Here is a 72,089-nt window from a genome sequence, read left to right as displayed (position 1 = left end):
CTTCAGCACCTAGCCTGGTATTGGGCACATAATAACCAATTATAATATTTATTTATTTACAGTTTTAAAATGTGAGATATCACAGTTAATTCAGAATATGGCCATTTGTGCAACAAAAATTTCTGAAGCAAAAAATATCTTTGAGAGAATCTTCTCATGTTTCTTGTGTATGGAAAATAATTTGGGATAAATTTTAGTGTTGTTTATGTTTAGAAATACAGTTCTTTCCAATCACAATTTTTTAATCTAATAACCAGACCAACCACAAGTTCAAACTATAGCATTGATAGTAATTATATTAAGCAGTCTCTGATGACTTCATCTAAATATCCTGCTTTTAAAAATTACTAATATTTTTGCCTCTTCTTCACACATGACTTCTTTCTATCTCCAAAACTTCAACTATGACACACATTAGACAGCTCCAGATGGATCCAGCTCAGGTTTTTCTGCTGAATTTCAGATTTCACATAAATCAGTATTTTGGCATTATAGCTCACCTTTTCTCCCTCCTCCACACGCATCCCTAATCTGTACTTTCTTTATTCTCTATACTAGGACTTCAATAAATAGAAGCTAATTTTGCACACCCTTCCCACTTTCAGAATTTGAAAGATTTAATCACTTCAGTTAGAAATGTCAAATTCATGTTTGTCTACCCTTATGTAGAATTATTCCATTAGTCTTCAAGTCTTATAAATTCTACCCTTTAAACGTCCCTCTGATATATTCCCTACTCTCTACATCTTCTACCTCTGCTTTAATTTTGTTCCATACTGCTTTATATTGTTCCATATTTCCTTATTTCTCATATTCTATCTATTAAAATGACAAAAATTTCATAAAAATAAAGAAAATGCATTAAAACAAACAAACAGAAAGAACATTTTTAGGGACATGTTGGAAACTGTCAAAATGTCTAATTAATATGTAATCAAAGAACAAGAAGGAGAGGTAAAGAGAGGTAAAAGAGATTTGAGTAGAATGAATATTTGAAGAAATAATGGATGAAAAGTTTTCAGATTTTTCAAAGTGACATACATTTATAGATTAAAAATTCAATAAATGATGAATAGGATAAGTTAAAAGGTAACCAAGTTTATTCACATAAAATCAACTGACTGGAAAATCAAGGTAAAGAAATGATTCAAAGAAAGTAGAGAAAATTGACATATTAAATAAAGGGGAACAATAATTAAAATGACAGTAGATTTTAAGTCAGAAATCATGGTGTCTGTAAGATGATGGGAAAAATCAATAAAGTGTTGGAAAAAGTTAAAAAAAATTTTCTACCCTAAAATCTATATTCAGTAAAAAAATGTTTTCAAGAATAAAGGAGAAATACATTATCATATGAAGAATAAACAGAAAAATTTGATGCCAGAAGATGCTTTTTTACAAGAAATGAAAAATGAAACAAATGCAAAAGTACATAAACAAGGCCAAAAAGGGAAGTATATTAGAGAGAAATTTTGATATTTGAGAGTAAAAAATAACATCAGAAATGGTAAAATTCTCAGTAAATATAAAAGTCTGTGTTCTCTTATTTAGTTTTTAAAAAATCAATGTGGCTAAGTCTGTTGTTTTAAGCAAAAAAAAAAAAAAAAAAAACCCACCAAGTTATTGTTCTTATATGTAGATCTGATCATGCCACTCACAAGCTTAATAAAACTAAAATAGTTTCTAATTTTCTATTAAATGAAACTCTTTAGAATATCATTCATTCCCTTCACAGATAAATGTCAATGTAAGCCTACTGAAATGTAAATTCTATGAGGGTGAACATTTTTCCAGTATTGTTCACTGCCATATTTCCAGTGCTTAGAAAGTGTGTCTTGTACATAACATAGTCCTTGTTATCAATAAGTATTTGCTAAATGAATGAATACTTCCAGCATCCTTCCCTCCTGGGTCTCTAATGTTGATTGTGTTTCACATGCTCTGCTCTTAGCTACCACCTTTTATTTCCCAAGATTCTCCAGCTCACCTTGAAATTCCAAGTTTATATATTAATCATTTATGTGGAATTCTCTCCACCTTTTCCAGTAAACATATATAGAATTTTTCTGCTCCCCAAGCATTCTGTGTATACATCTATTATCCTACTTAAACATTTTATTTTAAATATTTCTGTATATCATCAGGGACTGTCTTGTACACCCATCCACCCTCAAATGTTAATCAGAATCTAGATACATAATAGTAATTCAATAAATATTTAGTGAATGTAAGAATAAATGTGCCTGGTTTCAGAGGTCTATAAGAAATAAGAATTTTTTATATATTTGAACCAAAATATAAAAGGTAGATATGGTTTTTATTTAAGGGAAAGCACAAATATATATTTAAAAGAAATTTATAATAAATATGTAAATTTTGTCCCCCAAATTTTTACTTATTTTAACTATTGAATGCCCTATGACAAATCTGGACAGAGGTAGAATGCAGTGTTGACATTTAAGAAAATGATAGGGAAATAAATAACAAATAATTCTAAATAGGCTATATTCCAAAAGTTATTTTGTAAATGAATCATGTAGTGTTTGAAAGATGTTTCTTAAAGGAAAAAAAAAAAAGGGAAGAGAGGACAGGAGAGTAGAAGAAAAAATAATGGTTATATTCTCAGATCATTCCATTGAATAAAGTTTAATCTAAAATATACCAGAGATGGCACATGTGGTACTGCTGAAAAAAAAAAAAATTAGGAACCTGCATTCCTCCTACCACCTGTATGCTGCCTTCTATCTTGAGAAATGTTCTCTGGCAGAAGTTGTACATTTTTGTAAATGGCACTATAGATTTGGCTTTGCTCTGAGATGCAGGATAAATGGGAGAAAGAAAACCAACAATCCATAATTATCAAAAAGAAAACCCAAAAACCAAAAACAGGAGGAAAGAATAGAGACAAAAATTACCATCCACTTGTGCACACATTTACCCACCTTGGGTTCAGAATGCATTGGCTACTCTACCACCATTGATAAGATAAAAGGGTTTTATCAGGCAATGCAGGCCATTGATAGGATAAAAGGGTTTAGAATTCCTCCTCCTAATTCTTGATAGAGGAATAAAAAATATCCAGAAAAACATGTTCTAGCCCATTTCTTATACCTTCTCTTTTGTAATAAATTTTGCTGGATGCATTATACAGGTACAGTGGGTTTTCTGTTTGATTACTTGGATTGTTGGTCAATTGTGAACTGGGAGTTGATTATACTTGGGTTCTGCTATGATAATAAGAATCACTTACTGAAAAAGACTGTGTCTGTTTTCTCTACATGTACCTACCTGGGTTAGCCAAGTATATAGGGAATTTTTAAGTAGCCCCCAAAAAAGGATATCAAATCAAGAGATACTTGATATCAAATTTACATTATTTCTTTACTCTGTATGCTCTTTTCACTTCTTTCTTGTTCTCTTTTCTTCTTCTATCTGCATATCATTCTTTTGACTGTACTTACTTCATTTAATAAGACAACAATTATAGTATTTTCACTCTCCTCTGTCTTTTAAAGAATATTGGCAATGAATCAGTGTACTTTTCCCAATTTTATTTATCTGATGTTCCCTGATGGATCACAGAAACTTCCCCAAACACTGGCAGTCCTAAAGGTATCAGTGAACTCCAGGGAAGAAACCTATATCCTCTTTGTCTTTATAATTCTGCAATCTTGGGCACATGACTTGCTAGACATCCCTCCTAAACTGAGCATTAGCAAATCTAAAATCAGATCACTTTACCTAATTATGATAAACAGGGGGAATGGGGAGCAATGTGATCTGTTTAGACTCTGGAAAAAAAGAATAATCTCAAATTACTTGATGAGTACCATGCTTCCCCTTTCTTCTATATCAGGCTTAAATCCTTGCTACCTTTTCTAAATGGTGCCTGAATGCTTTTTCTCTGTATGTTCTTCCTCCTTTGGAATAACCCCCGCAGATAGTGTGATAAGCTAGCAGCCAATTTAAATTAATTTTGGTAAACTGGGAAGAAATGTGTCCCTTTCTGAGATGACAGAGTTTCTCCCCGAGATCCCCAGAAATAATCTGAGAGAATGATTAGCTCTGTAATAGATGTGTGTGTCACTCTTAGATTGTCACAGATGTTTGTTGCTAATAGGATTTTGTGTTCCATGCCAAACATTCTAATTTCATTGTAACTTTTTTTTCTAACCATAAAATTATGACTAACATATTTAGCTTGTATTTTCAAGAAACTAATGTTCCCCAAAGGAGAACCTTGGGAAAATATTCTGGTGACTAAAATAACACAATTCTTTTTTGAAATCACAGAGTACTAACCACTGGACTGCCAGGGAATTTCCAATAACTCATTTCTCAAAAGTCTCATTGTAAATAAAAAAATAATGCCACTATATTAAACCTTAAAATAAAATAACTCATAATTGACAAAAAGGGAACTGTTTAATTTAAATTAGGAAGGGGCTAAATTATCTAAGGGAATAATATCAGTTCCATTATCAAAAGTCTTCTAATGACCACCATAAGTAGCTGTTCTGAAGTTAATTAGCTCACATGGAGGGTAAAGAATAGAGAGTTGAGGCAGTCACCAACAAAGCAAAAGCCTGTATTTGAAGGTATTTTCTAAAATACAGGGTATTTTCTAAAATAACCCATATTATTCTGTGGAATTACTTATAATTCCACATATCCATTTAAGGAATGGATATCCATTTAAATGGATATCCATTTAAGCCATATCCATTTAAGGAATATATGTAATATACACTTCAGGAAAATTCCTGTTATTCATCTAATTCCTTAAAACTTATAATAATTAGATCATCTTCACTTGCTTAGTAAAAATACAATAGAATTTTATTTTCTCCAGTTTAATACTATTATAAAAAATTAAGGGGAATGAATACCATTAAAAAAGTATCTATTTCTACTTCTTTCTGTTTGAATTTGTGATCACAGACTGAACTAAAACTTACCTTTGCCCTGTAATAATAACATCTTTCATTTTCTAGCACTTTATAGTTCACAAAGAACTTTCATGTAGATTACCTCCCTTATTTCTTAGTTTTAGAAAGTTGGTGGTAATTTACACCACTTTACAAAATGAAAAATAAAAGACTACATGAGCAGATACAGCTGATATTATTAGACTCAGTATCTAGGCAATTTAAAAAAATACATGCACTTTCATGACAAAAATTTACTCACACAGCTAAAGGTTGCTTTAACCTACTCAAGAAAGTATTCTTTTTCCTTTTTCTTTTTGTATCTATGTGAGATTATGGATGTTTAATTTACTGTAGTAATCATTTCACAATATATGTAAGCAAATATTATGCTGTACACCTTAAACTTACACAGAACTGTATGTCATTTATATCTCAAACTTGAAAAAAGAAAGTTTTATGAAGTAATATAATAATATTATATGAAAATACATGGTATTGACCTCAAGTATTGGCCAAAATGGAATAGATACTAGATCTGTCTTACTACTGAAAACAACTATAACACTGAACAAAATATATGAAAACACACTATTTATCCACCTTGAACAACAGGTAGCACAGGAATATGGCCCTTGAAAGAAGAAAAACAAGTGAAGTGAGCTTATCAATCATATCAAGATTTCCTTAGCTTTCTGCTTTGAGGAGGAAAGTGGACCAGAAGTGGAATAGCAGTTTGATGAGCTAAGGAGGTAGAATCAAGAGTTCCTGATACAGAAGCAGAGCAGGTAGAATTTGTGACAGAATACCAGTAAAGTTGGAGTGTACACAAAAAGAGGACCCCACAAATCTGTATGGGTATTCATTGTGAATGAGATTACACAAGGCTCAGCAGAGAACTGACAGTTGAATAGTGCTATCAGTGACTTGGCAGTGATGGAATTTATTAGAGTTCCAGTTCAGCCAAAGTGTGGAGACCTCATTGAACACATCAGGCACTCAGTTAAGCCAGCATAATGTCCACTACTAAGGAATTAGAACCATAAAGTGAAATCATGTGTAAGCTTCTAAGTTTACAACTGAGTTCACAACTTAAAGATACCTACATAAATAAGGAATTGAACCAGTTTTAACAGAACCAAAGTAATGTCAGTAATTTACTAACAACATAATCTACACTCTATATATCCTATATTTACAATATCCAGCAAATAACCACACATAATTAGACATTTAAAGAGAAAAATGTGATCCATAGTAAAGAGAAAAATAGTCATAATCCAGATAGTAGAACTTGCACACAGGTCTTTAATGCAGAGATATTTTAAATGTATCCAAGAATTTGAAAACAAGCAAACAAACAAAACACGATCATAATGAAATAATATACGGGAAATCAATAGTAAAATAAAAATTTAATTAAATGGAAATTCTGGTTTTTAAAAGTACCATATCTGATGTAAAAATCCAATTACAGTGAATAAGAAATAGTAGAGAAAAATGATAATCTTGAATATATGAATATAAATTATATAATCTGAAGAATAAACAGAAAACAATAAATTTAAAAGGTAAACATAGCAGAGCTTCAGTAACTGTAAATCTATAAAATTTGTATTTGAACTCCTAGAAGACAAAGGAGTGGGGCATAAAACTATTTAAAGAAATAATCATATAAAATTTAACAAATTTGTTTTAAAAATGAACATAGTCCTAACAATCTCTGTAAACTTCAAGAAAAATAGTGTAGAAACAACAACCAAAACTACCTAGGTAAATCATAGTCAAACTTCTGAAAACAAAAGATAAATGGAAAACCTTGAGGAGACAGTCAAGATGGAGAAGGAGTAAGATGTGGAGATCACCTTCTTCCCCACAAATATATCAAAAATGCATCTATATGTGGAACTACTCCTACAGAAAACCTACTGAATGCTGGCAGAAGACCTCAGACTTCCAAAAAGGCAAGAAAATTCCCACATACCTGGGTAAGGCAAAAGAAAAAAGAGAAAAAAAGAAGAGGCAAAGGAATAGGGATGGGTCCTACACTTCTGGGAGGGAGCTGTGAAGGAGGAAAAGTTTCCACACACTAGGAAGCCCCCTCACTGGTGGGGATGGGGGGTGGGGTGCTTCGGAGTCACTGAAGAGAGCAGAGCAACAGGGGTGCAGAGGGCAAAGTGGAGAGATTCCCACACAGAGGATCAGTGCTAAGCAGCACTCACAAGCCTGAGATGCTTATCTGCTCACCCACTGTGGCAGGTGGAGACTGGGAGCTGAAGCTCAGGCTTCAGTCAGACCACAGGGAGAGGACTGGGGTTGGTTGTGTGAAGACAGCCTGAAGGGGCAAGTATGCCACAGCTAGCTGGGAGGGAGGTTGGGAAAAAGTCTGGACTTGGGGAGAGGCAAGAGACCATTGTTTTGGGGTGCTGGAGGAAAAGGGCTTCCTGCTTCCTGTGCCCACAGATAGCAGAGCACTGCCTACGCAAGCTCCAGAGATGGGGGTGAGCCACGGCTATCATTTCGGACCGCAGAGGTGGGCACAGACTGCTACCACTGCTTCCACTGACACAAAGAGTCATGTGTGCAAACACAGGTTACTATCCACACCCTCCCAGGAGCCTGTGTAGCAGGCCACTACCAAGGACCCGTGACCCAGGGCCAATTTCCCCTGGAGAACCCACAGCACACCTCAGGCTGTTGCAACTACATGTTGGCCTCTGCTGCCACAGGCACTCTCAGCATCCCAATTATGACTACCGAACCCCTCCCTCTCCCTAGCCAGAGTGAACAAGAGAGCCCTAAACAGCAGCTGCTTTTACCCCCTAAGGTCAGGGCAGGGAAGAGATGCCTGAGGGCAGCCTACACTCAGAGGTTGGGCCAAAACCAAAGCTGAACCCCAGGAGCTGTGTGAACAAACAAGACAAAGGGAAACCTCTCTATGCAGCCTCAGAAGCAGTGGATTAAATACCTGCAACCAGCTTGATAAACCTTACATCTATGGAATACCTGAATAGACAACGAGTGTTCCCAAAATTGAGGCAGTGGAATTTGAAGGCCACGGTAGACTTGGGGTTTGCTTTTTGCATTTGATTTGTTTTTGGTTTTATGTTTATCTTAGTTTAGTGTTTTGTTTTGTTTTGTTTTGTTGTTAGTTTCTGCTTTATAACAAAGTGAACCAGCTATACATAAACATATATCCCTATATCTCCTCCCTCTTGTGTCTTCCTCCCACCCTCCCTATCCCACTCCTCTAGGTGGTCACAAAGCACTGAGCTGATCTCCCTGTGCTGTGTGGCTGCTTCCACTAGCTTTCTATTTTACATTTGGTAGTGTATATCAGTCCATGCCACTCTCTCACTTCATCCCAGCTTACCCTTCCCCCTCCCCATGTCCTCAAGTCCATTCTCTATATCTGCATCTTTATTCCTGTCCTGTCCCTAGGTTCTTCAGAACCTTTTTTTTTTTTTTTTTTTTTTTTAGATTCCATATATATGTGTGAGCATATGGTATTTGGTTTTCTCTTTCTGACTTACTTCACTCTGTATGACAGACTCCAAGTCCATCCACCTCACTGCCAATAACTCATTTTCATTTCTTTTTATGGCTGGGTAATATTCCATTGTATATATGGGCCACATCTTCTTTATCCATTCATCTGTTGATGGACACTTAAGTTGCTTCCATGTCCTGGCTACTGTAAATAGAGCTGCAATAAACATTGTGGTACATGACTCTTTTTAAATTATGGTTTTCTCAGGGTATATGCCCAGCAGTGGGACTGCTGGGTCATATGGTAGGTCTATTTTTAATTTTTTAAGGAACCTCCATACTGTTCTCCATGGTGGCTGTATCAGTTTACACTCCCACCAGCAGTGCAAGAGGGTTCCTTTTTCTCCACACCCTCCCCAACATTAATTGTTTGTAGACTTTTGATCATGTCCATTCTGACTGGGGTGAGATGATACCTCATTGTAGATTTGATTTGCATTTCTCTAATGATCAGTGATGTTGAGCATTCTTTCATGTGTTTGTTGACAAACACATGAAATGCTGTGAATGTCTTCTGAATGCTGGTAGAAGACCTTAGTTTAGTTTTTAGTGTTTGTTTTCATTTGTGAGTTTGTTTATTGGATTGGTTGCTCTCTTACTTTCTTTTTCCTCTTCTTTGTGAGTGTGTGTATATGTTTCTTTGTGTGCTTTTGTCTGTTTAGTTTTGCTTTTACCATTTGTTTTGGGGTTCTGTCCGGGTTTTTTTGTCATTTGTTTTTATTCTTCTTCTTTCTTTTTTTTTTCTCCCTTTTTGCTCATGCCATGTGTCTGTCAGGGTCTTGGTGCTCTGGATGGGTGCTGGGTCTGAGCATCTGAGGTGGGAAAGCTGAGTCCAGGATATTGGACCACCAGAGACTTCCCATCCTCATGTAATATTAATCAGTGAGAGCTCTCCCAGAGATCTCCATCTCAACACTAAGACCCAGCTACACCCAATGGCCAACAAGCTCCACTGGTGTACGTCCCATGCCAAACAACTAGCAAGACAGGAACACAACCACACCCATTAACAGACAAGTTGCCTAAGTCATAGTAAGTACATGGACACACCAAAACCCACCAACGGACATCATCATACCCACCAGAGGGACAATATCCAGCTGCCCCCAGAACACAGGCATTGGTCCCACCCTCCAGGAAGCCTACATAAGACACTGAACAAACCTCAACCACTGGGAGCAGACACAAGAAACAAGAGGAAATATGAACGTGCAGGCTGCAAAAAGGAGACCCCTAACACTGTAAGTTCAATAAAATGAGAAGACAGAGAAATATACAACAGATAAAGGAGCAAGGTAAAAACTCACCAGAACAAACAAATGAAGAAGAAATAGGCAGTCTATCTGAGAAAGAATTCAGAGTAATAATAGTAAACATGATCCAAATTCTCACAAATAGAATGGAGAAAATACAAGAAACATTTAACAAGGACCTAGAAGAACTAAAGAGCAAAATGATGAACAACACAATAAATGAAATTAAAAATACTCTAGAAGGAATCAATAGCAGAATAACTTAGGCAGGAGAATGGATGAGTGACCTGGAAGATAAAACAGTGGAAATAGTTGCTTCAGAGCAGAATACAGAAAAAAAGAATGAAAACAATTGAGGATAGTCTCAGAGACCTCTGGGACAACACTAAATGCATCAACATTCAATTATAAGGGTTCAAGAAGAAGAAGAGAAAAAGAAAGGGTGTGAGAAAATATTTGAAGAGATGATACTTGAAAACTTCCATAATGTGGGAAAGGAAATAGTCAATCAAGTTCAAGAAGAAAAGACTACCACACAGGATAAACACAAGAAGAAACATGCCAAGACAAATATTGATCAAACTATCAAAAATTAAATACAAAGAAAAAATATTAAAGGCAGCAAGGGGAAAGCAACCAATAATATACAGGGCAATCCTCATAAGGTTACCAGTTGATCTTTCAGCTGAAACTCTGCAAGTTAGAAGGGAGTGGCAGGACATATTTAAAGTGATGAAAGGGAAAAAAAACTGCAACCAAGATTTCTCTACCCAGCAAATATTTCATTCATATTTGATAGAGCAATTAAAGCCTTTACACACAAGTAAAAATTAAGATAATTCAGCACAACAAAACCAGCTTTACAACAAATGCTAAGGGAAGCTCTCTAGGTGGGAAACAGAAGAGAAAAAAAAAGACTTACAAAAACAGACCCAAAACAATTAAGAAAATGGTAATAGGAAATACATATTGATAATTACCTTAAATACAAATGTATTAAATACTCCCACCAAAAGATATAGACTGGCTGAATGGATCCAGAAACAAGACCTATATATATATATGCTGTCTACAAGAGACCCACTTCAGACCCAAGGACACATAGACTGAAAGTGAGGGGATGGAAAAAAGACATTCCGTACAAATGGAAATCAAAATAAAGCTGGAGTAGCAATATGCATATCAGTCAAAATAGACTTTAAAATAAAGACTATTACAAGAGACAAAAAAGGACACTACATAATGATCAAGGGATCAATTCAAGAAGACTTAACAATCGTAAATATTTATGCATCCAACATGGGAGCACCTTAATTCATAAGGCAAATGCTAACAGCCCTAAAAGGGGAAATTGACAGTAACACAATAATAGTAGGAGACTTTAATACCCTACTTACACCAATGGAGAGATCATCCAAACAGAAAATAAAAAAGGAAACACAAGCTTTAAGTGGCATATTAGACCAGATGGACTTAATTGATACTTACAGGATATTACATCAAAACACAACAGAATATATTGTCTTTTCAAGTGCACACAGAACATTCTCCAGGAGAGATCATATCTTGTGTCACAGATCAAACCTTGGTAAATTTAAGCAAATTGAAATCATATCAAATATCTTTTCTGACCAGAGTGTTATGAGACTAGATATCAATTACAGGGAAAAAAAAACTGTAAAAAATACCAACACATGGAGGCTAAACAATACACTACTAAATAACCAAGAGATCACTGAAGAAATCAAAAAATACCTAGAAAAAAAATTACAATGAAAACACGATGACCTAAAACCTATGGGATACAGCAAAAGCAGTTTGAAGAGGGAAGTTTATAGCAATACAATCCTACCTCAAGAATCAAGAAAAATATCAAATAAATGACCTAACTTTATACCTAAAGCAATTAGAGACAGAAGAAAAAAAACAACCCAAAGTTAGCAGAAGAGGAGAAATCATAAAAATCAGATCAGAAATAAATGAAGGAAACAATAGCAAAGATCAATAAAACTAAAAGCATCCTCTTTGAGAAGATTAAAAAAAAACTGATAAACCATTATCCAGACTCATCAGGAGAAAATGGAGAAGACTCAAATCAAAAGAATTAGAAATGAAAAAGGAGAAGTAACAACTGACACTGCAGACATACAAAGGATTATGAGAGACTACTACAAAAAAACTATATGCCAAGAAAATGGACAGTCTGGTATAAATGGACAAATTCTTAGAATAGTCCAACCTTCCAAGACTGAACCAGGAAGAAACAGGAAATGTGAATAGACCAGTCACAAGCACTGAAATTGACACTGTGATTAAAAATATTCCAAAAAACAAAGCCCAGGACCAGATGGCTTCACAGGTGAATTCTATCAAACATTTAGAGAAGAGCTAACACGTATCCTTCTCAAACTCTTCCAAAATATAACAGGGGGAGGAACACTCCAAAAATCTTTCTACAAGGCCACCATCACCTGGATACCAAAACCAGACAAAGGTTTCACAAAAAAACAAAACTACAGGCCAATATCACTGGGGAACATAGATACAAGAATTCTCAACAAAATACTAGCAAACAGAATCCAACAGCACATTAAAAGGATCATATACAATGATCAAGTGGGGTTTATCCCAGGAATGCAAGGATTCTTCAATATATGCAAATCAATCAATGCAATACACCATATTAATAAACTGAAAGATAAAAGACATATGATAATCTCAATACATGTAGAAAATTTTTTGGCAAAATTCAACACCCTTTTATAATAAAAACTCTCCAAAAGTGGGCATAGAGGGAACCTAGCTCAACATAATAAAGGCCATATATGACAAACCCACAGACAATATAATTCTCAATGGTGAAATTCTAATAAGCATTTCCTCTAAGATCAGGATCAAGACAAGGATGTACACTCCCGCCACTTTTATTCAACACAGTTTTGAAAGTTTTAGCTGCAGCAATCAGAAAGGAAAATGAAATTAAAGGAATACAAATTGGAAAAGAAGTGAAACTGTTACTGTTTGCAGATGACATGATACTATACATAGGGAATCCTAAAGATACTACCAGAAAATTACTAGAGCTAATCAATGAATTTAGTAAAGTTCAGGATACAAAATTAATGCTCAGAAATGTCTTGCATTCCTATACACTAACAACAAAAGGTCAGAAAGAGAAATCAATGAAACAATCACATTCACCACTGCAAAAAAAGAATAAAATACTTAGGAATAAACCTACCTAGGGATGTAAAAGACCTGTACTCAGAAAACTATAAGACACTGATGAAAAAAATCTAAGAAGACACAAACAGATGGAGAGATATACCATGTTCTTGGATTGGAAGAATCAACATTGTGAAAATGACTCTACTACCTAAAGCAATCTATAGATTCAATGCAATCCCTATCAAACTACCATTGGCATTTTTCACAGAACTAGAACAAAAAATTTCACAATTTGTATGGAAACACAAAAGACCCCGAATAGCCAAAGCAATCTTGAGAACGAAAAAAGGAACTGGAGGAATCAGGCTCCCTGACTTCAGACTATACTACAAAGCTACAGTTATCAAGATGGTATGGTACTGGCACAAAAACAGAAAGATAGATCAATGGAACAGGATAGAAAGCCCAGAGATAAACCCATGCACATATGGACACCTTATCTTTGATAAAGGTGACAGAAATGTACAGTGGAGAAAGGACAGCCTCTTCAATAAGTGGTGCTGGGAAAACTGGACAGGTACATGTAAAAGTATGAGATTAGATCACTCCCTAACACCATACACAAAAATAAGCTCAAAATGGATTAAAGACCTAAATATAAGGCCAGAAACTATCAAACTCTTAGAGGAAAACATAGGCAGAACACTCTATGACATAAATCACAGCAAGATCCTTTCTGACCCACCTCCTAGAGTAATGGAAATAAAAACAAAAATAAACAAATGGGACCTAATGAAACTTCAAAGCTTTTGCACAGCAAAGGAAACCATAAACAATACCAAAAGACAACCCTCAGAATGGGAGAAAATATTTGCAAATGAAGCAACCAACAAAGGATTAATCTCCAAAATTTACAAGCAGCTCATGCAGCTCAATAACAAAAAAAAAAACAACCCAATCCCAAAATGGGCAGAAGACCTAAATAGACATTTCTCCAAAGAAGATATACAGACTGCCAACAAACACATGAAAGAATGCTCAACATCATTAATCATTAGAGAAATGCAAATCAAAACTACAATGAGATATCATCTCACACCAGTCAGAATGGCCATCATCAAAAAATCTAGAAACAATAAATGCTGGAGAGGGTGTGGAGAAAAGGGAACACTCTTGCACTGCTGGTGGGAATGTGAATTCGTTCAGCCACTATGGAGAACAGTATGGAGGTTCCTTAAAAAACTACAAATAGAACTACCATATGACCCAGCAATCCCACTACTGGGCATATACCCTGAGAAAACCAAAATTCAAAAAGAGTCATGTACCAAAATGTTCATTGCAGCTCTATTTACAATAGCCCGGAGATGGAAACAACCTAAGTGCCCATCATCGGATGAATGGATAAAGAAGATGTGGCACATATATACAATGGAATATTACTCAGCCATAAAAGGAAACGAAATTGAGCTATTTGTAATGAGGTGGATAGACCTAGAGTCTGTCATACACAGTGAAGTAAGTCAGAAAGAAAAAGACAAATACCGTATGCTAACACATATATATGGAATTTAAGAAAAAAAAAATGTCATGAAGAACATAGGGGTAAGGCAGGAATAAAGACGCAGACCTCCTAGAGAACGGACTTGAGGTTATGGGGAGGGGGAAGGGTGAGCTGTGACAGGGCGAGAGAGAGTCATGGACATATACACACTAACAAACGTAGTAAGGTAGATAGCTAGTGGGAAGCAGCCGCATGGCACAGGGATATTGGCTCGGTGCTTTGTGACAGCCTGGAGGGGTGGGATAGGGAGGGTGGGAAGGAGGGAGACGCAAGAGGGAAGAGATATGGGAACATATGTATATGTACAACTGATTCACTTTGTTATAAAGCAGAAACTAACACACCATTGTAAAGCAATTATACCCCAATAAAGATGTTAAAAAAAAAAAAAAAGAAAATGTTGGAACACCTTGTGGCAAGAGAAGTTAAGGAAGACTCAAAGAATGAAAGTCATATTGTAAGATCATAGCAGTCAGCTTAAAAGAGTCCCCAGTGGGCCAACTCTAGGAAAATTTCAGCTTCAAAATAAATGAGGATAGTAACAAGTTGTAACTGATTCAATAAAATAAGAACATAAATTCATACTGATATAAATGAACAAATCAATAAATAATTGGAGAAAAGATATTTATCTTTACAGCATACTGCCAAGAATATTACTGGGACAACTGAAAAAATTCAATATGGAATATAGATTAAATAGTATTGTATCCACATAAAATTTCCATGTTTTATTAACAGTACTTTGGTTATATAGGAAATTCTTGCTAATGTATTTTGGAATAAAGGGGCACTGTATCTCCAATCTACTCTCAAAATGCTCATAATAAATATCATACACATATTTATAAAAATAATTATAAAGCAAATGGGGAAAAGTTTAAACAAATAGTGAAGCTGGGTAAAGACTATATATGAAAGTTCCTTGTATACTATTTCTGATATTTTGTCATGAGGTTGAAATAATATCATAATACAAATTGCCAACAAAATATATATACTGTTAATTACAGATAATTATCACTATATTTTAAAGGGCAAGATTTTCTACCAATAGTTACGTTAACAAATGACATTACTGGAGGTACATATACCAATAAGTGAAAAATATGCTTTATTTTTTTGAGAAATATGCTTTATAATATATAAGCATTAAACTCACTGAGATGGATAGATATCTTAATTGGTATATGTAAAGTACCAATTTATATGAATAAATTATAAATTATATGAATTAATTTCTTTGGTATCCACTATTATTATTTATAAGTAGGATAATGTGTGCATAGTTTTTCTTTCCAAATTATGTTGCACAATTTTTTATTAAGAAGCTAAAGATTCAAGGAATTTAAGAGATTGGCATCCAATTAAGCATCCTAATTTTTTTTTTAAAAAGTGTTTTCCAACTTCCTAAGTTTATTTAAGATTTTTACAGAGGTATGAATGTGAGAATGAAAATCCCTCACTGTATATTGAAATGACATATTTTAGAATGCACATTTTACACTGTGGAAATAAATCCTAACAAGTTCTCTTGGGAGTATTATGTTTAAAAAAAGAAATGATATAGCTCTGACATAATCCACTTCACTAAACATAACTTTAAAACACTCTTTTTGAAATGTGACAGTTAACTGGAATTTTAATGTAGTAACAGAATCTGCCATATCAATGATAGAATGACGTAAATGAAATAAACTCATACACTTAATTCCAAACCCAGACTTTATTGAATGTGCAACTGATTGTTCAAGCTCAAGTCAGGATTCCAACCACTTTTTCTACATAGAAAAACAATTGGTAAATTTGAATTGCATTTTCCTTTAGGTTCCTCCTGGCATAGTTGTTTACATAAGAATTTCTGCCTCTTTTTGGATGCCCTTCTATATCAGCTAGGTGATCATGGTCAGCATTAACACATAAAATTAGGGATATCACAATGAAAGCAAGCAAGCAAAAATATAGGTAAACAAAAAAACAAAAATATAGGTAAACACAGCAGACTTTCCTTCTCTTCTTGAATTTCTAACTTATGTTTGAAATTTGAAGAAAACGTTGAATGTCTGATGTGTATCTAAATATATGGAAAAAAATGTTTAATTCATTAATGTTACAAATAAGAGAAGATAAATAATGAAAGAGAGATAAAATTTCTAAACTACACTCAAACATATAAAATGATAAGATCACTAGGCTGTGGTAGGTTATACATAGATTATATAATACCTAGAACAATGACCAAAACTGTATACAAAAAGCAAAATAAACCCAAATGAAGCAGAAGGAGGGGGACAATAAAGATAAGAACATAAATCAATAAAATTGAAAAGGCAAAACTGTAGAAAAAAAGCTAATGAAACAAAGAGATGTTTCTTTGAAAACTGACACACACAAAAAAAATTGATAAAGAAAAATAGAAAGAAAACACAATTTACCAATATCAGGGATGAAATAGGGGATATCACTATAGGTCCCATAGACATTAAAAAAAAAAGATAATTAGGGAACAGTAGAAACAAATCTATACACATAGATATAACCACTCAAGTTGCCAATTTTTACAATTCATTAAAAAGCACACTCTACTATAATTCACCCAATATCGATCAAAGTGATCCACCATATTAACAGGCTAAAGAGAAAAAACACATGATCACATCAATCCATACACAAGACATTTGACAAAACTCAGCATCCATTCATGATAAAAATTCTCAGAAATACAGTAACAAAGGAAACTTCCTCAATTTGATATAGAGCATCTACAAAGCAACAAAAATAACAAACAAAACACCTACAAATGTTATTATTCTTAATAATCTAAGACTGAATGCTTACCCAATGAGACTCATAAATAATGTAAATTTGTCTACTCTAAATTTTTATTACTCAATATAGTGCTAGTATTTGTAAACAGTGTTGTAAGTTAAGAAAAGGAAATGAGGATCATACAGGTCAGATACAAAGGGGAAAATTCTCAATTTTTGCAGATGACATGATTGTCTACATAGAAAATTCCAAGCTATTTAAAAAAAAATCTTAAAACTAAAAAGTTATTTTAGCAAGTTGACAGGATACAAGATAAACATACAGAAATCATTCTTATTTCTATGTAGAATCAGTGAAGATATGGATAACAAAATTAAAAATGCAATGTATTTACAATTGCCTGAAAAAAATAAAGAAAACTTAGATATGAATCAAACAAAATATGTGTAGTATTTGGATTCTGAAACTGCCTAACCTTGATAAAGGTAAACAAAGATGATCTAAACAAATTGAGATATATTTCATGCTTATGAATTGGAAAACTGCATATGGTAAAGATTGATATGCAGGTTTAATGCAATTAATATTAAAATTGCAACATGATTTGTTGTAGATACTCTAACACTTATATGGAACAGGGAATGAAATAGAATAGCTAAAATAAATTTTGAGAAAAAATAATAATGTGAGAAGAATTAGTCTATGCTATTCGAAGCTTTATTGTATAGCTATAAAAATCAAAACTGTTTCATTGGAGGAAGGATAGGCATATAAATCAATGGAACTGAAGACAGAACTAAGAAATAGATACACACAAATATGCTTGATTTTTGACAAAGGTGGAAAATTAATTGGATATCTGTAGAGGGAAAAAAAAACTTGTCTTAGTCCCATGTTTTATAATATTAAATAAATATGGATTGCAACTTAAATTTATAACTTAAAACTATGAATCCTTTGAAAAAAACATAGACAATATTTGCGTTCTAGGCTAGGCAAGTATTTCTTAGATTTGACACCAAATTTGCAATATATATAAGAAAATTTAATAAATTGTACTTCAACAAATTACAAACTTTTAATCTGCAAAATATCCCACTAAGTATATGAAAAGCCAAACTATTTTCAGGGAAAAAAGTATTTCAAAGCTGCATCTACCTAGCATCTAGGATATTAAAAACTAAACAAAATAGAACAAAACTACAATGTCAACAAAAAAGACAAAAGCAAATTCAAATTAGAAAATGGGAAGAACACATGAAGATATTTTATGTAAGAGGATATCCACATGGCAAATAATCATGTGAAAAAATGTTCAATATCAACATCATTAGTAATGTGAAATTACCATTTCCCCAAAGAAGACATACAATGATCAAATAGTACATGAAGATGTTTATCACTAATCATCAGGAAAATGTAAATCAAAATCACACTGAGCTATCACCCCACATCTGGTAGAATGACTGTTATCAAAAAGACAAGAGATATCAAATACTGATGAGAATATGAGAAAAGGAGAACCTTGGTGGGAACATATATTGGTAAAGACACTATGGAAAATAGTATAGACATCATACAAAAAATTAAACATATAAATACTATATGATACAGCAATCCCATTTCTAGGTATTTATCCAAAGGAAATGAAATTAGGATCTCATAGATATATCTGCACTCCCATGTTCATTGCAGCATTATTCACAAACGCTAAGAGATGGAAACAACTTAAATGTCTATCAACTGATGAATGGATAAAAAAGAATGTGGAGAACATGGACATACACAGACACACACAGAAGAATATTTTTCAGCCATAGAAAAAGATGGAAATTTTGTCATTTACAACAACATGGATGCCACTTGAGGACCTTATGCTCAGTGAAATAAGTCGGACAGAGAAAAACAAAAACTGTATGATCTCACTTACATGTAGAATCAAAAAAAGCTGAACTCATAGAATCAAAGGGTAAAATCGTTGTTGCCAGGGTCTGGGCTGGAGCCGGGGAGATAATGGAGCTGTGGGTCAGAGGCTATAAACTTCCAATTATAAAAGAAATAATTCTGGGTATCTTATGTATAATATGGTGACTATAGTTAATAATGTTGTATTGTATACTTAAAAGTTGCAGAAAAGTAGATTTTAAATGTTTTCATCATAATGACAACAGCAACAACAATTAATGGTAAATATACGAGGTGAAGAATGTAACTACCCTTACTGTGATAATCACTTCTCAATGTATACCTGTATTAAATCATCATGCTGTACATCATAGACTTACACAATGTTGTCTATCAATTATATCTCAATAAACCTGGAAAAAGCAATCTATGATGCATCCATACCATAGAACACTATTCATCAATAAAAAGATATGAACTGTGAATCTCCAGAAAACTGTGCAAAGTGAAAAATCCAGTTCCAAAATGTTACATACTGTATGATTTCATGTATATAACATACTTGAAATGACAAAACAATAAAAGTGAAGAGATTGTTACCTGCCAGGTGTTAGTGAGGGAGTGGGTGAGAGGGAAGTGATTGTAGCTATAGAAGAGCAACTTGTGGGATCCTTGTAGTGATGAAAATGTTCCCCATACTGACTGTGTCAAAGCCAGTATCCTTGTTATGATATTCTACTATAGTTTTGTATGGTGGTAAAATTTGATTACAGGTACATGAGATGTGTATTATTTCTTACAACTGTATATAAATCTAAAATTATCTCAAAATAAAAATGTTTAATTAAAAGAAGACCTCTTGAAAATCAAATATGTGTTAGAGTAAAAACACACCTAATAACTAAGGGAGAAAAATTAGGTAAAAACTGAAGTTTGATTTCTGGATTTAGTAATTAACTTTTCTTCTAGGATTTTATGTTTTGTTTGTTTTTAAGTCTATGTAAGTTCACACTTGTGAACAACCTCAAATACACACATATTGCATACATCAACTTGAAATTGAGCATGAGTAATTTCATATTTTTACTACAAATGAGGAATGGTATCTAAGGTATTTTTTTTTTTATATAATGTGTCCCTAGCACAGTGCCTGGCATGAAAATGGAAATGTTCTGTAAAGCAACAATCATACTGACTTATGAATCAATAACTGTCAACACACATTCTCCCCAACAAAAAGCTCTGACTCAAATATCCTGACATTATGGCAGGGAACATGTAATAAGGGAGAAGTGGGCTGATGTTGCTGTTGACATCCTTTTAGGAATCTGTATTGAAGAACCTTTGATATTATCAACTTTGTAGCAACAAGGGCCCTTGAAGCAAAAACTACCATATGGCAGAACTTCTCTTTGATCACCAAACCATTTCAAAGTTGTGCTTATGCCTCTAAACCTTAAATAATAAACAATATCATAGCACTTTCATATTATGAAATAATTTGAATTTAGAGGAAAATACTATATTTAAATTATAATTAGCTCTAGTGATTTTATTTTACAGAATTAATGGATTAATTTCAGTTAGTTGGTGTGACCCATGAACACCTGTTTGATTGCAAATAAGATCACTGAAGGTCATAAGTGAGAAGCCTCTAGTGCTTTTTCAATATTAACCTGGAATAATAGGATAAACAATCTGGCATTTTGTCTGCTAGAATCCACTGACTGAGTTGATTTCCCTTGGTCTAAAAGAATTTAGACTTAATGCTTCTTGGAGACAACCAGATTTTGATGTGTTCCTCACCCTCAACTCCCTTGACATAATGGACAATATGGCCTGCTAGGAGAAGTGGCTTGCCTAAGTCCAAGAACCTTTGATTATTTTGCCCATTGGGTCTGGGAATCAGTGGGAGGCAGCACTATAACTGGTATATGATTTACTCATACCTGGTGTGTCTGCTTTTTGGACATCAGAGTCCACTCAGACAAATACAAATAAATTAGGAGAAGGAGGCAAGATGGTGGAGTAGAAGGATGTGAGCTCACCCATTCTTACAGAAACACTAAAATCACAACTAACTGCTAAACAACCACCAACAGAAAAATGCAGGGACCTACCAGAAAAGATACCCTACTTCCAAAGACAAAAGAGAAGCCACAGTGAGATTGTAGGAGGAGCACAACTGTGATAAAATCAAATCCCATACATGCTGTGTCGGTGACCTGAAAATTGGAAAATGATTATACCACAGAAGTTCTCTCACAGGAGCAAAACTTCTGAGCCCCACATTGGGCTCCACAGTCTGGGGGTCTGGCAATAGGAGGAGGAGCTTCCCAGGGAGTCTGGCTTTGAAGGCCAGTAGGGTTTGACTGCAGGTATTCTACAAGACAGGGAGAATCAGAAACTCCACTTCTGGAGGGCACAAATAAGGTCTCATGCACAACAGGACATGGGGAAAAAAGCAGTGACCTCATAAGAGACTGGGTCGGACTTGCCTGCTAGTGTTGGAGGGTCCCCTGCAGAGGCAGGGGGTGGCTGTGACTCATTGTGGGGACAGGAACACTGGAAGCAGTGGCTCTGGTGAGTGCTAATTAGGGGTACCAGAAGGAGAAGAGAAAGAAAAGGACCTGAGAAAATATTTCAAGAGATGATGAAAATTTCCCTAACATGGCAAAGGAAACAGTCATCTAAGCCCAGGAAGCACAGAGAGTCCCAAGAAGGATAAACCAAGGAAGAACATGCTGAGACACATAATAATCAAATTGGCAAAAGCTAAAGACAAAGAAAATAATATTAAAAGCAACAAGGGAAAATCAACAAATAACATACAAGGGGACAAGGGAACTCCCATAAGTTCATCATCTGATTTTTCAGCAGAAACTCTGCAGGCCAGAAGGGAGTAGTATGATATATTTAAAGTAATGAAAGGGAAGAACCTACAATGAAGACTACACCACCCAGCAAGGCTTTCATTCAGATTCAATGGAGAAATCAAAAGTTTTACAGACAAACAAAAACTAAAAGAATTCAGCACCACCAGACCATCTTTGTAACAAAGGCTAAAAGAATTTCTCTAGGCAGGAAAAAAAGGGTCACAACTAGAAACAAACAAAAAAAAAATTATGAATGGAAAAGCTCACTGGTAAAGGCAAATATATAATAAAGTTAGGAAATAATCTGCACAAAAATATGATACCAAAACCAGCAATTGTGAGAAGAGGAGAGCACAAATGCAGGCTATTAGAAATGCATTTGAAATAAAAAGGCAAGGAACTTTAAAAAATCTTGCTTATACAAAGACTGTTATATCAAAACATGGTATCCACAAACCAAAAATCTACAATAGATACACACATAAAAAAGAAAAAGGAATCTAAACACAACACTAAAGTTAGTTATCAAATCACAAGACAACAGTACAAAGAGGAAGGGAAGGAAAAACAGCTGCAAAAACAAATGCAAAACAATTAACAAAATAGTAATAAGAACATATATGTTGATAACTACCTTAAATGTAAATGGATTACAAGCTCCAACCAGAAGACATACACTGGCTGAATTGATACAAAAAAAAAGACCTGTATATATGCTGTCTACAAGAGACCCAGTTCAGATCTAGAGAATCAAACAGATTGAAAGTGAAGGGATGGAAAATGGTATTCCATGCAAAAGGAAATCAAAAGAAAGCTGGAGTAGCAATACATTTATCAGACAAAATAGACTTCAATATAAAGACTATTACAAGAGACAAAGAAGGGCACTACATAATGATCAAGGGATCAATCCAAGCAGAAGACATAACAATGGTAAATATCTATGTACCCATCATAGGGGCACGTCAATATATAAGGCAAATGCTAAGAGTCATAAGAAGGTAAATTGACAGTAATACAATAATAGTGGGGGGCTTTAACACCCCACTTACACTAATGGACAGATCACCCAGACAGAAAATTAGTAAGGAAACACACACCTTAAATGATACATTACACCAGAAAGACTTAATTGATATTTATAGAACATTCCATCTGAAAGCAGCAGAACACAATTTCTTAACAAGTGCACATGGAACACTCTCCAGGATAGATCAAATGTTTGGTCATAAATCATGCCTAAATAAATTTAAGAAAATTTATATCTCATCAAGCATCTTTTCTGACCACAATGCTATGAGATTAGAAATCAAATACAGGAAAAAAACTAAAAAACACAAACACATGTAGGCTTAAAATATTTGTTACTAAATAACCAATGGATCACTGAATAAATCAAAGAAGAAATCAAAAATACCTAGAGACAAATGACAACAAAACACATCAATCCAAAACCTATAGGACACAGCAAAAGCAGTTCTAAGAAGGAGGTTTATAGCAATACAATCTTACCTCAAGAACAAGATATATCTCAAATAAACAACCTAACCTCACACCTAAAGCAACTAGAGAAAGAAAAACAAACAAAACCCAAACTTAGTCGAAATAAAGAAATCATAAATATCAGAGCAGAAATAAATGAAACAGAGATGAAGGAAACAATAGCAAAGATCAATGAAACCAAAAGCTGGTTCTTTGAGAAGATAAACAAAATTGGTAAAACTTTAGCCAGACTCATCAACAAACTCAGGGAGAGGACTCAAATCAATAAAATTAGAAAAGAAAAAAGGAAAAGTTACAATGGACACCACAGAAATACAAAGGATCATAAGAGACTACTACAAGCAACTATATGCCAATAAATGGACAACCTAGAAGAAATGGAAAAATTCTTAGAAAGGTGCAATCTCCCAAGATTGAACCATGAATAAATAGAAAATATGAACAGACCAATTACAGGTACTGAAATTGAAACTGTGATTAAAACACTTCCAATAAACAGAAGTACAAGACCAGATGGCTTCACAGGCTAATTTTATCAAACATTTACAGAACAGGTTACACCTATCCTTCTGAAACTATTCCAAAAAATCTCAGAGGAAGGAAAACTCCTATACTCATTCTATGAGGCCACCATCTCCCTGATGCCAAAACCAAAGATATCACAAAAGAAGAAAATTACAGGCCAATATCAATGATGAACATAGACACAAAAATCCTCAACAAAATTCTAGCAATCTGAATCCAACAATACATTAAAAGAATCATACACCATAATCAAGTGGGATTTATCTCAGAGATATAAGATTTTTTCAATATCCACAAATTAATCAGTGTGATACACTACATCAACAAACTGAAGAATAAAAACCATATGATCATCTCTATAGGTGAAGAAAATCCTTTTGACAGAATTCAACATCGTTTTATGATAAAAACTCTCCAGAAGGTGGGCATACAGGGAACATACCTCAACATAATAAAGGCCATATCTGACAAACCTACAGCTAACACCATACTCAAAAAAAAAAAAAAAAAAAGCTGAAAACATTTCATCTAAAATCAGGAACAAGACAAGGATGTACACTGTCACTTTTATTCAACATAGTTTTGGAAGTCCTAGCCATGACAATCAAAGAAGAAAAGGAAATAAAGGGAATCCAAATTGGAAAAGAAGAAGTAAAACTGTCACTGTTTGCAGATGACATGATATATACATAGAAAACGTTAAAGATACTACCAGAAAACTACTAGAGCTCATTAATGAATTTGGTAAAGTTGCAAGACAAAATTAACACACAGAAATCTCTTGCATTTCTACATGCTATAAATGAAAAATCAGAAAGAGAAATTAAAGAAACAATCTCATTTGCCACCTCATCAAAAATAATAAAATACCTAGGAATAAACCTATCTAAGGAGGCAAAAGATCTCTACTCTATAAACTAATATGCTGATGAAAGAAATCAAAGATGACACAAATAGGTGGAAAGATATACCATGTTCTTCGATTGGAAGAATCAATATTGTCAAAATGACTATACTACCCAAGGCAATCTACAGATTCAATTCAATCCAATCCCTATCAAATTACCAATGGCATTTTTTCACAGAATTAGAACCAAAACTCTGTATGGAGACACAAAAGATGCTGAGTACCCAAAGCAATCTTGAGAAAGAAAAATGGAGCTAGAGGAATCAGGTTCCCTGGCTTCAGACTTCATCAAAACAGTATGGTTCTGGCACAAAAACAGAAACATAGATCAATGGAACAGGATAGAAATCCCAGAAATAAACCCACAAACCTATAGTCAATTAATCTATGAGAAAGGAGGCAAGGCTATACAATGGAGATAAGACAGTGCCTTCAATAAGTGTTGCTGGGAAAACTGAAGAGCTACATGTAAAAAAAAAATGAAATTAGAATGTTCTTTAACGTTCTTAACCATACACAAAAGGAGACTCAAAATGGATTGAAGACCTAAATGTAAGAGCAGATACTATGTAACTCTTAGAGAAAATATAGGCACAGCACTCTTTGACACAAATTGCAGCAATATCTTTTTCGATCCATCGCCTAGAGTAATGGAAATAAAAACAAAAATAAACAAATGGGACCTAATCAAACTCAAAATCTTTTTTATAGCAAGTGAAACCATAAACAAAATGAAAAGACAACCCACAGAATGGGAGAAAATATTTGCAAATGATGTGCCCGACAAGGGATTAATCTCCAAAATTTACAAAAACTCATGAAGTTCAATATACAAAAAAAAGATAAAAAAAGTGGACAGAAATCCTAAATAGACATGTCTCCAAAGAAGACATACAGATGACCAAGAGGTACATGAAAAGATGCTCAACATCACTAATTATTAGAGAAATGTAAATCGAAACTACAATGAGGTATCACCTAACACTAGTCTGAATGGCCATCATCAAAAAGTCTACATACAATAAATGCTGGAGAAAAGGGAACCCTCCTACACTGTTGGTGACAATGTAAGTTGGTACAGTCACTGTGAAGAACAGTATGGAAGTTCCTTAAGAAACTAAAAATAGAGCTACTATATGATCTAGCAATCCCACTCCTCGGCATATATTCAGAGAAAAACATGGTTCAAAAGGATACATGCACCACAACGTTCATTGCAGCGCTATTTACAATAGCAAGGACATGGAATCAACCTAAGTGTCCACCGACAGATGAGTGGATAAAGAAGATGGTGTACATATTTACAACGGAATATTATTCAGCCATTAAAAATAATGAAATAATGCCATTTGAAGCAACATGGGTGGACCTGAAGATTATCATACCAAGTGCAGTAAGTCAGACAGAGAAAGACAAAATATCATTTGATATAGCTTACATGCAGAGTCTCAAATAATGATAAAAATGAACTTATTTATAAAACAGAAATACACATCACAGACTTAGAGAACAAATTTATGGTTATCAAGGGGGAAGGGTGGGGAGGAGGGACAGACTTGGAGTTTGGGATTGACATGTATACACTGCTATATTTAAAATAGGTAACCAACAAGACCTACTGTATATAGCACATGGAACTTTGCTCAATACTCTGTAATAACTTAAATGGGAAATGAATTTGAATAACAATAGATAAATGTTTATGTATAACGGAACCACTGTTGTACACATGAAACTAACAGAACATTGTTAATCACCTCTACTCCAATATAAAATAAAAATTAAAAATAAAAAACAGAGAAGTTTGCACATAAAAAATTAAAATGCCCTTAATAATTAGTCTTTTAAAGACTAATTCTGAAACAAGCCTTTGGAAGTGGGAAAATGTGTGTCAGTATATGTTCAATGATTATCCTACTCAAATAAGCTGTGTATCTTATAGCTCATAATTTGCCCATAGCACAAAAGCAAAAAAGAAAAAGTTGAGTGGCATTTTGGGGGTAGTGTTTTCAGACATTTATAAGAAAATGAAATGATAGACATAGTCTAAACTTTACCCAACTGTATACATTTAGAATTTAGAGACATCTGAGTCCTAAATGAGTGGACACATCAATTGTTTCAGCATTCCCTCTCCCCAAGGTTTTCAGCTGTGGAGGAGATGTTAAGCAGAGAGAATTAGCAGAATCTTGCACATTCTCAAGATATTATATTCAAAGTCAGTGCTGAAGTTGAATAAAATATATTTTTATATTTCCAATATAAAATATTGGAAATTATGGCCAACTTCTCCCAGTTCAAATACAACAAGAATACAAAGGCAGAAAAATATAAGAGGTTGGTGGTAGGACTTGAGACTAATAAATGATCTAATTAAATTGTCACCTAGTCATGATTCAGCTTAACAGTAAGAAATCTGACTGATCAACCCCTTATTACAACTACCAGACAAAAGATAGAGACTGAATGCATTGTTACATAAAGAAACAAAAGCAAAATATATTATACTTTTGTCTTTGCTGCTTTTTTATACTCACTGTGGCTGATTCATTTTGTTGTGCAGTGGAGGCTAACACAACATTGTAAAGTAACCAGACTCCAATAAAAATTAACTTAAAATAAAACAGGAGACATTTTGAAATTTCTGGAGATATTTTTGATAGTCACAACTGTGAAGATGATACTGACTCCTAGGGAGTAGAGGCCAGGGGTGCTGCTAAACATCCTACAATGTATAGACAACCCCACTCAACACAATGTTGACAGGACTGAGATTGAGAAATGCTGCTGTAGTGGAAAATGCTTAATTACTGGGGCAAAAATTGCACCAAATTAAATGCACTTAGAAGCAGCTATCTCTGAAGTAGATACTGCTTTGCCTTAAAAAGCCCACACCTTTTCCTTTAATATTCACACATGTTCAGTGAAAAACTGAAAAGTACTTCCATCATTTGACTGAATTAACTTGAGCTATCTTTTTGATCTTCATTTGTACCTTGTTTTCTCTGTAATATTCCTCAGATAGGGATATAAACACAAGACTAGGGCAAGGAACAGGCTACAGTGTCCGAGAAGCATGGGCAGGACAAGAAGGTACTCCTGGAAACTCCATCGAGTGTTTCACTCAATGGTCACATGCCATGGTACAAAGGAGAATCTGGTCACATCATTGTTTGTGTAGGCAACACAATCCCTTTATCAGAATTTATAACTTCCCAGATTAGCCTTCTGTGTTTTTGCTTCTTTAGAGAAGCAAAAAGTTCTCTTAGCCTTATGATTATTCTTTCCCTCAATTGCTTTCCTCAAGCCTGGGTACAGAGGTCAAATTGGTGCAGGTTTTAAATCAAATTCCACTAGCCATTTAAATTCTGAAAAAACTGCTTTAAACTCTCTTGGACTCATCTTGCTAACTTTAGATATAGCAATACCAAAATAACAAGTTTATTAAGGCTATCAAGTGAGATAATTCAGAGGATCTAATACAATAGTAGTTATAGAGTAAGTACTTTGAAATCTTAGTTTTCTATTCCCCCTAACATCTCACTAATGAAGACAGAATCTTTGGGAACATCTTCTAGCTTTTCTGACTAGTTTGAGGGCACTGGGTTTACAAAACACCTATAAAACCCTATTGACACACACACACACACACACACACACACACACCATGGAAACAGTGTGTAATTACATACAAAATCATGTATTCTCTATTCTACGGTCACATCTTCCCTGGTATATCTCCATGGAGAGAGAGAGTGTGAGATTGAAAAGAAACAGAATCAATTTGAATTGTATATCCACTTGAGCTTCCTTTGTCATTCGTACTTGTTCAACTTTAATATTTTCTGTAAATGTACTTGACTACTTCACTTTCCTTGAGTTTCGCATAAAACTTCAAAGCCAACAATATTTTCTTTAAAAAATATGCAGATGATTTCTGAAACTGCATTAAGTGCTTGGTGCAGCAACATTATATAAGCCCTCATGTAGGATTAAGAAGTGGGTAGATTTGGAGTAATATTCTGTAAATTATAATGTTAGCAGTGCTAAGAATATGATCTCTATAAATCTCCAACTATCTCCTAGGTCTCTATATATGTTATATTTGATTTTCTACATGAAGTTTTCCCAAAAATATCAAATCAAATCAATTTGGAAACTTTAAAGCTTAGCTAAGCCTCAACCATTAATAAAAGTCACAGATTGTATACTTTTATTTCGAAAATTGTTATAGTAATAGTTCAACTAAAAAAGTATTTTCCTGGAGCTGAAGGGAATATTAGAGACTATCTAATCCTTCCACATTTAGTTTAGAGATGAGAAAAATGAGGTCTAAATACACCAAGAAACTTGATGGATTACACAATTCTAAAATGGCAAAGATTAAACTGATATCCTGATGTCATGATTCTAAGTTTAGTTATTTGCACAGCCTTCCCCATATTCATAGAACTTTTGAAGTATAGCTATCAAGCTAAACTTAAGAATCACTTTGTTTTATTAATTTTTTCAGCACGTTGAGCAGACAACAATTCAGATACACCCATGAGTATGTTTTTTGACCTGGAGATAGGTCACTAACACCAAAGTAAACTCGGAAATAGGAGACATAATTGGTGAACAGAAACATCTATTTGAAGATATATTTGCGTTATTTGCCCTTAAAAAACAAACAAACCTATTTTACCACTTATAAAAATAAACCTGATCATGCACCAGTGATATAAAAATAAGATTTGGGGACAATAAGTACTTTCATCAAAATAGGTAGTAGCAAAAGCACTTACCATTTTCAGAATTTTTTTTGATGAATCTATAAGTGAGATCAATAAAGTATTAGACCTATAAGTCTCAATATTTTTTAATCTCAATTCAACTGAAGGATAAGTCACATCACATCAGTAACAAATTATTCTTAGCTCAATTTTAGTAGGGACTTGGAGGAGAAGTGCTGGGTAAGGATAGGCAAGCACTTTGCATTTTTTAAAAGCCACTTTCTGTTGACTAATTCTTATACATCACATGTGATACGTTTTTTCCCTCTAGCTTAAGAAACAGGGTTTGAGAAATTCATACATGACAAACTTAACAATTTACTAACTTCCAAATCCTGGCTGTCTTCAGGTTCTTTCACAAATTACTCCTTGGAGGTTATGGGGGAGTGGGAAATTTGAATTAGACTGATATTTATGCATTCTAGACTGATATTTTTAAAATATAAGAAAATTAAAAATCACAATAAGGATAGTAATGAAATGATAGTGAAAACAGATTAATTTATATAATCTAGGTTTACAATGATAATAGAATTCATTGTGATCACTTTATTTTATTTGCTTTCATTCCTATAAGAAGTCTTCCTGTATTAGTCAGTTGGTGGATTAAAGAAATATACCCAGAAAACAATTGAATACCCAGAAATTAATTGAAAGATAATTATATTTTTACTCAAGAATCATAAAGAAACTTAAAATTTTATAATTCTGAACACCATCAATATATCTTTTTCTCTCCAATTATTTATATCATCATATAATCTTTGGATTATTGGGAAATATTGCATAATGCTATTTTTGTATGATTTTTATTCACCTCCATCTCTTCCCAGATCAAGTACTTTTCTTTGATGTAAGCACTATACAGTTGGCACTCCCTATCCCAGGAAGCAGAATCTGTGAGTAGAGGGGGCCAACTGTACTATGCTGCTTTATATAAGGGACTTGAGCCCAATGGATTTTGGTAACCATGGTGGAGGGACTTAGAACAAATCTCCCGCAGTTGAGGGGGTGGGGAATGGAACTACTGTACATAGCTAATTTTACACATTCCTGGAGATCCCACAGAAGTGTTCTTTTTTTCTGGCTCTCACTGTTTTTCTATAATGGTCTTTTGTATTCTCTTTTTCTCCTCTTCATTACTGTTAATGAAGAGGCTATGCACCATATGTCATTTGAAGGGGCTCTCAATGCCAAAATATGGGACAATTAGGCAAAAAATAAATAATATAATATTGAATTATAATCCACAGAAGAAAACAAATATCCATGAGGCCATATTGATATAAATAATAGTAGAATAAACACATAAATGAAATAAATGGATAATTATTTCTTACATAACATTCCAATTAAATGTAGAATGAATGAATGGAATACAAAATCACCCTTTGGGGAGACGGGAGGGTCCTCGGCTAAAGCCAAAGGCGGATCAAAGGGGTGGGACTTGCGCCGCGGCCGCGGAGACATGAAGGCCCTCCGCACTCCTCCTCGGCATCCGGGTCAGTGCTCACCCTCGCTGTCCTGTCCCCGGCCCCATGGAGAAGACGGAGCTGATCCAGAAGGTCAAGCTGGCCGAGCAGGCTGAGCGCTACGATGACATGGCCGCCTGCATGAAGGTCGTGACGGAGCAGGGCTCCGAGCTGTCCAACGAGGAGCACAACCTGCTCTCGGTGGCCTACAAGAACGTGGGCGGGGGCCGCAGGTCCGCCTGGAGGGTCATCTCGAGCATCAAGCAGAAGACCGACACCTCTGACAAGGAGCTGCAGCTGATTAAGGACTATCGGGAGAAAGTGGAGTCCGAACTGCCGTCCATCTGCACCACGGTTCTGGAATTTTTGGATAAGTATTTAATAGCCAATGCAAACAATCCAGAGAGTAAGATCTTCTATCTGAAGATGAAGGGAGATTACTTCCGGTACCTTGCTGAAGTTGCTTGTGGTGATGATCGGAAACAAACGATAGATAATTCCCAAGGAGCTTACCAAGAGGCTTTTGATATAAGCAAGAAAGAGATGCAACCCACACACCCAATCCGCCTGGTGTTGGCTCTTAACTTTTCTGTATTTTACTATGAGATCCTTAATAACCCAGAACTTGCCTGCACACTGGCTAAAACAGCTTTTGATAAGGCCATTGCAGAACTTGATACACTGAATGAAGACTCATACAAAGACAGCACCCTCATCATGCAGTTGCTTAGAGACAACCTAACATTATGGACATCAGACAGTGCAGGAGAAGAATGTGATGCGGCAGAGAGGCAGAGAACTAAGTGCATACAGGGTGTCATCCTTCTTCCCCTCAAGAAACCTTTTTACTCATCTCCATTCCTTATTCCATTTGGATTTCCTATAGCAAAGAAACCCATTCATGTGTATGGGATCAACTGTTTATAGTCTTTTCACACCACAGCTTTGGGAAAACTCCATTCCTTGATTTGTGTTTGTCTTGGCCTTTCTGGTGTGCAGTTACTGCTGTAGAAAAGTATTAATAGCTTCATTTCATATAAACATAAGTAACTTCCAAACACTTATGTAGAGGACTAAAAATGTATCTGGTATTTAAGTAATCTGAACCAGTTCTGCAAGTGACTGTGTTTTGTATTACTGTGAAGATATGAAAATGTAGTTAATTACAGTTTAAAGAGTGTTCTGCATAACTTCCTGATTTCTACATTCCCTCCCTTAACTCTTCTTTGGGAGTTTTCTTTCAGTAAAGCAACTTTTCCATCCTCTTAATATATTCCTTTTTGGTAGGAAACCAGAAGTATTAGATTGAATGGAAAAGCAGTTGACATTCTGAGGCTGGAGGTCACAAATTAAAATGCCTCCTGTATCATATATGATGGAGGTCTTGCATATCTGTGACAACAGGGAGTTTCCTCATTCATTCTTCATTTGCTGTTGTTTAAGTTGACAACTTCCCTTCCCAATAAAAATTCACTTACACCTCCTGCCTTTGTAGTTCTGGTATTCACTTTACTATGTAATAGAAGTAGCATGTTGCTGCCAGAATACAAGCATTGCTTTTGGCAAATGAAAGTGCATGTCATTTCTTAATACACTAGAAAGGGGAAATAAAATACACAAGTCCAAGTCTAAAACTTTAGTACTTTTCCAGGCAGATTTGTGCACATGTGAGAGGGTGTCCAGTTTGTCTAGTGATTGTTAGAGAGTTGGACCACTATTGTATGTTGCTAATAATCATCGACTGTAGTCCCAAAAAGGCCTTGTGAAAATGTTATGCCCTATGTAACAACAGAGTAACATAAAATAAAATTACATTTTATAAACCAAAAAAAAAAAAAATCACCCTTTGGCAAATACCAGAGTAATAATTTATTGTGTCAACATACACTAAAATCAATAGGCAAAGGTATAATGAAAATCAGGATATTTACATCATCTCAAATATCTCACCACAATACTACTTATTAATTATAAAGGAAGAATAGTATTTTTACAGTAGAGAAAGCTGTGAGACACCACTTTAAAAATTAACATTACCAATAATGAGACAAATTGTCATCATGTGCCTCCTCATATGATACACTGAGTAGAACATAGTATTAATTGGGTGATATTAAAAGAAAATAGCCTTTAATTAAGAATGTAAGCAGTTATGAGTTCCCACTCTTCTCTAACAACAAATAGAAAGCTGAACAGACAGAAAAATCAATAAATCTCCTCAAATCTATAAGACAAGGAAGGACATAGAGTAAACTGCTGCCCCCGAGCTTGGAGGGGATAAACAAATACAGGGAGTCGTGGCTTATTGGAACAGAGACTCACAAATGGAAACTGTCATGGAAACCAGGGCTAGCAAAGGAAACACTAAAGTGTAATTGATGAATTGCTGGAGACTCAGTGTGGGCAACTCTGAGAGGTTAAAAAAAATTCTAGGGAGTCCCAGGCATAGGGAAGCCCCCAAATTTTGTGAGACTTACATTCAAGAGCTTCACCAGGATCTCACAATAAGTGAGGGAAACCCCTTCATGTTTTCTAGTTCCAGAAAAAGAACCATTATGAAATACTCTAGAGTACTCTGTTCTTATCAAGGCCTGCCAGCAGGGAAAACTAGTTAGACAGAACCTAACCTGTTGGGGTTTTATAGAAATCTAATTGACCTCTGGTGAGTGAAATATACAACTCCAGTGAGCTCTAGCCTTCCACATGAGAGAAGGGAAATAACCAACTGCAACCCACTCTAGCCCTCCTGTCCTATCTGAGGGGGGATAAAACACTGAGACACACTTGTGGAAATCAGAGTCCAGTGCATAACCTCATTAAAAGACTGAGACTTAATTCTGGGACTATAGAATGCTCCTTTCCCCTCAAAACTTACCAACACATTTCTAAAGGCTTATTTATAGTAGTTCACTTTACCCAGGAACATCATATCTGGCTATGAAGAAAAAAGTTACAAGGCATACTAAAAGATATAAAATATAATTTGAAGAGATAGAGCAAGCATTGGAATCAGACATAACAGAAATGTTGGAATTACCAGATCAGGAATTTAAAACAACTATGAAGAGTATGATAAGGGCTCTGCTGGATAAAGTAGACATCATGCAAGAACAGATAGGCAAAGTAAACAGAGAGATGGAAATCCTAAGAAAGAACTAAAAGGAAATGCTAGAGACCAAAAACACTGCAACAGAAATGAAAAAAGCATTTGATGGTCTTATTAGTAGAGTGGACACCACTGAGGAAAGAACCTATGAGCTTGAGGAGATTTCAGTAGAAAACTCCAAAACTGAAAAGAGAATAAAGACTGAAAAACAAAGAATAGAATATCCGAGGACTACAGGACAAGTAAAAAAAAAAGGTGTAACATACATGATATAACAGCAATAACAGCAGAAGAATAAAGAAAAGAACAGTGAAATATTTGAAACAATAATGACTGACAATTTCCCCAAATTATTATCAGAAATCAAACCACAGATGTATGTTTTTATGTATGTGAAGTAAATGACAGAAATTATATAAAGAATGAAAGAGGTGGAATCAGAAATGTTTTGTTATAAGATATTCACACTATCTGTGAAGTGATATTGTGTTATTTGAAAGTGAACTTGGATTAGTTGAAAGTGTATATTGTGAACTTGAGGACAACCACTAAAAAAATAAAGTAAAATAAAAATAAAGGTGGGGGGAGAAGTATAACGGATATGTTGAGAAAAAGAGATGATAAAATTATTTTAAAATGCTCAATTAAAACCACAAAATGCAAAAAAAAAAGACATAAGTAGGAGTAAAGAACAAGGGCAACAAATAGGAACAGTAGCAAATATAGTAACTATTAATCCAACTATATCAATAATCGCTTTGAAAGTTAATGGCCTTAGTGCACCAATTAAAAGATAGAGATTGTCACAGTGGATCAAAAAGCAAAACCCAACTATATATGTTGTTTACAAGAAACTTGCTTTGGATATAAAGACATATATATTAAAAATAAACAGATGGAGAAAAGCATGCCATGCTAACACAAGTCAAAAAAAGCAAGGGTAGCTGTATTAATTTCAGAGTAGATTCAAAACAAGGAAGGTTATTAGGGAAAAAGACAAGTATTACAAAATGATAAAGGGGTCAATTCTCCAAGGAGACATAATGATCTTCAAGATCTACAACGGAGCATCAAACTACATGAGGCAAAAACTAATAGAACTGCAAGAAGAAATAAATGTATCCACTATTCTTAGTTGGAAACATCAATATCCCTGTAGCAGAAATGGACAGATCTAGCCCGCAGAAAATTAATAAGGACATAGCTGAACTCAACAACACCATCAATCAACTAGATATAATTGACATGTATAGACTACTTTATCCCAAAACAGCAGAATACACATTTTCCTCAAGCTCAAATGGAATATTCACCAAGGTAAACCACAGTCTGGGCAATAAAATACACCTTAACAAATTATAAGAGGAGAAATCATAATACCTGCTCTCAAACCACAGTGGAATTAAACTAGAAATCAATAACAGAAAGATAACTGGAAAATCCAAAAATACTTAGAGACTAAATAACACCATCCTAAATAGCACAAGGGTCAAAAGAGAAATCTCAAGAGATTAAAAAAATAATTTTGAACTAAATGAAAATGAAAACATAAAAGCAAAATTTGTGGCATGCAGCAAAAAAGCAGAGCTCAGAGGGAAATTTATAGCACTGAATGTAAATATCAAAAAGGAAGAAAAATCTAAAATCAATAATCTGAGTTTTCACCTTAGAAAATTAGAAAAATAAGAGCATATTAAATTAAAAAATCCTAAGGATTAGAGAATAAATCAATAAAATTGTACATAGAATTCAACAAAACAAAAAGCTGATTCTTTTATGAGCAGACCAATTACCAATAATAAAATTGAACCAGTAACAACAACAACAACAAAAAATCCCAGCAAAATAGATAGGTGCTAACTATTCTTTATGAAATTCACCTGTAAAGATGTCTGTTCCTAGACTTTTGTTTGCTAGGATTTTTTATTTTTTTGACATAAATCACAACAAGATCTTTATTGATCCACCTCCTAGAGTAATGAAAATAAAAACAAAAATAAACAAATGGGACCTAGAGAAACTTAAAACCTTTTAAACAACAAAGGAAACCATAGACAAAACAAGAGAACCCTTAGAATGGGAGAAAATATTTGCAAATGAAGCTACCAACAAGGGATTAATCTCCAAAATATACAAACAGCTTATGCAGCTCAATATCAAAAAAACAAATAATCAAAAAATGGGCAGAAGATCTAAATAGATATTTCTCCAAAGAAGACATACAGATGGCCAAAAAACACATGAAAAAAATGCTTAACATCACTAATTATTAGGGAAATACAAATCAAAACTACAATGAGGTATTACTTCACACAGGTCAGAATGGCCATCATCAAAAAATCTACAAATAAATGATGGAGAGGGTATGGAGAGCAGGGAACCCTCCTACATTGTTGGTGGGAATGTAAATTGGTACAGCCACGATGGAGAACAGTATGGAGTTTCCTTAAAAAACTAAAAATTTAACTACCATATGACAGAGCAATCCTACTCCTGGGTTATACCCAGAGAAAACCATAATTCAGAAACATACATGTACCTCAATGTTCATTGCAGCATTATTTACAATAGCCAGAACATGGAAGCAACCTAAATGTCCATCAACAGGGGAATGGATAAAGAAGATGCAGTACATATATACAATAGAATATTACTCAGCCATAAAAGAGAGCAAAATAATGCCATTTGCAGCAACATGGTTGGACCTAGAGATTGTCTTTATGAGTGAAGTAGGTCAGACAGAGAAGAAGAAATATCATGTGATATCGCTTATATATGGAATCTAAAAAAAAAAAAAAGGTACAAGTGAACTTATTTACAAAACAGAAGGTTTTGTATATAGTTACACACTACTATATATAAAATAGATAACTACTAAGAACCTGCTGTATAGCACAAGGAACTCTGGTCAGTACTCTGTAATGGCCTATATGGGAAAAGAATCTAAAAAAAAAAAAGTGGATATCTGTATATGTAAAATTCATTCACTTTGCTGTACAACTGAAACTAACACAACATTGTAAATCAACTATGTTCCAAATTTTTTTTAATTAAAGAATAGTTAACACCTATCCTTCTCCAACTATTATAAAAAAAGTTAAGAGGAAGGCATGCTTTTGAACTCATTTTACAAGCCTAAAATGAGTATCAGTATAACCTGATACCAAAATCAGACAAAGACACCATACACACACAAACAAATACAGGCCAATATTATTGATGAACATATATGAAAAAATCTTCAACAGAATATTAGCAAACTGAATTCAACAATACATTAAAGGGAACATACACAATGAGGTAGTGGGAATTATCCCAGAGATGCAAGGAAAGTTCAATATCTGCAAATCAATCAGTACGATACACCACATTAACAACTTGAAAAATAAAAGTCATATGATCATCTCAATAGACAGAAAAGGCTTTTGACAAAATTCAACAGCCATTTATGATAAAAACTCTCAACAAGGTAAATATAGAGGGAAAATACCTCAACATAATAAAGGCTGTATATGAAAAACTTACAGCCAACATCATACTCCATAGTGAAAACCTGAAAACATTTCCTCTAAGATAAAAAACAAGGCAAGGATGCCCACTCTTACCACTTTTATTCAACATAGTTCTGGAAATCAAAGCTACAACAAACGATAAAAAGAAATAAAAGAAACCCAAATTGGAAAGGAAGAAGTAAAACTATCTGCAGGTGGCATGATGTTATATATTTAAAATCCTAATAATGCCACCAAAAAAATATAATTACCAAATGAATTCAGTACATTTACAGGTTACAAATTAATATACAGAAATCTATTGTGTTTCTACATACTAATAACAAACTATCAGAAAGAGAAATTAAGAAAACAATCCCATCAAAAAGAATAAAATACCTAGGGATAAATATAACCAAGGAGTTAAAAGAGCTATACTTAGAAAACCATAAAACATTGATGAAAAAAAAAAATTAAAGACAACACAACAAATTAAGCTATACTGTACTCATGGATTAGAAGAATTAATGCTGTTAAAATGAACATATTACCCAAGGCAATCTACAGGTTCAATGCAATTTCTATCAAAATATGACATTCTGGAAAAGACAAAATTATGAAAACAATAGAAACATGAGTCGTTGCCAGGTGTTAGAGGAGTGAGATAGATGAAAAACCAGACCACAGAGGATTTTTAGGGCAGTGAAATACTCTGTATGATGCTTTAATGTTGGATACATTTCATTATATATTTGTCCAAACCTATAGAAAGTATAACACAAGGAGTGAACCCAATGTAAACTATAGATTTTGGGTGATTATAGTGTGTCATTGTAGGTTCACTAACCATAACAAATGTTTTCCTCTGATGGGGGCTTTGATAATTGTGGAGGCTATGTATATATGGAACAGGCAATATATGGGAAATCTCTATACCTTCTTCTTAGTTTTGCTCTATGAAAATAAAGTTTTTAATAAAAAATAAATTAAAAACCCTTAACATTATCTTCAGGAAACTGAACTGAGGGACATTCTACAAAATAGCTGTCTAGCATTCTGCAAAAATATTAAGACCGTAAAAGATAAAGACTGAAGAATTATTCCAAATTAAAAGACACTAAGGATACATGATAACTAAATTCACTGTGTGATCCTGGATTTAATCCTGGTCCAGAAAATAACATTATTGGGCAAATTGATAAAATCTGAACAAAATGTCTATACTAGTTAATAGCACTGGAGCAATGTTAATTTGGGGGTTTTGAATAGTGTTCAGTGGTTATGTTAAACGTTACCATTTAGAGAAATTTAAAGAAAATTAGGTGAAGTTTAAAGGAAATTGTCATATTTTTAAACTTTTATGTAACATCTCAAATTACTTAAAAATATATGTTAAAAAATTAATGATGCCTACATCTCTAACCTTAGAGATTCAGATTTAATTGGTCAGGGATGGGGCTTGGTTCTTGGTTTTATATAAGTTCCCCAGGTGATTATAATCCAGCCATGGACGTTTTCAAATAAGCACATATTTTTCCTATTCCTTTGAAAACTCCTTGAAGGCAGAGTCATCTACAAATTCCTCACTGGACCTCTCAGTGCTTTCCACATGGTGGGCATGCAAAATACTTTGCAATAAAAGATATATAATGGTTCCTTTATATGATACATCCACAATAATAGATACACATATTTCTCATGGGAGCAAAAAGCTTAGTGTAAATATTGAGACCAAGTAGGAACAATTTTATTAAAACAAATATTTACATAGGATCTGGAGTTTAAAATATGGCCCTGAAAAAAAAATTGTTCTTGCATTGGAAAAGAAGTTTGCTTTCTAACCAGTTCCCCAGTGATCTGATTCCACTAACCATTTAATCTTGGCATTTATTAAATTGCCTTATTCTAAAAAAAATACCTTATAAAATTACATGTAATAAAATACTTTTTTCTGTGTAACACTTGGCTTACCTGACTATCTTCTGATCAATTCTATGGGATTTTGTTTCCTCAATATTTATTTTTATATAATTATTAGAACTATGATACCTCATTAACTATATTTCTTTAGTCGGGATTTAGGTAGAAGTCAGCCATAAATTCAACTGTAAGTTGCTTCTAAAAAACAAGTATTATTTGCTAATCAAAGCAATAATGCACAATTTTTTCCAAGCTTGTGATTGGAAAAACATATCCAACTCCTTGGGAAAATTTTTTATAGTCACCTTACAAACATCCTTACACCTGTGTGTAATTGCTATATATATTCAGAAGTCTTTGCCTTTCAAGGAGGCACTAAGTTGTATGGATTCAGTTTTAGATATATAAATAAAAGCAGTATTTTTCTAGACCTCTGGTATGCATGTATGTGTATGTGATGAAGAAAAAAATATGCAATTAAAAAATATTTCCTCACTCTAGGTGGTTATCCCCATTTTCATCTTTATGCAGCAGAATGGTGTGATAAAGAAATAAAACAGAAATTACATTCCTCCCCCTGCCTCACAATTCAAGTAACAAAGAGGCAGCCATTTGGATTTAGTATAGTTTGTTTCATCTCTTCTTTAGTTGTTATTTCAAGTGTGTTCATCTAAGAGAAAATAACCAAATGTCTTTTAATAACAAAGAAATATAGCCAAAAGTCAGTAAACTAAGCCAAATTAAAAAGGGAATTATTTTGCTTAACCTGAGGTTTTATTGTCTTTCCTAGGAGAAAATAAATATTGCTTACTTTATTGGGAAAAGTAATTTATTTGATGGAATTGAAAAGAAAGATTGAACAGGAGTTGGATCATCCCCAAGCAGCCTCATGGGCATAAAACTCAGCACTGTGATTTTGCCATCTCCCCAAGGAGTTGTCTTCCATGAATATATAAGGAAAACTTGAGAACTTGTGATGTTCTCTCTTTGGGAGGGAAGAGAAGTATTTCCAGAAAAAGGTGTGCAGCTACCTATTTGAGAGACTTGAAGACGTACACTGAAAAAGAAAACAGTAAACTGGACTCAGGAGAGAGTTTCAAATACAGAAGAGTGAGATCTCCCTCTGAGACTGTCATTTCTACAAAAGCCTAGCCTTGTGAACTTAAGAGAGTCAAGTAAAATGTTAACTTGAAATTTATACCCTCTCAATCTATTTGAATCCTAAAATCTCTCAGTTATTTAGTGAGTAACTTTTTATTCCTATAACATAGTTCTGTGTTTTAGATGGCATGAACTGATAATTCATAGTAACCTGAGGAAAGAAAATGTGAAGATGACCAGACTGGATAACAGCAATAAGCCATGTACAAGAGATTCAATGGCAATGTATGAATTCAGAAAGTTTGAAAGGATAAGATGAAACTTCATATACAAGTAAATTCTAATAAAAATAAAGCTAGTATGGTTATATTAATAATAGAATAAGTAGGCTTTAATTTACAATTTAAGGTAGGTGAAATCCTCACAGTGCATTGCTTTGACCTCTGCTTCTGACTCCTTTCACTCTGAAGGACTCTTGTGGTTATATTAGGCCCACTTGAGTAATCTATCTCTATCTATTGGATAAATAAATCGGATAAAATATCTCAATTGCTAGAGATATATAGCATCATTCCATAATGTAAAAAGTAAAATTAATGAAGATACAACAGTTTTTAAATGGCATGCAGCTAATAATATATTCTCAAAAGAAAAAAAAATGATAGTTATTAGTAGAAAGTAGACAAATGCTTAATTAGGGGAAAAGACTTTAAAAAGACATTTCTTTCAGTAATTGGTGAAATAGAAAAAGTTTAAATAAGGATATTCCATATTTGAAAAATATCATTAACCTGCCCCAATGGGAACACTTCAGACACTGTAAAAATAACTGCAAAATATATATTATTTTCAAGCAAATTGGAACACTTTCAAATGACAAAATTTTCATAAAATATTCTCTGACTACACTACAATGCAATTAATGCCAATTACAAAAATATAACTAACAGAGCTTCTTGTATCTATAAATTAAGAAATATTTCTAAGTAATCCATGAGTTATAAAAGAAAAGAGAGAGAGAAAAACAGAGAGAATATTTGGTCTGAATAGTAATGCATAATCAATATACTAAAAGTTAGAGAATGCAGTTTATAGGCATAAATTAGAATATATGGAAGGCTGAAAGTTAAAAAGTTAAACATTTATTTCAAAATGATAGTAAAAATAGACTTAAAAATTAGGTGAAAAGAAGAATAATGGCTTCCCAAAGAGATCTATATCCTAATCCCCAGAACCTGTGAATATGTTAGGTTGTATAGCACCAGGGAATTAATATTGCAGATGGAATTACATGCTAACCAGATGATCTTAAAATAGAAAAATGATCCTGTTTTATCTGAGTATGCCAAGTATATTCATAAGTGTCCTTAAAAGTGGAAGAGGTAGGCAGGAAACTGAGATCAGAGTAATGCAATATAAGGATTTGACCTAACATTATTTACTTTAAAGGTGAAGGGCAAATGCCACAAATCAAGGAATGTGGACAAATGCAAGATGCTGGAAAGGAAAAAGATTTTCTCCTAGAGCCTCCATAAAGTACTGCAGCACTGTGGACTCCTTGCTTTTGGACTGGTGGGATTTGTGTCAGACTTCTGACCTCCAGAACTGTAAAATAATGTTTGTGCTTTTTAAAAGCAATTTGTAGTAATTTGTTGCAGCAATGATAGAAAAAGATTAAAAAAAGTAGAAGAAAGAATGATAAAGAATAAAACTGAAATCAATTAAATAATAAAAAAATGTAAAATAAAGATGATCAACAAATTTCATGAATAAAAAGAGATGGTACATGTAGATAATATGAGGAATAAGAAAGGGAACTACAGAACAAATGATACAGACATTAAAATAATGGAGTTTGGGAGAGTGATCAAGGTGGCAGAGGAGTAGGATATGGAGCTCACCTCCTACCACAAACACATCAAAAATACATCTACATGTGGAATGATTCACACAGAACATCTACTGAACGCTGGCAGAAGACCCCAGACTTCTGAAAGGTCAAGAAAGCCTCCATGTAACCAGATAGGACAAAAGGAAATAAAAAAGAGAGAGAAAGGAATTGGGATGGGACCTGTGCCCCATGGAGGGAGCTGTGAAGGAGGAAATGTTCTTGCACCCTGGAAAGTTTCTTCACTGGCAGGGAGATCAGCCTGGATGGAGACGGAGTTTTGGAACCTTGGAGGAGGGTGCAGCAACTGGTTTATGGAAGGTGAAATGTACCTGCACGTATGGTCAGTACAACCACTATGCACTCCCCAGTCTGAGATGCTTGTCTGCCAGTGTGGGCTGGCGCTGGGTGCTAAAGCTCAGGTTTGGAGGTCAGACCTGGGGAGAGGACATGGGTTGGCTGTGTGGAGACAGCATGAAGGGCCTAGAGTGTGGCAACTGAGGGTGTACATGTAAGGGCCTGGGCCTGCCAGAAAGACAAGTCACCATTGTTGGGAGGCATGTGAAGAGAGGGGTGGGACCACCATAAGAGCCTCTTTCCCCATGCAAGCTCACAAGCAACAGGAAACTGCCTACATGAGATCCAGGGGCAGGTGTGAGCTGCTGCTGCCACCATAGTATGCTCCAGAGGTGGGCATGTGTTTCCACCACTACTAAAAGACTTATGAGCCGGTGTCAGTTGCTGCCTACACTAGTGCAAGCCCGAGGAGCATACTCACTGACACTCTTGCACACCCCCTAGCAGGAGGATAATGACCAGCACCTGTCAAGGAAAGAGGCAGCAAGCATCTAAACTACAAACAGCCATTGTGCCAAAAATATTAAAACTACACAAGCTACACAGGGACAATCTCACATATAAATACCCCTTCAAGACTACAGTAGATAATTGTTTCTCCTAAACTCACAGAATAAGAGAAGTATAAATAAAATGAAGAAGCAGAGGAACAATTCTCAGTTAAAAGACCAAGAGGAGTCCCCTGAAGGAACAAACAATGAAACAGACCTCATCAGTCTAATAGACACCAAGTTCAAAAAGGAGGTAATAAAAATATTGAAGAAAGGCTATCAACAGAACTGCAGATTACTGTAAAAAAGTAATGGAGGAGCCAAGAAAACTGAGGAAACTCATTTGCCAAGACAAAAGCTGAACTAAAGGCAATGACTAGCAGAATAAATAATGCAGAAGAATGAATAAATGATCTGGAAGATACAGTAATGGAAATCACCCAATCAGAACAGCAGACAGAAAGCCAGATTGAAAAAAAAAATGAAGGCAATATTAGAGACTTATAGGATAATATAAAGCATGCCAATCTACATATAATAGGGGTTCCAGAAAGAGAAGAAAGAGAAAGGGGAATTGAAATGTATTTGAAGAAATTATAGCTGAAAACTTCCCAAGTATAAAGAAGGAAATAGATATCCAGATACAGGAAGCACAGAAGGTCCCAAAAAAGATGAACCCAAACAGACCTACACCAAGACATATTATAATAAAAGTGGCAAAAGTTAAAGAGTGGATTCTAAAGACAGTAAGAGAAAAAAAAAAGAGTTCTTTACAAGGGAACCCCCATAAGTCTATCAGCTGAGCTCTCTACAGAAATATTGCAGACCAAAAGGGAGAGGCAAGATATGTGCAAGCTCGTGAAAGAGAAAAATCTGCAACCTAGAAGACTATACCCAGCAAGATTATCATTTAGAATAGAAGGAGAGATAAAGAATTTCTCAGACGAGCAAAAACTAAAAGAAAACTAAACCAATCCTAAAAGAAATATTGAAAGGTCTTCTCTAAATAGAAAAAAAAAAAAAAGCAAGAATACATAGGAAAGTGAAAATCACAATTGGAGAGTAAATTACTTAAATAAGCCAGTATACAAATCAAAAAGAAAAAAAGATCTACTTGTGGAAGTGATGATAAACACAAGGCACAGCAAAAGGATAAACATGAAGATGAAAAAAAAGACACCAAAATCATAAAATGTGGAGGAGGGAGTAAGAAAACATAGTTTTTGTTTTGTTTTGTTTTCTTCTCTTTTGTTTTGTTTTATAACATGTTTGAGCCTATATGACTCAGTCTAAAGTAAGTAGATATAGCAAAGCATTAACGTACTTGAAAAACAGGATAACCACAAATAAAAAACGTAAAATAAATTCACGAAAACCAAAAAGAAGAGAACATAAAGAGAATATACAAAACTAAAAGGAAATCATCAAACCACAAAAAGAAAATTAAAAAGAAAAAGAAAGGAACAAAGAAGAAACACAGAATCAACTGGAAAACAAGGTTTAAAATGGCAATAAATACATATTTATCAATAATCATCTTAAGTGTCAGTGGACTAAATGTTCCAATCAAAAGACAAAGAGTAGCAGAGTGGATAAAAAAACAAGAGCCTACAAAATACTGCCTATGAAAGACCCACTTTAGGTCAAAGAACACACATAGAATGAAAGTGAACAGGATGGATAAAGATATTTCATGCAAATGGAAATGCCAAGAAAATAGGGGTTGCAATACTCAAGTCAGACAAAACAGACTTTAAAGCAAAGACCATAAAGAAAGATAAATATGGACACTATATAATGATAAAGGTATCAATACAAGAAGAGGAATTTATACTTATCAAGATATATGCATCCAAATACATAAAACAAATACTAACAGACATAAAGGGAGAAATTGATGGTAAAACAATGATAGTAGGAGACTTTAACACTCCACTCACATCAAAGAACAGATCTTCTAGACAGAAAATCAGTAAGGCAACAGAGACTAGATGATGCAATAAAACAGTTAGATTTTGTTGAAATTTTCAGGACATTTACATAAACAAAATACAACAAAACAAAAAACTGGATTACACATTCCTTTCAAGTGCACATGAAACATTTTCTAGGATTAACCACATATTAGGGTACAGAACAAATGTCAACAAATATAAGAGTATAGAAGTTATTTCCAGCATCTTCTCTGACCACAATGGCATGAAACTAGAAATTAACCACAGGAAAAGAAATTAGAAAAAAAAAAGGTTTACATGGAGACAAAACAACATGCTACTAAAAAACTAATGGGTCAATGAAGAAATCAAAATGGAAATTAAAAAATAACTTGAGACAAATGACAAAGAAAACACACCATACAAAATCTATGGGATGCAGCAAAAGCAGTGTTTAGAGGGGAGTTCATAGAGATACAGGTCTTCCTCAAAAAAAAAAAAGAAAATCTAAAACAAACAACCTAGCCTACTACCTAAAAGAATTAGACAAACAACAAACAAAACCTAAAGTCAGCAGAAGGAAGGAAAGTATAAAGACCAGATAGGAAATAAATAAAATAGAGACTAAAAATTGAAAAAAAAAATCAATAAAACCAAGAGCTGCTTTTTGAAAAGGTAAACAAAATTGACAGACCTCTGGCCAGGCTCACCAACAAGAAAAGACAGAAAACACAAATAAACAAAATAAGAAATGTAAAAGGAGAAATATCAACCAATACTGAAGAAATGCAAAAAACTATAAAAGAATACCATGAACAATTATATGCCAACAAATTCAACAACCTAGAAGAAATGGACAACTTCTAGAAACACACAGCCCACCATAATTGAATCAACAAGAAATAGATAATTTGAACAAATCTATCACTAGAAGTGAAATACAATCTGTAATTAAAGAAAACAAAACAAAAACAAAACACTACCTGCAAACAAAAGTCCAGGACAAGTGCTTCACAGGTGAACTCTACCAAACATACAAAGAAGAAATTATACTGATTGTTCTCAAACTATTCCAGAAGTTTGAAGAAGAGGGAACACTCCCAAAGACATTTTATGAAGCCAACATCACACTGATACCAAAACCAGACAAAGATACTACCAAATAAGAAAATTACAGGACAATATCTTTGATGGAGATAGATGCAAGAATTCTCAACACAATACTAACAAGCCAAACCCAACACATAAAGAAGATGATACACCACAACCAAGTGGAATTCACGCCAAGTTCACAAGGATGTTTCAACATATGCAGAACAGTCAGTCACCACATCAAAAAAAAGAAAACAAATAGATAAATACCACACGATCATCTCAATAGATGCAGAAAAAGCAACTGACAAAATCCAACATCAATTTATGATAGAAACTCTCACAAAAGTGGGAATAGAGGGGACATATCTCAATATAATAAAAACTATTTATGACAAACACACAGCAAATATAATACTCAACATTAAAAAGCTAAAGTCTTCCCACTAACATCTGGAACATGACAAGGATACCCACTCTCACCACTTTTATTCAACATAGTATTGGAAGACCTAACCACAGCAATCAGACAAGGAAAAGAAATAAAACCTATCCAAATTGTAAGGAAAGAGGTAAATTTTTCATTATATGCAGATGACATCATACTTTCTATATATAGAAAACCCTAAAGACTCAACACAAAGACTACTAGAACTGATAAATGAATTCAGCACTGTAGCAGGATACAAGATTAGCATACAGAAATTGGTTGCATTTCTTTACATTAACCATGAAATAGCAGAAAAGGAATGTAAGAAAACAATACCTTTTAAAATTGCACCAAAAAAATATGTTGGAATATACCTGAACAAGAAGGTGAAAGAATTATATGCTGAGCACAATAAAACATTAATAAAGGAAATTAAAGATGATTCAAAGAAATGGAAAGATACCCCATGCTCTTGGATTGTAAGAATTAATATTGTTAAAATGGTAATAATACTCAAAGCAATCTACAGATTTAATGTGATCCCTATCAAATTACCCATGACATTTTCCCCAGAATGAGAACAAATAATCCTAAAATTTATGTGGAACAATAAAAGACTCAGAATTGTCAAAGCAATCCTGAGGGAAAAGAACAAAGAAGGAGGCATATCTCTCCCAGACTTCAGCCAATACTGCAAAGCTACATTTTCAGAAGTGTGGTATTGGCACAAAAACAGACATAGGGATCAGTGAAACAGAATAGAGAACCCAGAAATAAACCCATGCACCTATGGTCAATTAATCTTTGACAAAGGAGGCAAGAATAAAAAATGGGAGAAAGACAGTCTCTTCAGCAAGTGGTGCTGGGAAAGTTGGACAGATGTATGTAAATCAATGAAGTTAGAACACACCCTTACACCATGCATAAACATAAACTCAAAATGACTTAAAGTGTTAAATGTAAGACAAGACACCATAAAGCTCCTAGAAGAGACTGGTGGCAAAACATTCTCTGACATAAAATGCCCCAGTGTTTTCCTAGGTCAGTTCCCAAGGCAATAGAAATAAAAACAAAATAAACAAAAATAAACATATTGGAGCTAATAAAACTTAACAAGCTTTGCACAGCAAAGGAAACCATAACAAAACAATAAGGCAATCTACAGAATGGGAGAAAATATTTGCAAATGATGTGACTGACAAGGGCTTAATTTCCAAAATATACAGACAGCTCATACAACTCAATTAAAACAAACAAACAAACAATCAAACAAACAACTGAATCAAAAAATGGGCAGAAGACCTAACTAGACATTTCTCTAAAGAAGACATACAGATGGCCGATAGGCACATGAAAAGATGCTCAACATCACTAATTATTAGAGAATTGCAAATCAAAACTACAATGAGGTACCACCTCACATAGGTCAGAATGGTCATCATTTAAAAGTCTACAAACAACAAATGCTGGAGAGGGTGTGGAGAAAAGGGAACCCTCCTACACTGTTGGTGGGAATGTAAAGCTGGTGCAGCCACTTTGGAAAACAGTGGAAATTCCTTAAAAAAACTAAAAATAGAGTGGCCATATGATCCAGCAATTCCACTCCTAGGCATTTATCCAGACATAACTATAATTCAAAAAGATACATGCACCCCTATGTTCATACTGGCACTATTTATATTAGCTAACCTACATGCCCATCAATAGAAGAATGGATAAAGAAGATGTGATACATATATACAATGGAATACTACTCAGCCATAAAAAATAATGAAATAATGCCATTTAAAGCAGCATGGATGCAACTAGAGATTATCATACTAAGTGAAGTAAGTCAGAAAGACAAAGACAAGTACCATATGATATCACTTATATGTGGAGTCTAAAATATGGCACAAATGAACCTGTCTGTAAAACAGAAACAGACTCACAGATATAGAGAACAGGGAGGGGGGTGAGGACTGGGAGTTTGGGGTTAGTAGATGCAAACTATTACATATAGAATGTGTAAACAACAAGGTCCTACTGTATAGCACAGGGAACTATATTCAGTATCCTGAGATAAACCATAATGGAAAATAATATAAAAAGATTGTATATATGTGTATAACTGAGTCACTTTGCTGTGCAGCAGAAATTAACACAACATTGTAAATCAACTATACTTCAATAAAAATAAATTTAAAAAATAATGGAGTTTGGATGAAGAAATTTACATGAAAATGTAAACAAAATGGATAAGTTCTTAGAAAAATATAATTTAGCACAATTGCTTTAAAACAGAATTAAAAAATTGAATAATCTTTTACTAAACAAAATCAATCAGTAGTGAAAATACCTTCCCTCAAAGAAAATTTATATATGTTGCTAATCAGTGACTTCTAATAAACATTCAAAGAAGACATAATACCAGTCATAGAAAAAGTCTTCCAAAGAACATGATATTTGACCAGAAATTCATGAATTACAGGCTAATCTCACAAACATGAATGCAAAAATCCAAAGCAAACTATTATAAAATCAAATTCAGCAATATGTAATGAGGAGCATGCACTCTGAGCAAAGTGAGTTAATTCAGGAATGAAGGGTTGAGGTAATATTAGAAATTAGACTGAGCAGTTGCACTTAAAATTCATGAGTCATTCCTCCCTTCTTTCATTGTGTATTAGCCATGAGGTTTGAGGTGGGGGCAGGGATTTATTCTACCCTCAAATCCAGAAATGTGCATTGATTGGCATAAAATGAGAAGGGTACTTTTAGTGTCTTAGTCACAGTTGAGAGATGGATAAGCAGACCAGGCTGAAGCCAAATGTCCAAATTGTGCACGACATTCCAGAGGTAATAGTGTATATTGGGGGAAAGGGACAAAGGATTTAAGCTAATTCAATCAAAGTGAAAATCAGCACTTCTATTTGATGTTGGAGAGGAAAGGTGCGCTCTTTTTTAACTTGGATGAGAAACATGCAGTTCCTGAAGCTCAAGCAGACATTTTGTTACCAGAGGAAAGTTGAAGATACCACTAATTCCAGTCAGACAAGTGGAGAGGGAAAAAAAACAAGAAAACATTAGTGACAGCACTGATCTACTGGTATAAAACAAACCTCAAGTCTGCCCTACCTCTGAACTTTCAACATTTTCATGAAATATTATTTTCTTTTTTAATGTAGGTGGTGTGTTTGTTTTATAATGTTGAAACTTAACACAGACTGTGTGATTAGGGAATAAATGAATTTTTCTATAGGCAAATTATTTCTTCTGTTAGTGAAACTAATGGAAATTGGTAAGGATGAATCTCTGTATGAACACTAACAGAAACTTTGTAAGAAATTTGAGTCATGAGTAAAGTTTAATAACTATAGAATTAATTTTCCCCTGTATGAGGACAAGGTAAAAACAAAATCTACATAAACAAAAAAATGCATCCTTCACTTCCACTATCAGCAACAATTTTCTTAGACATAATAAAATATTATTTAAAATTTTAACACTACAATAAAAGTGAAACTGTCATTAAATCATCATGTTTGAGTTTACCTGAAAGTTCTTTACAAAGATTTTTCACAAGGTGTAGAATAATTTATATTTTCAGATAAAATCTCCCTCACTCCTTTAATTTCATGTATTTTTCGAAGAGTTATTGTTGGGCTGCACACTGCAGGCCTGCAAGCCTTGTACTTACCCAGCCTGGAGACCAAAGAGAGAGCCCAGAGTCAGCAAAAGAGACATCAGTGATTTAATGGATAGGGGGAATCTTACACATCTGAAGCAAGGTCCTGGAGTGACACCCAACTCATGTGTGGCAGATGGAGGCAGTCATTGCTGGGTGGGGAGTGTTTATCAGTTACAGGGGGAATTGAAATCAGGTTGGCTCATTGGTTATCAGGGGAATTAACAGAGGGCCATGCCCTCACTGCCCCTTTGATAAGATATCCTGGTGGAGATGTTCTGATCTAAAGATTAGAACAATCACTAGCAGGTGTATGGGCCAAGTATGTAGAAAGGTCAGTCATGTGAGTAGGTTATAGGTGAAGCAGGCACTGGTTGAGTAGGGGATGTAGAGAGAGCAAGAGAACAGCCACTTTGGTGGCCCAATCATACACTTATTTTAATTACAACACATTTTATAAAAGGTAATATTACAGGACTTAAAAATAGTTTAAAACTCAACCTATAGTACAGTTCAAACCCCAAAGTTAGAAATAAAAATAATTGTTCTGAAATATGAACATAATTGTTCTGAAATATTTCCTGTGTTGTTGACTGTGCCTTTACTAACATTGAGTGCAATATTAGCATTAAAAAAAAAAAAGACAATGCTGATCTAAAGAAATCAAAACTCTGAAACCAGTAAAGTTGCACCTTCTCAGGAAAAACAATACAGGAAAAATATATTTCCATACAAGTTCGAAAATGTTCTCCAAGTATAGTATTCTTAACCCTAAATAATTCAGAAAATTTTGGTAGGTAAAAAAACTGTGTAAGAAAGTAAAATGTATTTTTATTTTACTTTCTTATTCATCTTTACTCATTATTCTCAGCTCTGTAGTCTAATGATCATTAGCTATTTAAACGTCCATTAGATCATTAGAAGCCTAGCATTTTGATGTAGTGGAGTCATAGCATATTCATTAGCTATAGACTGAGTTATAACTTTTAAAAATAGATGTTGTCTAATGCAGTAAGATTACCTACTCTTCGTTTTGTGTTGACATTTGTGGTGGTTCTAATAGTTATAGTGAGTAAAGACAATCTTTTTTTTTTTTTTTCCTCACAGTCGACCAAACTGCTATGCCTAGTGCTATTTTTCACACATTTGTTTTTTGCTTATTCATCTGCGGTTAGAGGATTATTTGGTACCACATAACAGAGTAAATTCAGGTAGTCCCAAGGGAACAAAAAAAAGTGTGTGGTCTCATTTGAACTGGGGCCTAACCAACTGATTTAAAGAGAATCCTCCAGCCTCAGTTAAACCCTTGAACAACTGCTGCTCTGGTCAACATCTTGACTATAAAGTAATTTCGTGAGATTTATCAAGCCAGAACTGCTCAACTAAGATGCTTCCAAACACACAGCTCACAAAAAGCTCTGAGAAAACGAATATTTATTGTCTTAAGCAATTATGCTTTGGGTAATTCATTATACAGCAATATATAATTAATACATTGTGCTCATCCTAGAAACACTCTTCTAAATGAAGATTCAAGATGTTTAATTTAGTTTGGTCTCTTCACTTAATGTAGAGGAAACTGAGATGCAAACTAAGTTAGTGACATAGAGTTCTCTAGAATCTCAGTTAATTGAATATTTTCCAAGTGGAAAAAAAATCAATGTAATATTGTATAAACCATGGATAATCATTAGCAAGAATCACATTAACACATTTTGCACATGTAGGCTCTTTTGGTCTCAATATACCTAATTATGTGTTTAACAGTTTTCCCTGGAGTTTCTTAACCCACCAACATGGCACTTAGAAATACAAACCATTAGTAAAAGAATATAAAGATGCACATTAATTTCTTTTCTTGGTTAAAATAAAACTTTTCAGAAACAATAGTCTGTCAACTGAAAAAAAAAATGCACAATGTGAGTTAAGTTTTATTTGGGGGCAAAATGCGGACTATAGCCCAGGAGACAGCATTTCGGATAGCTCTGAGAAACTGCTCCAAAGAGGTAGGGGGGAAGGTCAGTATATATGTGATTTTCGTGAAGGAGGAGTACATACAATCAAGCACATATCTTTTACAGAAGGTTGCTACTTAATCTTGTAAAGGTTACTGCTAGTCACGAGGAGCAGATGTCACCATGAAGGATTTCAGTACTTTTTTAGATGTGAGAAGATGCAAGAATTGGGTTAATAAAATCTCTTGAAAATATCTGACTATCTGAAGAGCTGCTATGCCAGTTTTCCCCAGAGCACAGGATGCCTCCTTCCTGATCTCCACCCTGAACTCCTTTCAGGGGTGTTAAAAATCAGCAGCTGCATCAGCTCATGATTTAATCCTTGTAGAGGTAGATGACAAGTGCCAATTTGTATTTGGCAGTCTCTGTCCCTTTTGAACATTGACAGAAATATAAATGTGACTTAGAATAGAATACCAAGTCAAGAACTCACAGTTAAACTGATTCATAGTAATGAGAGGAAGTCTAAATTAGGTTCCTGGACCCATTTCCAACGTTCCAGTGTGTGTGTGTGTGTGTGTGTGTGTGTGTGTGTGTGAACAAGGTCTCCCCACACCAACAACAAGCGATGCTCAAAAAAATCAGCTGAGTGTCCTACAATTCAACTCAATTTTGGGACTATCTACCTTCAGATTGCTTCATATCCCAGAGGTTAAGTGTTCAGTCCAGATGAGACTGCCCCTCCTCCCAATTCAGATGTCACTCCAGCCCAGGTTGTTATCTGTGCTTCTGATAGGCTACAGATTGGAGCTTCCCATGACTCCTTCCTTGGACTTCAGACACCAGTCAAAAGTACAGGTTTTTACTGACAGTTCTGACCAAATGGCCAAATCTGACCAAATCAGAGGTTCCAAGACTCCCTCTTCAGGTTCTATTAGTTTACTAGAGCAGCTCTCAGAACACAGAGAGACATTTTACTTATTAAATTATCTGTTTATTATAAAAATAAATAACTAAGGAACAGCCAGATGTAAAAGATTCATATGGAAAGGGGCTTGGTTTCTCCATGTGCACCACTCTCTCAGCACCATCATGTGTTCATCAACAAAGAAGACCTCGAAACCCCATCTTCTGAGGGGTTTATGGAGGCGTTATTACATAGTCATGACTGTTTAAATCATTGGCAACTGGCAATTGATTCAACCTCCAAATCCTCTCCCCTTTCTGGAGGTAAAGGAATGAGACTGAAAGTTCAACCCTCTAATCACATGATTGGCTATCCCTGGAAATGCATCCCTATTGTTAGGCGTGGTCCAAACTTTACCTCATTAACATACCAAAAGACACCTTTGTTGTTCTAATCACTTAGGAGATTACAAGGGTTTGGGGAGCTGTGATCCAGGAACGATGGACAAAGACAAAATATAAATGAGAAATATATTTTGGTCATCTGAATGAACAAATTTCTTATGCAAAAAATAATATACAGAAGCCTCAAAAACGAGCAGGAGGTCAGAAGGAGAAACACTCATGCCTTATAATGATAGCAGAGCCCAACAGGAAAAGAAAGACTTCCTCTTCTTTCTTTGCAAGAGTTTGGCAGATGAAAAGCCAGTATACTTGGAACTCTAAATTCCTCCAATGGACTGTTTGTTTACCATAACCCTCCCAGCTCCCTTTCCCTTCTAAAAAAGAGTTCTCCTCTCCTTCTTTTGCAGGACTTGCAAATGGCTTGTTGCAGACCCCAAATTACAATTATTTGCTGATCCTGAGTAAACTTATTTTTGCTAGAGAAAAAACTAACAGTTTATTTGTTTTAGGTTAACACTTATAAATCATAATTTCACAAAGATATTCAGGGATTAAAGTCAGCTTTCCAATTTGGAATCAGAACTGAGTGGGAATCAAGCAGGGAGATAGGGTGAAAATCATTTCGGTGAGATTTTCTAGGAGTTAATAAAATAAAAAATGGCATGTCTCTTAATCATATGTTTCTATATCATAAGGAGTATTATATAGCCTTGAAGTTAAAAACTGCTTTGTACCATAAGCAGCTCTTTTTGGTCATTATTTAATTTTTGTCTTATATATTGGCAAAAGTATTAATACAGTTCCCTAGATTATTTTTATGTGCTATCATGGTATCTATAATAAGCTGGAATCTACTATATTAGAGCAGCCTTGTACTCATACACACAGAAATATAGCCCCTTACTCTGACCCTGGTTTACAGGTTCATAAGAACCTAAACTGCATCATTTCCACAAGATTTTGCTATAATATCACTTTGCAGTCATTGGTGGAATGAAAATAATTTTCTGTAAACTAGCTAAACTAACAGATGGTTTATCACTTATGGACACATGTTCCTAGGCATTAGCTATTCCATAGTTTGTTTTTACACAGACACTTTGCAATAAAGATAATGCATTAATTAGCCTTATGAATAGATAACAGATTTTCATCATTAGAGAACATTCCTTAAGGAAAGTTCTGTTTTGTTTGTTTGATTTTGAGAAGTGGGAAAGGGATGCAGATTACTAGATGTGGAAACTCAACTTCCCATATAAGTGGAACAATTGCTCTGTGTTGAAAAATATCAGTGTGAAAGATGAGATCAAAATACTGTTGGTTTCATAAAAATAAATGAGCAAACTACTGTAAAATAAGGACTGTATGAGAAATTAATTTGAAATTTTAATAACAGAGATATCCATTATTCAAACTGCTATCATTAGGCAAGTATAAAATTTATTTGATGTAAAAATAATTTCTGAAATATAGTTAAAAATTTCCCCTTTCAAATGAAAAAATAAAAATCTTTCCCCAGAGCTTTGGCATAGAGCAGTCTTACATTATTGTATTATCTGTGCTTTCCAAGTCTTGTATATCCATTGATAGAATGGAAGTGACAATACATATATTTCTTTCTTAGTAAAACAATATTCAATAATAATTTTATTCTTAAAACTTCTATTGATAATAATGGAAATTCTGATCCAAAACAACAGTATTCCAACATCTGAGGTAATCTGGACATATCTTTGTTCCTAGCTGAAGACTCCTAAACAAAATACATATGTAATCAATACATGATCTGATACTATTCACCAAATTATTAAGCAGAATTCAAATGAATCAAAACCATTAAACCAGAAAAAAAATCAGGTGTCAAGTAATGAATTTGAAATACGGCATGAGTTCATGAGTGTGAAGAGGGCAAACGTTGGTGAGAAAATTAAGCCAGGAGTCTATACATGGACTCCCAGAAAACCTCCTCAGGAAAAAATAAAAAACTTAAAAATGCCATCATTTAAAGCCTCTGAAAATTGTTCTAAGACCATACAACTAATGAAGAAACATTCATTCAAGAAAATCTACTAAATCTCAGTAACAGCAGTGAGTCTGTGGCATTCGATCCATGACTCATCCACATTTCATGAACCACAGGTATGTGTCATGGAAGCTCTAGCCTGGGTGCTCTATTCCAGGAAAAGTACAGCCAAAAAGACAAATATTTTCTTCCCCCTCCCCAAATCCCAGTCTGAGTTTATGGTTTCACTCTGGGAGGATTCAAGTGTCATTTACACCATCATATTTAATTAGTAAAAAATATATAAATAACCTGATTATAACAAGAGTTGTAAGTCAAGTTTCTATAAAAAACAAGCATTCAGGAATAATAAGAAAAAAAAAATCTTAACAATTAGACAACTGGTAGACTGGGTTGCCAAATACCACAGTTATAAAAGTGTGTTAATTAAAATTATTTGGGATTTGCAGAAAAATAAACAATGACTTCCATGCAGCCAGAAAAAGGGTTAAATATAAATTCAAATACATAGAGATATGTACTAGATGATATAGATGGTGCTTCAAATGAGAGGTTTACTTTTTAATCACTTTCTAAGAACAAAGTTTTATAAGACAATAGAAAACAGAAAAGGCAGATCATACCAAAGATAGATAAGTGGATTATAAATTTATGAAACCACATGTATCATAATAAGAAAAATTAAAATAACAAAAAATTATTTATATCCTGTAAACAATTGTCAAAATAGTTGATAGTACACATATAGTTGAAGGAATGATATATTGGTAGAATTACAAATTGATGAAATCTTTCTGAAGGGCAATAAGGTAATGTAGGTTGTATAGCAAATTGAAAAGTACATCTATTATTTGGCTTGAGTATTCTACATCTATAGTTTTATCTTATATTGTATTCAAATACATGAGAGAGAATCTAATGTAGAAGTTATATTTTTTTTTTTTGCATCTAGGTTACCTTCTAATTCCAGTTCTGCCATTTACCATATGCATGAACTTCAGAAAATATTAAAGTATTCTCTTCTTTATTTTCCACATATATGAAATGGAAATAATAAATCCTTCATAGGATTGAAGGATGATCTAATTATATAATATGTCTCAGAAGAGTACCTGGTATAGAGTAAGCACTACATAAGAGCTTATTATCATTAAAAGTATGAAAATAAATGTGTACAACGAGAATAATCATAGCGTTTTTTATAGAAAAAAAGGAGAAAAACAGAAAGAATGAAAGTCTTTATGATTATGAATAGAGGAGTGTTATGCATTTTATTATAAAATATAAAACAGATATATCATGTAAATACACATCTGCCGATATAAAACTCTTACCAACATACATGCTTAAAATAAAACATAAAATTATAGAATAGAGCATAGGTATACTTCAATTTGGGGAAATTTTAAAAAAATCTATCCGTATGTCACTTATATTTAAGGTGAATAGCAAATTTCTTGAGGAGCCACAAGAAAATGTTATCAGTAGTTTTGGAGAGAAGACCTGGGTATCTGGGGTGTGAATGAGTCTGTTTTCACAATATACTCTTTTGCCTTATTTGAACTTATATTATTTCTATAGACTTTTTTAATAAGCAAAATAATTAACTTAATAAAATAACTCATCAAAATACCTTCATTTATGGTCCAAAGTTGTATGGATTAAAGTATTAATTGGGAAGCAATGAAGTCAACATTATTCATGGCAGTATTATAATAAATCAATACAGTGAACACAGTTAATTGTTAGGTGTTTGTCAGGTTTGAGTTTCTTAAAGTTTATAAAGCTATTTTGTACATCTAATCTTTCATAACAAGGGAAATTGGAGAAAGGTTTTTAAAACACAATAACTTCATGGTGTAGATATATAGATATGGATTATATAGACTATATAGATGTTTGGGACAAGCAAGAATGGTGCAAAGGCCAAAACGCTTTAATAAGAGAACATGCTTTATTAACTCAATTACTGAACTGTAATATAAAAGAAAAACCTACTCGTTACTATTATTACAGTAAAAAGTCCTTATCAACTGAAATATAAATGACAATTTAAGAGAAATTATTAATCAAGATATTAGTTATCTTTATTATTTTAAGGGATGGTCTAAAACTTTTCAAACATTTTTATTTCAACTTTGCATAGAAATAGACTCTGATTAGGTACTGTGTTGAACCTGAATGCATTGCTTCCTCTTGGAAATATCTCCACTTGGGCATAAAGGATCTGGAAAATTTCAAGACTTTCTGAATAAACACTTAGGTTCACAATAGTGTATTTATGATTGGGTATGCCAAATGAGCATAAATTCAAATTTTATTTACACATTTGACAATCAATTTTCTTTCTTTTACACTGAGTTTATGTTGTACCCCATTTGTAAGCAAAGTGATTAGTTTTTATCAAAACAAGAACATGTTCCTCAGGGTGAGTTGGATTCTTTTTAATACCTGATAAACATGGTTATAAAATCATCTGAAAACTTACTGTATATATTTTGAACATTATGAAGAGAAACGTAAACCTGATAAAATTTCTTCATTTTTTTTTTTTTTTTTTTTGCGGTACGCGGGCCTCTCACTTTTGTGGCCTCTCCCATTGCAGAGCACATGCTCCGGACGCGCAGGCTCAGCGGCCATGGCTCACGGGCCTAGCAGCTCCGCGGCATGTGGGATCTTCCCGGACCGGGGCACGAACCCGTGTCCGCTGCATCAGCAGGCGGACTCTCAACCACTGCGCCACCAGGGAAGCCCCCATGAGTATTTTTATACATTTACAACTGGTTGGTAAAGGCAAATTGAGGAGCATTATCTTTTCTACTACTTGGATATAAATACCAGATAATTTGACACTTTTTTTAAAAAAATATATATCCTGGAAATTAGTTTAGAAAGTTATCTGAAACATAAGTAACATATGAGTTAGCACATTTTTTGTTAATAAATGCAAAGCTAAAAATTCCATTCTCAAATTAACCAACATAAAATAGTATTTCCTCTATTACTGACAAGCCACAACAGTCAGATGAAATTATTTTCAAGAATGCTGCTTTGGAAAAAACGCCAGCAGTGAATCCACGGCGGAGCGGACAATTTGAACGCCACCTAGCCGCGGCACGCTGCCAGGGCGCTGCTGACCCTCCCCTGGACGGCAGCCTCTGCCTCCGGACCTGGAAGGTCGAGAAGGAACCGCGGGTCCGCAAGCCTGAGCTCCAGCCATGGGCCCGCGCCGCCGGATCCGCAAGCCCGAAGCCCCAAGGAGGTCGTCCCCGGCCGGGCCCATCCTTAGGCACTTCCTCCCGTCAACTTGCTCGCCGGAGACATAGGGTTCTGAAGGAGATACGAACTCTTCAGAAGAGCACACACCTGATGTTAAGGAAGAACTCCTTCTGCCGCCTGGCAGCAGAAGTGTTTCTAGTTAATCTCTTTTAGGATGTCTATCTCCTCTCCTTACATACAGGCCGTGTCACTCACTTCCCGAAGGATGTGCAGCTGGCCAGGAGGATCCGAGGCATTCAGGAAGGGCTCGGCTGAGCTCCTGCCGCCCTTGACTCTGGATACCAGGGATGCTGCCCGTAACCAGGACCAGATCCACGGAGTACAAGGTGCTGCCTGGACTTGCTATCTCTGAGCAGAGCGTGCATGTTGCTTTTGTAATTAGTTTTTTTTAAGTAGAAGACTGCATGGCTTTCCTCTGTAACAGAGGTAATATATGACAGAATCAACACATTGCAAAAGTCCTGAGATTAATTTTCAGATGAAGAGACTCCGCGTTTGACTTCACTTTGCAAATTATTCATAAGACTGATGATTTGGAAGACATCAGATTTTCTAGGTTATGGGAGAAAAGATCTTTCTGTACCATTTAATTTTTTTATTATTTTAGATTTTTCTGTACCATTTAAATTTTTTTACCATAGGTATATTTACTTTTATTTAAAACATAAGGGAAAAAATAAGAGAAGACCACTTCAGCCAGTTGCATGGAAGAGGCTGGCATGTCCAGCATGCAAATCTCTGTCCTTCAGATTGACTTCATCATTAGTGGCAGCAGCAAGTTCCTGTGTGGATTGTGCCTGTCAACAGATTATATAGCTTTTTAAAAACTCAGCTGGGATGAAAATAGGAAATCGTTAAGCTTTGATGGTCTGGCTCCTTCTGGTAAATTCCTATCAAACTCATTCAGAAATTCTAACTTATAGAATTTATTTTATTCTTATTTGCAAATCATAGAAGATGTATCATAATTTATACTGCAGAATTTTTCATTCCAGGACTTTTAAGAGCCTTTTCAATGTTTTTACAGGTAATTTTTATAACTTCCTTGTGGAGACATAATAAAAATAATTATTTAATGAGAAAAAGTTAAAGCAGAGTTACTACTATACAGAGATTATACTGTGTTCTTTGTGTATCAGCATTAAGTTCTTCATCTGGACACTTTGCCAACAGCCACAGTGTAAACAAGAGAATTCAGGAATGTGTTTTTGTCTCCGATGGAATAGAGTATGAGCAGATAAAAATCTTTCCCATTGCTTGTAACTGAAAGCAGTTTAACACATTTCCAGAGAAATGGGAAATGCCGAAGACTTTTAGATATGGTGAAAATGGTTAGTGAGGGCAGACACTAATAATGATGTGTCAGCCAACTGAATTGAGAGACAAACTAAAGGGAAAAGGACCAAGTTCTGTTGTTTGATAGATTTTAACCCTTTGGAAAAACCTTTTCCTGTTCGACATCAACTTATTTTTATGTAGACATTGGAATAAAGCTTATCTATCTATGAAAAAAAATGCTGCTTTGGAAATTACATGTTTTATTACTTTAATTTCATTATTTTTCATTAAAAACTTTATCTTGAGATAAATATAAATTCACATTCAGTTGTAAGAAACTGTGGACAGATTATGTGTACCTTTCACCAGCTTCTCAAATGCTATCACTTTGTAAAACTATGATGCAATATCACGGCTAGGATACTGACATTGATACAGTCAAGATATAGAACATTCTCATCACCAGAAGGACCCCTTATGTCACCCTTTTATACCTACGACCCACTATCCTTTCACTCCCATCCCCTCCTTAGTTCCTGGCAACCCGCAAGCATGTTCCCCATTTCTATAACATTGTCATCTCAAGAATGTTATGTAAATGGAATCATACAATATGTAAATTTTTATGACTGACTTTTCTCATTCATAATAATTTTCTAGAGAATCACCGAGGTTGTTGTTGTGTGTTTCAATATTTTTTTAATTGACTGAGTATTTTTCTGTGGTATGGATGTAGCACAGATTTTTTAACAACTCACGTGCTGAAAAACATCTGGATTGTTCCCAGTTTGGGGCTATTATGAATAAACTACCCCAAACATTTGTATACAGGTTTTAGTATGAACATAAATCTTTATTTCTTTGGGATAAATGCCCAGGTATTAAATTGCTGGATTGTATGGTAGATGCACATTTAGTTAGTTAGTTTTTTTGTTTGTTTTTAAAGAAACTGATATTTTAAAGAAACTGATACTTTGAACTGTGTGAAACTATGAGTCTCTTCCTGTCCAATTTGCCCTTCCTCTTCTCCTTTCACACGTCAGACCTGCATCATGGTGTGAAGGATATCTTGCCATTCTCTATCTCCTCCACTTTATTCTTCTAAAAGTTTACCCATAAGTCTCTTGCACAACTAATTTTGTTTTGATGTCTACTTCTCAAAGGACACAGTGTAACTCAAATTACCTTTAGAATAATTATCTTAATGTAAAAACTAGATCAGTGGAGTAGAACATATTAAACAGTAAAAATGGAAGTATTGAGGATTTGGAACAACATTATGAATGTTGTAAAGTGTCTTAACTTTGATGCAAATTGCTTTAGAGAGTCCAGAAAACACTGGCATAGTATACCTTGCTAAATTTTCCTTAGTAATATTAACATCTATAATAGGAAATTCAGATATTAGTGTGGTTTTAAATATGCCTCAAATCATTTGAACTTCTCTCATCAATAGGTAGGGTCTAATACCTCTACCACTGAATATTGTGTGGCTTCAATGACTTATTTTTTTTAATAAAGAGAACAAGGCAGAAATTCCTAGGTTATAAAAAGCAATAGAAATTTTGCCTGGTTCTTTCTCTCTTGGGATATGTGCCCTGAGCCTGCATGTCAGAAATTCTACTATCCTGCAGCCACTATGCTGGAAAGACCATGTGGAGACATCACATAGAGAGATAAAGAGAAATTCCAGAAGTTCCAGATCCCTCAACCCCAAGTGAGTCTTCACAGCCCAAGCACCAGACACTGATTCTAGCTTCTAACTTTCAAGCCACCCCACCTGATGCCAAATGGATTAGAAATAGGCAGTCTAGACCACGGCTCCCCTTATTCCTGAGAAGAGAAAATGTTATTGCTTTAAGTTACTAAGTTTAGGGGGCATTTTGTTATGCAATAAGACACTTCTGGAATTGGATTTCTGGGTCCTGCTCTTTTATACTTCGATGTTGAAATAATCTGACCCTTTCCCCAGTTCCAGATAGATACATAGTTTTATTTAATTTTTGGATTTATTCTAGTTTAAAGGTAAGGGAATAGCCTTATTTAATATTTGGGAGCAACTGCCTATAATCAGTCCCCTTAGATCCTCACTATAGAATGTGATAAATGTATTTCTTTATGTAATGTTTCAGCAGTAAAAGTGAAGGTAGTAAAAGATGATAAATGTAGCCTGAAAAATGGACTTAACAGATTCACCAATTTGTAGAAATGTATAACCCAGGACCCAGTTTTATTTCATATAATATTCAAAACACAGAATATGGAACTTTGGTATGCTCTTCAGACATGCTGCAATCAATAATATGTGAACGACTGTATTTTCTCAGTAGGAGACTGTGAAGCTCTAACCTAAAGAAAAAGCTACACAGGAAAAAAGTTCCATGACTGTATGAAGCACACAATTATCAACACTCTACAAACCTATAATCAGAACATTTGCCTTTTTCAGCTCTTTGAGCAAAACAATGTTTAAAAACAAACTAAGAGAAAAGAATATTAATAATTCCACTCTCTGGGCAGTTTCAAATATAGCCAATTTTTTTCTCCTTTTTTAAAAATGACAACTATTATGTTTGATCAGGCCAAGAACTTAGTAAATGTCAGCTTAACTGATTAAGTTTTTATCCCACACACTGAAAATATTTCTTTACTTCCTCAAATGAAAAATAGTTATACATCCATTTTAAAATATAATGATTGATTATTGAAAATCAACATAATGACACAAGGAAGCTGTAACTGAAATGTAATTACTGACCTGTAACATTCTCATGAGATGAGATGAATATAGGTTCAATAAACTTAAATTTTAAAAAGTGTTTATATTCTCAGAGCTCCTTAGTGGCAGAAGCTAAATTAAATACAAATATTAATTTTCTCAACCCAGAAAAACAGTATCATAACTCCCATTTCATATCCCATTCAAATATTGCACATGATGCCCTAAAACGCAGTCCACCCACACAAAATAGCAAGAATTAATCTACAAAATGACTTATATTAGAAACATGCAATAGTGAAAATGTCAAATTGATTTGGAATTTAAGATCTTAGTGAATCTGAACATGTCAATGCACACTTAACTTAGGCTTTGTCTAATAATCACATAATACCATTTTCATTTTCTCATATATAAGTTTGAAGTGACAGAACTAATACTGAGATTCAAAGAAGCTTGTAGCTGATATGGTGGTTTTTATTTCTGAGGTCTCCACAGATTGGGTCTCTTTTCTCTTACCATTTTTTCTCTCTTTTCTTTCTTACTCTTCTTCTTCAATTATTAGTATGTTTTTTGTACCTTCTTTTTGCCTTTTTGGGGGCTTGAAGGCTGTGAGCTATACCTATTCTCAAGGAAATAGAAATATACAGATATAGACATTGAGTAAATAGGTATATTAATAAAAAATATAAGAGGATATCAGAGGAAAGAAATCAACAGAAGTAGAATCAAAGAATATTGAGTGGAGGATAGAGACATTAGTTTAGGCCTTATAGCCTAAGTAAAATAAGATAGTAGAAAAGGGGAAGAAAAGTTTAGACTCAGTTGGAGTCTGAAGCAGTAAGGAGATAATTACAGAGTCAATACTTAGAAAGTAATTAAGCTCCAAGTAAGGAAATTTCATGAAAGAAATGAGACTTGAGTGAGTTTTTGAATAAGGGACATGCAGTTAATTAGCAAAGAGTAAGATATTTTCAAATTTTACTGAATGTCCATTAAAAATATTTGTCACATTGAAATTGAATTGGGCTAAGGCAAGAAGATATTGTAAGCATAAAAATATGAGACAGTAGGGTGGAAGGACTGAGAAACTGAATCAGATGATAAGGGTGGGAAAAAATACAGGAAATTTGACAGCCAGGCCAAGATGTCTGTAGTTGAGGTAACTGATAATGAGACGTAACTGGTATTTACATGTCTCATTGTGATTTCTTTGTGATAGATATTTCTTAATCTCAAAGCCAGAAAAATGACACTGAAAAAAAAATAGTGATTCCCCAAATAAAGCTTCTCCCTAGAACCACCTAACACAATTAAATTGTGTTGAGGCTTATGTGAAGTGTCAGAAAGTTGGGAGTCAGATCCTACAAGACATGATCCAAGTATATTCATTAGAAATGTCATTTCCCTTACCATAAAGAACAGAGAGAGTTATTACCTGGGAATTACAAGATGCCATCCCAATGGGAAATTTTTTTAAGAGTTATGTTATTCAATAGTTAAGTGCTAATGTGCTCAGAGATGATATTTAAAATAGAATCCTTGTACAATATGTCAGCCTCTTGGCTATGCAAGAGCAGGAATCTTCCAAAGAAGTTACTCAAATTGTTTTAATCAGCAATATCCTAAGCTTGCCACCCTTTAAAATATCAACTGTTCTTCATTCCCCAAAGCAGATATATTGCCTAACTATTATGTAATAGGTGGATGATTTCTCAATCTGAAATAGCACTGTTCTAGTTTGTAGGTGAAACAAAGCTTTGGAAGCCTATTTTAGTTTTGTCAGAAGAGCTCAGGTAGCAATTGGCTGACATCTATTGGAACAGTCACAAAACTATTCATTCTCCAATGGCCTAAGTGCCAATTTGCTGTTTCAGCAATAACTCTCTTCCAATTATATTGCTTAGCAAGATTTATTTTCTTCTATCACAGCCTCATCTCTCTAAACATTATGATGAGCAATGGATTTGTATTGGTTGGCCTATAATCAATACATTAACCTATGTTGCATTGCTCAAAGTGGCCAGGTAAATCTTAGAAAAGCATGTTAATGCAGGAGATAAGCTTACCCTGGTAGATAAATTTACTTCATTTGAAAACTGCTAAGACTTTTAGTCTCATCTTGAAAGTTTACCATCTTTAAAGCATGAACATTCCAGAAGGGCTTGGTCAACACTGTCTGGGGCAATAAACAGTGTTACTAAAGGAATATAATTTAATCATGTGTAAGCATTTAAGCATGTATATTATAGTTCACAAATGAATGGCTAATGAGCTACATTCAGCCCCCAAATATATAATGGCTCACCTATTAATTTTTAATTAAACAAGTCCCTCCAATCTTCAAATAGGAAAATTTCACTCAAGGATCTTGATTTCAAGGACACCCAGAAAAATCGGAAGATCTGGTGACACAGTCTGCATTCCCGCAGAGCAATAATTAGCTGGAGCTCAGTCGGGCTCTCCTCCTTACAGACCCTTCTGAGCACTCATGTTTTCCCCATATCCTCTCTCTTCCCAATTCCCCATTAAATTTATAGTAGACATTCTTCAGCTAGGTGTTTAACTATATTATATGTTTAACATTGATTATGTAGGCTTTAAAGAGCTTTGCAAGAAAAGCATACATCTTTTAGATGGGAAATAAATTATCATTTTTGGAGAAGGAGCAGTGTGTTACTCTATGTGCCTGGGATGTAGGTGATAGTCACTGAATACACTGGGTTTCTCCTGAAGATTCTACTCTTGAGGGAAAGGATGGAGGAGTTTGACCAATTTTTGTTAAACCCTTTTAATGAATTCTTGAATCAAAAGGATAGACTCTTGTCAGCCAGAATCCTACTATGTTAACCAGTGCCCATAGAATATACAAGGAAACAGATACAAATCCAAGCTAGACCAACAAGATTCTCTCTCCCAGGCATTTAGACATGGATCTTTAAAACTCCTGATTGTTTGCATGTGAAAAGAACTATAAATTCAGCTTTCATGAGGCAGTAATATTTCACAGTTTAGATCAAATAGTAAGAAAGACAGTCTTCAGAGTTATAAGAAAGGCAACAAAAATAGTAGATTTTTGGAGGAAAATAGAATTGATAAATGATATTCTGAAGATTTCTCTGTTACTACCCACCCCTTGGATTCCAGGAAATAACCATTCTTAAAATAAAAGTCCTCCTTTTGCTTACCTAGCTTAATCTTCATTACTTGAAACCAATACCATCTAGATAGTAACAATAGAAAAAGGGGGAAATTTGTTACACTGAGGCCCTAACAGACAGGATAATTTCAACATTCTTCCCCATATATCGAACTTAAAGTGCAATAAGAATAAGACAAATTCATCTACTTTAGTTTAATTCTGTTTGTCCAAAATCCCTTTGGCTTTTGAAAATCACGCCACATTCTGCACTATACATATTTCCAGTTTTAAGCATGCAGAGTTGTAAATCATTATAGTTTTATTATTGCTGTGTTATTCTGTTTTACTGTTTGTTTTTCCTAGTTTGAATACTATCTTTTCTAAATTTAAATATAGAAAGTTGAGCCATAAATTAATACTTATTTTATTAGAATTCCAGTAATAGATGAAATGACATTGAACGTTTCCAAGGTGGTTTCTAAAACCTCCTTCCGAGGAAGTACTTTGAAACAGTATCTTCATAAATTAAAAAAAAAAAAAAGATTTTCTCACTAATGAATTATTTTGCATATGACATCTATGCAGTCCTGGTATGGGAACCATAAAGATTATTGAGATATAAATAATGCAGTAAGCAGAAATGATATTCAACTCTAGTGACTATTTAAACCAACCTTCAAATGTTTTAGTATAATGTATCAGGTGGGACCATTCCTTAAAATCCATGGTGACTTTTTGTTCATCAACCTCAGATAAATCTTACCCTTTAGCAACTCATTGTATAAGTGAAAGGGGAGGGGAGTAATTTAATTGATTTAACAATAAATCAACATGTGTAGAAAACACAAAAGGTAAATAAATAGTTTGCAAAATCATATTTTTTCACAATGTTTTAATGAAAAATGGTTTCTTATATCAGGCCAGGATTCACCATACCTAGAGGCAGGTATAGTCAGGATATTCCCTTTACCACATGTGTCTAGGTCATATTAAAGTGAGAAGGAACAGGTGAGTTATTTTCCTTTTTATACCGGACCACTAATATTTAAAACATTTTTTTAAGTGATAGTAAAATGTATTGTCTTTATATATGTAATAAAGCCTTATATTGAACACAAAGAAATACATGATTTTGTTCACAGAAAATCCATTTCTCATGCCTTTGATAAAAAAAAAAAAAGGTTAAAGGAATACTCAAAGTATATTGGTTTTAAGGTTGTCAAATTTTGATTTTCCCCCAGGTTTATTGAAGTATAGTTGACAATTAAAAATTGTGTATATTTAATATGTTCAACTTGATATATGTATACATTGTGAAACATTCATCACAATCAAGCTAAGTAACTCAATGACCCCAAATAGTTATCATTCTCTTTTTAAAATTTTTGTGGTGATAGGACTTAAGATTTACCCTCTTAGCAAATTTCAAATATACAATACACTATGATTAACTATAGTCACACTGCTTTACACTGATATATAAGACTAGGTTAAAAGAGCAATTCTGGCTGGGGACTCGAAAGAGAGGGGAGGAAAACTTCAGGACAGGCACTGAGAAAACCAACTGGTATAGTTAAGGCACAGTAACTGTGAAAGAAAAAGTGGCATGTAATGTTAGCAAATTTTGAATGACAGTTTCATGAAAGATTTAGGAAAGTTATTTAGAGGCTAAAGAGTTCACTCTTGCTCAGTATAAGGTACATTTCTGTGGAAGGATTTGAAGGAGGAAAATGCCTCAAATAAAGCTTTGATCCAAGACTGCCTTGCTGCAGGGCAAAATATGTATGGCTCCGGGGAACATCATGACTTTCAAGGGCCCCAGGCACTTTTTTCCTCATGATCTCTTTGAATTAATAGTTCATTTTTTACTTCTGATTTTAAAAGAAATTAAAACACTTCATGGGGTCCTACAAGCATATGGACCTTAAGTTTTGTGCTTAGTGGGCTTAATAGATAAATTGGCTCTATCTGGCCCACAAGAGACTACACATTTTAGGGGACTGCAGTTAGAAGATAAAGGTATCATACAAATTGGTGACATAGAGATTAATTTAAATAAGTGTGACAAAGGGAAGAGTTAAAAGCTAATGTTCAGGAGGAATTAACAAGACATGGGAATTATTTGGAAATGAAAGTGAAAGATAAAAGTCAAAGAAAATCTCTAGGTTTTTCCAATCACTCCTAGGGTACACTGTGTAATATATGAGGTTTCCCATTGTAGGTGAGCAAAATTTGCCAACCTTGTCTCTTTGGCATGAGGATCAATTTAGACTGATTATTTTTAAGAAACAGAAGATTCCGAAAGTTTTCCTTTCTACCTTCCAGTTAGCTACCTAAAGAATTTAGATAAAGGGCCTGTTTCCAGAATAGAGGTATCACTAGAGAGCTGCAAAGAATATGGGCTGGGTGTGGTGGGGAAAACTCTAGGCAGGGCCTGGAAATCTGAATCCACACTGTGTCTCATGGTCTCTGCATAGCCCAGCAAATATTAATTTGCTTCTCCACCTTTATGTGAATAGCTTTCCTCTCCTTTAAAGTCCCAAACAGCTACCCCCAACATCTTTTGTTTTCAGCATAAGATCATATTTAAGTTGAGGGCTTCTGGTCATTTTTGGTTAGGAAGTTACTTGGTTTTCCTAACTCTCTCCCATGTATACATGTTATTAAACTTTTGTTTGATTTTCTTCTATTAATCTGTCTCATGTCATTAGACCAGCCAGAAGAAATTAGGACAGAAGAAAATTTCTTCCTCCCTGACACAGGGTTTTTTTTGTTTGTTTGTTTGTTTTCATTTATATACAATCAACTGATGAAAAATAAGATCTCAGTAGAAGTTGGTTGAATAAAATTAAATTGTAGGTCTATGCATTTATGTCTTTGAAATCATACGTGTGTTAGCATGAATACACAAATCCTTCTTCAAAGTAGACAACATATAAATAATGAATAATTGTCTATAAAAATGTAATAGGAGAGTATCTAGCCTTACCAGCCAATGGGTTTGGATAAAATCAGAATAACTACTCTTGAGGTCACCTGAATTTCCCGTCAACATTTTGCCTCAGTGTTCTGAAAGTCCTTTTAATTGTCTCTCAAGAGCTCACGTCTCTCTTGTTCCTCTCCTCCATCCACTCCAGTTGATATTCACTAGTAGTAAAGCATGCTGGTTGCCTGTTCCCACTGTGGTAACACTGATGTCCCTCAAGATGTCCTTGTACATGCAAACTGTAAAGGGCACATTGTTTTGAACTTTGGTGGAGACATTTTTATTACCACAATGTTAGGAGGTATAATTTGCATATAGTGGGCAGGTGTCAGGAATGTTAGATACCCTACAATGCAAGGGACAAACATAATAATGAATAATTGTCTTGTATACTGTATGTATTTTAAATGTTCCTATGGGCAGTCATGTAAGTGAAATACCTAGTATGATTACCTGAATCTAGTACCTAAGTCTGTGTTAAATAGGAATACAAACAGCTATATTCACAGTGATCCTATACATAAGTTTAAGAATTGGAATATTTTATTATGTGACCTAGTATAGTAGTAACTGAGTATTATATACTTAAATGTGTGTTAATGTATTATAAAGTATATTTCTTCTACTTCTTTTATGTTACAATTAAGAAGTTATATTGATTTTGAAAGGTAGATTTTATTTAAGGATATCAAACATAATTTTCCTAAGTATTTGTGATATAAAGGAGATGTTGCTTTTATAGAGTTGAGAACCTCTGCCCTAGAGAGATATCACAAAATACACTAATGTGTATTGAAGCAGTACTATGTTCTGCAGATAATAGAAAATAATTTTCTCCTCTTCCTTTTGTGGCCAAGAAAAAGTTTTTATCCACAGAATTCCTCCTTTGGCTGTGACTTGCACCCTCTTTCTTGTGGGTCAAATGGGACCATGTGATCAATATGTGAAAAAAAGATACAATTCTGAAATTTTTATCCAATTTTCTCACAATATTTTGGTCCAAATTTGACTTATATTTATCTTTAAATGGAAAATAGGTATTCTCTTAAAAATCATCTCACTTTGATATAAAATGGTCAGGTATATTTAAATTTCAACTTGGCTCAAGTCTCACGTGTAGAATTCCTATTTGATGATTTAAATCTCTGATTTTCTATCTGGTCAGAAAAGTAGCTATAAGTTACGTACTTCACATTTAGGAGATTAAAAGCCTTCAGGAGTAAAAAAAAAAAAAAAAAAAATATATATATATATATATATATATATATATATATATATTAGGAAACTAAGATGAGTTTAAAAGCCTCTTGAGTTTCATTTACTAAGGGCCTCCTGAAAGAAATAAAAATCTATTGACCAGTAATAGAAAATTGGTAATGCAATTAGTCTTTAGTGTTAAAGGATGTATGTATAGCCCTCCAAACATAATCCTCCTCTGTGCAATTTTTTTTTTCCTAGAAATTTATTTTTTATTTTTAATTTATTTTGTGTGGTACTCGGGCTTCTCACTGTTGTGGCCTCTCCCATTGCGGAGCACAGGCTCTGGACTCACAGGCTCAGTGGCCATGGCTCACGGGCTTAGCTGCTCTGCAGCATGTGGGATCTTCCTGGACCGGGGCACAAACCCATGTCCCCTGTATCAACAGGTGGACTCTCAACCACTGCGTCACCAGAGAAGCCCTTTTCCTAGAAATTTTGAGGCAGATAAGTTCTTTTATATTTTATAGACAGAAATGATAGGGGTACCCTAAATGAAACCTAGGTTGGTTACATGGGAAAATAAATTGTGAATGGATATTGTGCCAGTATCCAAGAGCAGTAGGAAGGAAAAACCTATTTAGACCTTTATTCTAGTTTTTTTTTCACTTAAGTGAGATGCCCCTGTGCTGTTAGAATATTGCTAGTTAACCCCAAGAATACATGTCATTTTAATGATCCTACTACCAAATAAGCCAAGTTCTATTTTTTCCTGTGCTTCCAGACATAAGAAAGAAGGGGTATGTCTGTTACACACACACATACACACACACACACACACACACACACACACACACACACAAACATACACTTTTCACATTTAAAATGTAAGTCTATCCTCTTAATAGATATTACAGAGAAAATTGCTTCAAGCTATTATTTTCCATAAGGAGTGTGGATATCTATATCATCTATCTATCTATTTATCTATCTATCTCTAATTGAGTGTACAAATAGACTAGTTTAAGAGTCTCAAATGACTCCCAAGCAGGCCAACAGATTTTCAAGTTCTTGAAGGTGTAACAGAAATTTACAAATGAAGGGCTTGTCAGGCATATATATGTGTGTGTGTGTGTGTGTATATATATATATATATATATAGAGAGAGAGAGAGAGAGAGAGAGAGAGAGAGACAGAGACAGAGACAGAGACAGAGACAGAGAGACAGAGAGACAGAGAGACAGAGACAGAGAGAAATGGGGCTATATATATATATATATATATATATATATATATATATATACTTTCAGCCCTCCATATCCACAGGTTCCACATCCATGGATTTAACCAACTGCAGGTCAAAAATATTTAGACAAAAAACAATTCTAGAAAGTTTCAAGTAGCAAAACATGAATTAACTGCATGCTGGCAAATATTTGCATAATACTTACATTGTATTTACAACTATTTAGGTGGCATTTATATTGTATTAAGTATCATAAGTAATCTAGAGATGATTTAAAGTATA

The 72,089-nt window shown here is 34.3% G+C and overlaps 1 protein-coding gene and 1 pseudogene across 2 annotated transcripts; both read left to right on the top strand.

Annotated features, from left to right (window-relative positions):
• The first annotated feature begins 31,069 nt into the window (after positions 1–31,069).
• Positions 31,070–32,484, top strand: LOC307177628 (14-3-3 protein theta-like). Its single transcript, XM_079904946.1, has one exon. It carries the CDS (start codon positions 31,261–31,263, stop codon positions 32,119–32,121), a length of 861 nt encoding a protein of 286 aa, XP_079761072.1. The 5' UTR covers positions 31,070–31,260; the 3' UTR covers positions 32,122–32,484.
• Positions 32,485–59,178: 26,694 nt separating this feature from the next.
• Positions 59,179–59,494, top strand: LOC307177993 (histone H3-like centromeric protein A; annotated as a pseudogene). The gene has a single exon. The product of its transcript is annotated as a histone H3-like centromeric protein A (transcript).
• Positions 59,495–72,089: the final 12,595 nt, after the last annotated feature.

Source organism: Stenella coeruleoalba, assembly GCF_951394435.1.
Source record: "Stenella coeruleoalba genome assembly, chromosome: 19".
NCBI classification, from domain to species: domain Eukaryota; kingdom Metazoa; phylum Chordata; class Mammalia; order Artiodactyla; family Delphinidae; genus Stenella; species Stenella coeruleoalba.
This window is presented reverse-complemented; position numbering and strand designations above follow the sequence as displayed.

Coding starts and splice junctions, on each gene's coding strand:
- LOC307177628 (XM_079904946.1), top strand. CDS start 31,261: ATGGAGAAGACGGAGCTGATCCAGAAGGTCAAGCTGGCCGAGCAGGCT.